This window comes from Haemorhous mexicanus, chromosome 16 (assembly GCF_027477595.1).
Source record: "Haemorhous mexicanus isolate bHaeMex1 chromosome 16, bHaeMex1.pri, whole genome shotgun sequence".
NCBI lineage: Eukaryota > Metazoa > Chordata > Aves > Passeriformes > Fringillidae > Haemorhous > Haemorhous mexicanus.
The window spans coordinates 12,825,471-12,895,846 of record NC_082356.1 but is presented as its reverse complement, the minus strand read 5'-3'; the positions used below and the strand labels follow the sequence as shown (position 1 = coordinate 12,895,846).

General features: G+C 47.8%; 2 protein-coding genes and 1 pseudogene across 2 annotated transcripts; 2 read left to right on the top strand and 1 right to left on the bottom strand.

Annotated features, from left to right (window-relative positions):
* Positions 1-19,136: 19,136 nt before the first annotated feature.
* LOC132334964 (serine/threonine-protein kinase pim-1-like) lies at positions 19,137-22,212 on the bottom strand. Its single transcript, XM_059861085.1, is given in 7 exon segments — positions 19,137-19,172; positions 19,174-19,298; positions 19,558-19,734; positions 19,961-20,330; positions 20,542-20,592; positions 20,678-21,225; positions 22,068-22,212. Coding segments are annotated over 7 exon segments (1,452 nt in total).
* An 11,908-nt stretch (positions 22,213-34,120) lies between these two features.
* Positions 34,121-50,438, top strand: LOC132334963 (telomere repeats-binding bouquet formation protein 1-like; annotated as a pseudogene).
* A 6,908-nt stretch (positions 50,439-57,346) lies between these two features.
* LOC132334962 (hydrocephalus-inducing protein homolog) lies at positions 57,347-66,521 on the top strand. Its single transcript, XM_059861084.1, has 6 exons — positions 57,347-57,511; positions 58,306-58,406; positions 59,654-59,789; positions 60,297-60,401; positions 63,310-63,536; positions 66,025-66,521. The coding sequence occupies exons 1-6, from the start codon at positions 57,347-57,349 to the stop codon at positions 66,389-66,391; spliced, it is 1,101 nt and encodes a 366-aa protein (XP_059717067.1). The 3' UTR covers positions 66,392-66,521.
* The last annotated feature ends 3,855 nt before the right edge of the window (positions 66,522-70,376 follow it).

The window sequence follows — 70,376 nt, the reverse complement described above, 5'->3', positions numbered from 1 at the left end:
AAATATTTGCCATTCAGATCATTTCAAGTTCTGAAGCATTTCAGTTGTTGACAGTTTTTGCTGTCTCCTGAGAGCAGGAAAATAGTCCTGAAACCAATACTGGAAGAAACTAGATGGAAAAATTAGTTTTCCTCATTCTTTTCTGTCTATTCTATGAGGCACAAGAGCAAAACCACTGCTATGAGTCTGAGTTGCCTTACCACTCATGGATGACAACCTTGTAGTGAGTAGTCTGTTATTTGCACACATTTCTAATGCTGGTTGTTACCTGTTTTGCAGAAAGATCTGTAAAGTATTTTCACGGAAAGGCATTCCTGAATTGCTTCACTTATCTCTGAAGCAGAGAACTAAGCTGGCACTCTGCTTCTGAGATCTTCCTGTGCTCGCCCCCAAACCCGTTTCCTTCAAATGCAATTTACTTTCAACCAAAGCACTTCATTACTTCATCAGGTAATCTCTTGTTCTTATGTTTGGGGGAGTGTTTTAAAACGGTAAGAACATATTCTAGTAAGAAGGTAGAACGTCAGTCTTAAGTAATAGACATCACTTGGCTTTGGTTCATGCACCATAACAACAGCAAGGAATGTCGTTTACAATCAATAGATGGGTTGGGGAAACCGGCAACAAGTTTAGGAATCTTTCTCCCATTAATTATGCCTTAAAATTTGGCTCTTAGCATTTCAAGTGTGTTTTTATTAAAACAATCAACTATTTATTACCTGTACCACAATGAAGCACAATCGGCAGTGCCTGTGCATCCTTCAACAATTCCAAGAAGAAGAATGGTCTGAGCCTCCAGTGTAGCTCATTACCATAAGTTGGAAAAAATTTCTTGGACAAATTTCTTTTGCATCCTTCTAAACCTTATGCAGCACTTCTTTGCCAATCTAACTTTTTCTTTTCTCCAGGAGATGGTAAGAACTCGAGTACCTTCATGAAAAACGTCGTGGGACGCTTGCTGTGCTGGCAGATTTCCTTTTTGAGAAAATGCCTGGAAAAGCTTCTCGCTAAGGTCTAGGCGGCAAGAGACGCAGAAGACGGGCATAGGCAGCTGTCCGAAGGTAGGTGCCGGTCCCGGGCGGCTTTCGGCAGAAGCCGAGGTTCGGAGCGCACCGCGACCGGCAGAAAGCTCTGTGAGCGAAAAAGCCGCTTCATCGCCTCCGGCAGCCGGAGAGCTCGGCCGACGCTGAGACGTCAAGAACGAAACCGCACAGCACTGGGATTAAGTAAGAAGCTCTGAAACTGAGGGAAAACGATAACTAACCACTTTCCAACAGTTTCAACTTACATTACCATAAGTAGGGGAAAAGTTCTTGGACAGCTTTCTTTTGCATCCTTCTAAACCTTATGCAGAACTTCCTGGCCAATCTAACATTTTCTTTTCTCCAGGAGATGGTAAGAACTCGAGTACCTTCATGACAACCGTCGTGGGACTCTTGCTGTGCTGGCAGAGTTCCTTTTTGAGAAAATGACTGGAAAAGCTTCTCGCTAAGGTCCAGGCAGGATGAGACGCAGAAGACGGGCATAGGCAGCTGTCCGAAAGTAGGTGCCGGTCCCGGGCGGCTTTCGGCAGAAGCCGCGGTTCGGAGCGCACCGCGACCGGCGGAAAGCTCTGGGCGCGAAAAAGCCGCTTCTTCGCCTCCGGCAGCCGGAAAGCTCGGTCGAAGCTGAGACGTCAAGTACGAAGCCGCACAGCACTGGGATTAAGTAAGCAGCTCTGAAACTGAGGGAAAACGATAACTAACCACTTTCCAACAGTTTCAATTTACATTACCATAAGTAAGGAAATTGTTCTCAAACAACTTTCTTTTCTATCGTTCTTAGCCATTTGCAGCACTTCCTGACCAATCTTACATTTTCTTTTCTCCAGGAGATGGTAAGAACTCGAGTACCTTCATGACAACCGTCGTGGGACGCTTGCTGTGCTGGCAGAGTTCCTTTTTGAGAAAATGCCTGGAAAAGCTTCTCGCTAAGGTCTAGGCGGCAAGAGACGCAGAAGACGGGCATAGGCAGCTGTCCGAAGGTAGGTGCCGGTAGCCGGATTCTTCTAACAGAAGCCGCTCTTCGGCGGGCTCTCTTACCTTCATAATGGGTTTTGCTGGAGGAAGCCGCTTTTTCGTTTCCGGGAATACCTAGAGAGCAACACTAGCTTAAGACGCGATTGGCACCATTATGTGTAGTTTTGCTCGTTCCAGCAGGAATAACTGCGTTCTTCCTTACGCTAGGTGGCGCTGCTTATCAAGGTTTGGCTGCTTTTAATCATTTGGGGTGCTGGATGTTCAAACGACTTATCGTAACTTCTTCTATTTTAAGTCAGGTGCTCACTGACGTAGATCCTATTAGATATACCACACTGCAAATAAGAGCTAAAATCGATTTATTGTTACTAGCACATGGGTACGAGTGTTAGGAATTTTATAAGGAATATGTTGTATGAATCTTTTTGACCATTCTGCAGCCATTCATACGAAACTCACACAAGTACAAGACAATATGAAGAAACTGACTGGGAACGAGTGAGGTTTGCATCAATGGTTTGAGGGATGGGAAAGAACTGGGTGGTTGAAAGATCTCGTAAATGGAGCTTTGTTTTTACCAGTAGTCATTATTTCATTGCTTTGTGTTATTCCATGCATCGTGAAACTGGTGTGCCTCTTGCTAAAAATTACATTGGAAAAGATCTGGCTGGTGCAAGAAGAAGGGGCAATTGTGACAATGTATCTGAACCGCTTAGACTACGGGCTGCACCAGCCATCCAGCATGGAACGGTTCTTCTCAGAATTTTCTCAGGGCCCTCTGGAATTCATCAAGACATAAGCCTTGCTAAAACAAGAGAGGAAAAGCTGAGAAACTAAATTCCAAGACCACAAGAACTCCAAAACGGGGGGGGAGGGGGGCAAAGTACCTGGACTGTAAGGAAACACATCTTCTGAGAGGTGCACCCAGAATGCGTGGACAAGACAAAGGCACCAATAAGAAAAGCGTGACTAGCGTGTGCAGAGAGTCAGAATGAGTAAGTGCATCATGTAAACCATAAACGGCTTCTGCTTAATCCTCTTGGTCCATTGTGCAGGAGTCCTGAATTTCCCATAAGTGATACTTACTAAAAGGGTTCTGATTTTAATGCTAGAGTTACTGTCTATACGATGATTCATGGGAATAGTTCTTTCAAATCCTTCCCTTGCTGACGTCAGTCAGTTTCATCTTTTCCTGAATGTACTGCTGGCTATACATAAGTTATGAATAGAAGGGAATGAGTTTTAGGGATATGTTGCAAGGAAATAGATTGGTAGCTCTGCTTCCATTTCCATTGTCTAAGAAGAATTCCCAATATTTTTGGCCCTTTCATAGACCTCTGACTCGATTAGCATCAGCAGGGAGGGACATTTAATTGGTTTTTCTCCTTTTTCGAGAGAAGCTAATGAAAAAGTTTCACCAGAATCAGAGCAGGCTGCGTAACAAGAAGAGGGTCATGAAAAGGCGCCAATCCTATCCTCTTAGTATTGCTAGTTGTGATTGGACTTCAATGAAATGTGTCAACTCTGTGTTCCTGGGTATCACATCAGTAACAGGTACTTCACCTGCTGTACTTCTCTCCTAAAGCTAAGAACAGAATCCCAAATAATCTTGATTCCAAGGTCCCAATTCACCCTGTGATGCTGACAGGTGAAAAAGGAGTGGAAGGCGCAGCAGTAAATGAACTTGAATGGCCTATCTAAATCAGCGGCCACTGATTTCCTGAAGGCCTTAACAGGTCAGTTGCCCCTATTTTTCTTGGGGTTCTTTTATTCTTTGGTCATGTTTTTCTTGGGATTCTTTGAATCCTTCCCCACCAGTTCAGCCTCTGCTCTCAAATCCTTTGCTGTCATTTAAAGTATCTCAAGAACCTGGAAACGTCTTGTCTTTATGTATCAACCCATTATTCCCTTCAAAAGGTTGTTTGCCTCAAGTCTCATTCTTGCTGATTTTCTGCTAGTTCATTGTCAGATGGCAGCAGGTGTTCTGTAAGAGCAAGTACACGATCCTATAGCTTGCCTTTCTTTTGATTTGGCCTGTCTAGAAAATGGAATGACTGAACATCTCCGACAGGATTTTCTCTCCCCATTGTGTTTCACCGCAAGGGCAGATGCCAATCCATCTACCTAAACTCTTGGTGGTGAAGAAACTAGTGGTATGCTGTTGCATATAGGTAGAACTTTCCAAAAGGAAGGCCTTGTAAAACCATGGCTGAGGCCCGTTACTTTGGCTAAGTAGAAAATGACTAGGGGAAAGTGAGACAGCTGAATTAGAGGTAGATCAAGAAGTTCTAGAAGCATTGCGTGTTCACAGCGTGGTGTATGACGGTTGGTTGAATTATGTTTGTTGTGGCTTAAAGCTATGCAAGTGATAAAGGCCTGACTGCTTCAAAAGCCTGGCTTTTGCAAGAAAGTGGCTCTCCTTTGCGCCTGCCTGGGGACTCTGCGTCACTACAGACCCTCACGCCCAGTTTGCCAAGGAGATGATGAGTAGGAATGTTGCAGAGCTGCTGTGTGCATATGAAAGGAATGACAGGGAGTGAAGCCGTGGACAATTTCTGGGCTATAGTACAATGCTGCTGCATTGGTGCCAGTTTAGTCGGTTTTCCATCAGTGGCATTTCTGTCTAGAAGTACACTGCCCAGAGTCTTTCTCGCATTTGATGCCATTTCCTTACTGCCATTAATACCTTCCTTCAGTTTCAAGGATGAGAGAATCTTTACAGGATTTTGAAGATCCCTGTTAGGAAACACTATGCCAGAGGAGTCATCACTCCCTTTTCTTTTGCCTCCTTTGTAATTTTCATAGACTCATTTCACATTTCTGCTAATGGCAATAAGAATACTGAGACTACTTAGCAGGGTTGACGCTCTCAGCTGCTTTCCTCTTTCCTACTGCTTCATACCGGATGTGACTTGATGGCCTCGTTTTGCAATCAGCATTTTGCTGTGGTTTGCTAAAACCTGGCATGCACTGCCAACTCACAACTTGTGTGTTGGCATTTCAGGGGCTTTGATGGGTTCCTTTCTGAGATTGCCATGCACTGGACTTTCACAGTCACAAAGACTTCATCCACCATCGGTCGAATTTCAGCATTTAATACTCTTTCCTGGAATGTAGGCAACCTAGCAGCAAGTACTAAATTCGCTGCAAGCCCTGTCTTCCCAAAGGACCATTCAAAAAGTTTGCTTTTCCCCTCTGACCAATCTGCCAGTATTTTGATGGAGCATTTGCTACCTTAATAGAACCTCTTAGAAGGGATCTCATGGCAGACAACATCTCAGGCTTTCTTGAAATACTGGCTCCTTTGGATCTCAATTCCATTCAGAGTGCATTTAAGATTTTTTTTTTCACTGAAGCCATTCAACAATGCCTCTTCTCTTATAAAATGTGATGCACGTGACAAAGATGGATCCCCGTGAAAGGTTCTATTGATATCAAAATTCGTGCCCAATGGACTGTGCTGGTGGAAATCAAATACTAGTCTAGTATTTTGAATCCAAATAATTCCTCCCAATCAGGCCCGACAGGATTGTTTGGCTTTGAATCTGAGCACGTGGACAGTAGTGGATGGTCCACTGGTTGAAAAGAGTGTCGATTCTTCTCCTTCTTTTCATTGATGGCTCAGAGACTGAAAAGGCAGCTCCAAAATGGTAAATACATCCCTACAGATTCAAAAATTGTTCTTCTTAATTTGCATCTCCACCATAACAGCAGATGCTTAGAACTAAATTACCAATGGGAATTTTATAGCTTCTCAGAAATGAAACAGGACCTGGCTAATGGGCCTTAGCAGTAGCTACAAGTTTTTCAGCACAAGGCATCTCAAAAGTATTTTAACCTTACAGTACTTTTCTGTCTTATGCTTTCATCTCAAGGTTGCAGGAAAAAAATAAACACCAAAAAAAAAAAAAAACCACAAAAAAAACAAAACAAGAAACCCCACCAAATTGATAATAAGCAAAATCAGTGACATATATAGAAACAGATCCCATGATTTTTAACTTCCAAACTTGTCTTCTCAGCACACTCTCTACAATGGAATTGTTTCCCGATCTGCCTTGAAACATTTTGCAACAAAAACACTCTAAGGTCCTGCTGGGTGTTTTGTTCAAAAATCACTTCTTCTGGTTTTCTGTCCATAAGCGGAGTAACGTGGCTGTGCTGGCAGCTGACCAAAGGAGGTAGGAAGAGTAATCATCATCCATAACACTGGGGCTAAAGAAATTTCCACAGAAAATTACCTGCCCTATTACTTGTTCACGTGTTGGGTTGAACGTTCAGAATCTGTTTCCATTTTCCCCATTCATAGAATGTTCTATTTCACAGAATTCCAGCCCCTCAAACATCAGTCCCGCCAGAACATCCCGCCATAGGGGGCTGTCATAGGGGATCTGCTAATGTCCACTGACTCTTACCAGTATAGTGCTTGTCACTGTTGCAGATCAAGAACTTCTGAATAGTTTGGATTCATGCTCATTGAGGGGTTGAAAACAAGAAAAGAATGACTAGATATTTCCATGATCAAATCCCCTGATGGAATAAAAATAGGAGCATAATAAATGTATTCATTGTTCTAAGAAGGGAGATGAAGGCTCCAAATGATTACTTGCATACTTCCTGTTCTAAATCCCTTGTTATCTGGCAAATTGCAAAAGATTCCAGGCTTTTGCCAAAATGCAAACCAGGTTAAAATGTGAAGCCTTACAGTTTACTGGATATAAAACTTCATCATCCATTTTTAAATCTTTGAGATCGTTATGTGCTTCCTATTACTACCCTGAGGTTTAGAGCTGTAATTCAGAGAGAAAAGAATGCTATCTTGAATTCATTCTAGTAAATCGGCACTCTCATCTTGTCGGCACTCTCTCCTCTTGGTTTTCACTTCTGAAACTCTGTACGGAAGAGTGCATTAATGCATAGAGCTCTGCATCAATTCTTTACAACAGTTTCCCCTGTAATTTTTCTTTCAAGGCAAACCTATAAAAAAATCCACACTTTCTTACCCCACCACTTCTAAAATTCTATTGAGAAGCAAAAAAAAAAAAAAAAAACCATCAAACCACTAAATCACTGCTCCAATGAAAAAAGCAGTCCATTAACTGCTTTCTTAGCAGGTTCTTTACCTTGTATTAATATGGCAACCTTTTCTTGCTCTTCTAGATTAGAACCAAATTCTTACAGCATATAAGGAAACATAGGTTTACTGTATCTGATTCTTAGATACAGAAGTCCAGCAAGGAGTTCAGACCTCAAAAGAAGTGTCTGTACAACGAGATTCAGCACAACGTTGAGACATATTAGCTTTTTTTCAAGAAAAGCGGCCAAACTGAAACTTTTTAGACTTCTCTACAATCATTCATGCCTGCTTCCAGAACCTGACCTTCGTTGCTGGAAACTAGCTGCAATGTTACTGTAAACAATGCTGTGAATGTAGGACATCGTTATTCTTCTCTTCCATTGAAAACCTCAAGTGGAGTCGCGTCACTTCTCTTCCAAATTCTGTATTTCCTTGCAAACTGGTCAAATAAGGATAAAGAAAGCGTTCTGTTCATTCGGTTTAAACCTAATGTTCAAAATGAAAAAAAAAAAATCCATTCAGATATGGTCTGCAATAATACAGTAGAAGAGAAGATGAACCAGACTGGCCTACAACAGAAAGAAGTGAAGCAGAATTTGGGAATTTGGAAGACCTTATGATGAATAATCCAAATAAATAAATAAAAAAAATATTGCCTACCCAAATTCAATCGGTGATTCACAGACAGAGAAAAAGTACTAATTACTACTCATATTTCTTTCATTCTCAGACAAGAAGTTCAATGATCCTCTTGAATGCACGGAAGATTCTTGGAAAAGACAGCAGCCTTCTTCTTCACCACATACTCCTCAGAACTCCAGGAGACAAATGATTTGAGCTGTGAGGATCTTTCTCTCTGTAAAACTCCTAGAGCATAGCCAAGATTCTATTCCTTTAGGGATCCTGGCCTCCCTGGGGGAGTGCTGGATAGTCTACATCCCGGTACATCAGCCAGACACTCCACCTTATTTCCCATGGCTACTGCAGCAAGGACATCATCTACACTGGCTTTCTAGCCAAAATGTATGCAAGGCACAACAAAGAACATAGCCAAAACCTTGAGCACAGCTTATGGGTTTTGAATGAAAAATCTCAGGATGGCAATACTGGATCTTCTGATCCAAACCATCAGGAAACATTTCTTTAGAGGTGTTGGGAAAGATGAAAGTTTGTCGAGAAAGTCTCACAGATATGTATGCTTGGCAGAAAGATTTTTCAATGTGGAGTCTGAAGAAGGAATAGAGTTGGAAGCAAGTTTTGATCTAGAAGAAAAGAATTGCTGAGCCAGTCTTACTGGATAACCGAGGATACCTTAGTTAGAAGAGGGTTTTATGACTTACAGCAAAGGATAAACCCACCCCAAACAAGAAGATGTTTTTACCAAGCAGGAAGCTAGCACAGGCAAACAAGTCAGCAAATGCTGCAAGCAGAAAAAGCTCTCCAAATTTTCCACTGTCAAGAAAACTGAAAAACAACTTTCCGCTTCAACTGTAATATACTGACTTTTAGTGAGTGGAGAATAGCAACATATGGTAATTAGAGTTGTTAGGATAGGCTATAGGTAATAGTTAAGGGATAGATTGGTTCTACTGTATGAAGATGCTCAGCAAAGTGCCAAAACCAAAGGGTCTCCAGGCCTGCTTGCAGCTAGAGCTGACAGCTGTAGGTACAGGCTCTGTTGCCCACTACCCTGGACTGCTGCAATGTCTTGGATGGAATAAACTGCATTTTGGAGAGCCGCCTGGACTCTCACATCCCTCCTTTAGGCTCTTCCATGGAGGTGAAAAAAGCCTCTGGGTATTGTACAAAAAAACAGGTATGTAATCTAGAGTTGCATGACCCAATATTTCCATTGAACTGGAACAATTTTTATCAATATTATGGATCCACTTCTTTTCAGTGCGTTTGGTCAAAAACATAAAGCATGGTTTAAAAGACATTCTTGGATGCGTACTAAGTACTACGAATTAGTTAAGGTGTTGGTTTGGCATGGCTTGGTTTTTGGTGGGGAGGGAAGAAGCCAGCCACAGAAGTGATTTTTGTGCAAAGCTCCCAGAAGCTTCCTCCATGCCTGGCAAAGTGAATCCCTGCTTGGCACTAAGAACAGACATGCTGCTGAGCCAATTACAGAAGCTGATAGCGCCTTGGTGATATATTTAAGAAGGAAATCAAAACTGCAGCCAGTTAACCTTGAAGTTGGGAAATTTTTAGGTTGGCACCTCTTCTGCTTTGAAAGCCAAACCAGTGAGACACTCTGTTGCAGTGTGTGTTTATTATTGTACTGCAGTTCTAGTAGTCCGTTTTCTAAGCCTTCCTATTTTGTGCTGTTATAGCATATGTTATTATGAATGGATTGTTCCTTTCCCCCCAGTATTGTTGGCTTTTGCCCTAGCTGTCCCTCTCCCCAAAGACCTGCCCTTTTGTTCCCTGTCCCTTCTCCCATTGAACATCAACCCCTCCCCAAGCCTGCCCCTTTCTCTAGAAACTTCCCTCTCAATTTTGTACCCTTCAAAACCCCAGTGGTTTCTTCAAGTTATTCTCCTCCCTGTAGTCCCCCTACTGGTTTCAACATTGTATTCCCCTCCTTGTTTTCCGCCCCCAGTTTCTCCCCGTTGGTTAAAGATTGTATCCTCCCCTGGGACCTTCCCCCCATTTAGAAGTTGATGGATGCCTTTGAATCAGTGTCTTTCTGTCCTTGACCCTCCAGGGAGTAAACTGAAACATATGCAGAAGACCTCTCCCTGTTCCTTGTCCCTGCCCTCAGCGCAGTTCTATCCCCAAGGCAGTCCACCTGTGCCGTAGAGCAGCTGTGCCCTACAGCTGCAGCCCGGATTCGACAGCTTTCTTGGGGCGGCCCACTCTCGCTGTCGGTGTCGGGAGCTAGTTGGGCTGAAGAAATCCAGCACCGCAGCAAGACTCCAAGTCAGAAATCCAGTTTATTAGGAAAAGGGGGAAAAACCCAAATCCATGCAAGAGTACAAAAGATAAACCACTGACAGAGTCAGAATACAAGCTGACGTCCTGCTAGTTAGGGTGGTGAAAGCAGTTTGGATGAAAAGGTCTTGTTGAAGTGGTGATTCTGTAGAAACCATCTGGTAGCTCTCGTCCTCTGGAAAACCAGTGGCTAAGGGCGGCCGTTCCTCTGGCAATGCAGTAGAAATGGTGCTTCTTGCCTTCCAAAACCCAGATTATATCCAGGTGGGGATGCTTAGCTCCTACCCCCTGGGCAGAGCATCTCCCAATGGGCTGATATCGTTCTGAGTCATGATGTGGGTCCTTGATTACCCGCGAAACAGAAATGGCTCCTGGAGGGAGTTATCTCTGAGTCATGTGGCAAGACATTGATGGGCCCATTAACAGGAGAGAAGGAAAAAACGATGCCACCCCTGGTTTCCGCAGTTCTTGAGGGTGGGACTAGGATGCATTTTGATATTGTAAGCTAGGACAATACAGGATGCAGGTTTTTGCATTTGCAGGAAGTTTGTATGGATTTGAAAAGTATCCTCATAGCAGAAGCACAAAAGTATTCTCATACCCCTTTGAATCATCTTCAAATGAAGCAATTCTCCCAATAACCTAAGGCATGAATGACTTGCAAGTGATTTGAAGGAACACGCCAAAGATAAGTAGTGTTCAACTGCAGAGAATTGTTTAGGGACATTATACCCTAATATTTTAAATCAGAAAGCATGGATGGACGGGTCTTTTTTCCTTAGTTGACTACAGAACCAGCGGTCCTTTGCAGGAGGGTGTTTGGATTTAGGATGACACTGGCAACTAAGAGCATGGCTACACAGAAGGTGCTACTTTTAGACCAGAACATTCAACTACTAAAGGCAGATAGGAGAATAGCTGATTAGTGACAGCTCCGACAGGAGGAGTCTGCGGCTTACCCCGTGGGAACAATAGCAGCACATTTCAATTTTAGAAAACTATTCATTTCAGAGGACCAAGCATCAGTGAAAAGAAAAGGTCGAGTAAAGAGATCCTAGTGCTCTTCTGATCAGAAGCATCTTCCTCCATATGAGAGTATTTAGGAAAGGACAGTGCGTTCATAAGGAAAGGTGTGCCAGTTACAAAACCTGCAGAACAAGGCAAGACAAACTTATATATTTTATTTGCTATTTTTATTTCACCTGCTAAAAAATGATTTTTTTTAAGACTGAATTTTATGCATTCTGCAAAGCTGTCTTTTTGAACGTCTTCCTACCCGTATTAAACACCGAGGTGACAAAGAGAGCAGCAGTGGAAGGAAAGCTGGTCCATCTCCCCCTCCTTGTAGCTTTAGGCCAGTGAGCCATTAGAAGTTGGTCACTTCATTTGAGATAAATAGCTTTACCAAGAGAGAATACTATCCAGCCTTGATCTTTCCTTTGGAGCTGATCCACTTTGTAGTCATCAATTCTTGACTCAGTTGGAGAGAAAGAATGGCATTACGGCCATGGATGTTAGAGTGCGCTGATGGGAAATGAAGTTTTCATCTTCCGGTCCTTGCTTCAGTAAATATTCCAAATTCATCAGAAAGAAAATTCGAAGACCAGGAATCCCCACTCAAATGACCTACTTCAAATAGTCTGCACGCATAAGAGACATCAAGCAGGTGCTCTCATCTGTTAGGGGAATACCCAGCCAGTACATTATTGTCTAGTTAAGAGGCAATCATTTTGGAAATTATTGAATTTTTGTATTGCAAGTGAATGGTCAACACATTTTATTACTGGATTAGGTAAAATCATGTCTTCTGCATCCTTTCAGAGAGGAAGCTTACCTGGATCTAAAGCTGCTCAGCTCCATGATGGGATGCTTTGTCTTCAAAGGGAACTCTAGTCTTCGTCCTTTTGGATTGCTTCCATAGCTTTTCACTCACTCTTCAAGTACCTGTTAAAATGTCCTCTTATCCCATGCAAATTTTTATGGGCATAGTCACTGAATTGGGAAGTATTCCATAAAGTCCACAGGCCTTGTTGAGATGGATGCACAGGTCTCAAGGGTGTTAGCCGATGTTATTCTGAGGCCACTCCTGATCATGTTGGATGGATCATGGTGACTGAGGAAAGTGCCCAAAGACTGGATGAAAGCAAATGTCACCCATCTTCAAAAAAGGCAACCAGGAGGACTCAGAAAAGTACAAGCCAGCCAGCCTCATTTGGATCCCCAGGAAGTTGATGGAGTAGCTATTCCTGGAAAGCATTGCCAGGCACACGAAGGAGGACAGAACAAATGTAGTCAGCATGGATTTACCAGGGGAAATTGGTGCTTGACGACTTTTTAAACTCCTCCGGTGAATGAACTTGCCTGGTAGATGAAGAGAATATCATCTGCCTGGGCTTCAGGGAAATTTTTGACATGGTTTATCTACATGGCAGCACACATACCTACGGGAAGGAATAGTGCAAAGAGCAGGGAACCAGTGTCTTTTCAATGATGCTCAGTGAAAAGACAAGAGGCAGTGGGCACACACTGCAATACAGGAGATTGCCTCTGAGCATCACAAAATTCTTTTTTACCGTGACGGTGACTGAACCATGGCACAGAGTGTCCAGAAAGATGGTTTAGTCTGGATCATTGAAGACATTAAAAGTAGGCCCAGATATAATCCTGGGCAACAGGCTCTAGGTATCCTGGTTGAAGCAGGGGGATGGGACTTGGGGAGCCCCACAGAGCCCTTCCACCCTCATTCATTCTGTGCTAGTGAATTCTCTTAGAGATGCATTTCAAGGACTGGCATGACAAAGCTCTGTGCAGAGTGAGATCCAAATGGACATGGGATTTAAGTTCCTTAAGTAGTGTTCAAGAAGAATGTAAAACTCCAGGAAACCTGTCTCTTCCATAACTGAATCCCTTTCATGGGAAAATTCCCAGCTCTAGAAAGATCCTCTGAGACGCATGCTTAAGACTGACACTGGCAGAGCAAATTTCTCCCTATGTGTGTCTAAGAACAGTTAGGATCTTTACCAAAAGTGTTGTCAACGTAGTCACAGAAGGCATATTGTTAAGAAGTGACAACTTACATCAGAATGGCAAATATTGGTCCACCAATGAATTACTGTATGGGAATTATCGACTTGTATTCCAAATAAAAAAAAGGAGTTGGTCTTTATTGAACTCTTTCATTGCAATATTCATAAGGGAAGAAAAAGACCTATGTCCTTAACTTTCTTAATTCTAACAAAGATTTAAAACATTCCTTGTAAAAAGCGTACCTTAATTATCGGTCTATGAAACAATTTGAGTTGGGAAAAAAGTCCTAAAATTGTGTAGACAGTTGCAGAGAAAGCAAGAAAATAGGAAAGAAACAAAAACAGAGAAAAAGAGTCATCTTGAGTCTGCTAGCTAGTTCTAGAAGTAGTCTGCTAGAAAAAGGAAACCCCAGTTGAATTTCAAATGTGTTCATGCACTTGATTCAGTAACTGGTCAATGTAAAAACCAGTCCTTTCGTACAACTTCCCCCAGCAACAAAAACTTCAACAGATTGACACCACCATCATGCCTGTCCCAGATGTATTTAGAAGAGAAATGATGATTTTCTTGAAAATCTATTTGCGTCAAAGTTGCAAGACATTGGAGGGATTCTCCACATTCTCCTTCCTCCATCCGGCTTGAAAGTCTATTTGATAAAATATGCAACAAAACATGTGATTTACAAGGTAGAGTAAAATGGATGACTTGGGAATTGATCTCTTTTGGATATGAAACTTCATATCCACTCTCGGGGAAGTTTCTAAAAGAAATGATGGAGCTGAGGCATGAATCTGCCACTCCGAGTGCTAAGCAAACATAGACACTCCTCTTCACATGGCCCCACCTTCCCCACACACCTAGGCATGCACAGAGATCAGCATAGCAGATCATGAACACCTTGGAAAAGACTGAAATGCTAAATAGCTCTCTTTGTGGACAAAATAGCCGGTACACTATTTCAAATATCTGGTACAAAAACTCTGTGGAATATCTACCTCATATTTAAAACACAGGTTTTCATTGGATTCTGTTTGCAGAATATTTTCCTTTCATTTGTTTCTTTAAAATTCCTTTCTTCTATATCTAGGAATATTTTCTTCTAAAAATAGAAAAAATTGATGATGTCTTTTCAGAAGAAAACATTGGTTTAGACAATTTTTAACCATCATGGTATGGAAGAATTTATTTGTCCCTCACTAAGGAGGAATAAGTATTTTGATCATAGAACATTTACAGTGAAATACTTGACATTTTTAAGATGCTTTCAATCAATTTTGATCCTCATTGCTTATTCATTGTAAACAGTAAGTTTTCAGTGCATGGAAAGTGTGTGTGGTACGTCTACATTAGTTCAAACACCAATTCCAACTAATGGCCAGGCTGAACTACAGTAAATAATGTCCTGAAGGATATTTTGCCGCCTTCTTTGGCACTCCTTGAAATCCTAATGATTGGGATGAAGTGTTGAAATACAGAGATTTTCTCTCAGAGAGCGTCCCATGTTGAAACCCATCCCATGTGTTTGATGTTGTAGTTCTTATCGCTTTTAAAATGTGATATCTTCTGCACAGTTTTCATGAAGCTTTCTGTTACAGTAGTGAAAATCACAGAGAAATGCAATTTTGTACAACTTTGAATTTACCCCAAGAGCTGAGAGAAAATTTGTTCGTATACCTCAATCTGAGTCTCTTCTATATTCAAGCTTTGTTTATCTACCATCAAGGGTGGCATTCGTTGCTGTTCAAAGCCCCATCCAAGCTGACCTTGAATACGTTCAGGGATGGGACATCCACAACTTCTCTGGGCAACCCGAAGCAGCGTTCCAGCACCCCAACAGCAAAAAATGTCTTCCTTTCATCTAATCGAGATCAGAAATACTAAATCTAGGTATATAAACTTTGAGGAAAGGTTTGAAATTCTATTGATTTGAAACACATTTGATAGGAATACTAACTTACAGATGACTGAAATATGTTGATGGCCATTTGAGATTGACCCAGACGGATCCATGGGAAATCTTACCTGGATTGTGTATCCACACCTACCCGGGAAGGTGACGGCCGTGCCGTCCCGGGCCCTCCCTCTAGAAATGGCGCTTACCACACTGTTTAAGGTTCCCCTTTTTCCTGCCCAAGTCCTTCTTTTCCTGTCCCCAACTTCCCCTTTCCCCCTGCTGTTGGAACCCAGGGCACAGGGAATGTCTCCCTGCCTGTCCTGAGAAGTCCTTATCCCCAGGAGAACACTGCTTTTAACTTTTGTCCATGGAGAAAGCTTCCAGGACTTTGGAAAGAAGTGGGATCTACGAGTGTGTGAAATAGAGAGTAGTGTAGTTTATCACAGGGTGAAAAACTGAGAGCTTTGTGTTTTTAGTCTGAGGGTGGATAGAAGGGAGGATTTTGGGCATTGCCTGATCTCCTTCTTGTTCTTCATCTCCTCCATTTTCTGCTGTGTTGGGAGCACAGGGTGATTGGTTGGAAAGAGCTGCAATGCAGATGCTGAGTGGCAGACAAAGAATTAATTACTGGTAGAAAGGTAGAAATAAAATGTGTTCTAAGAGTTAATTGGGCAAAATTATGTTAAAAGACCTTGAACCTGTGTGTCCTATGACTTTTGGTGCCTTCTCTTTGTACGCTAAGTCTGGTGTGCAGACGGCGTGCTGAACTTTTGGTAAGAGAAAAATAAACAACAGCCTGAAGACAGATAAAACCAAAGGTTCCGTTTTTTTCTCAATCCTGGCACAAAACTTTTTAGGGGTGTCCCCATCAGGGGATCCTCAGGGGGGTTTTCACACCTCCCTCCTTCCCCCCCTTTCCTGCCTCACTGCTCAGCCCCACTCCAAGCCCTGCACCCGGGACCCTCGCCACTTCACAAAAGGAACCAAAATTAACCTCAAATCCACCCAAAATTACCTCAGAACCCATCCTGAGGGGCTCTGGGGGAAATTTGAGGGGAGTTTTGAGGGGATTTGGGAAGATTTTGGCTGGGTTTGAATCTTTTACCCTCTTGGGCACCCCAAGATACTAAAACCACCGAAAATTTCCTCCAAATTAACCCAAAATTCACAAAAAGTCGACCCAACAACCAGGCAGTTGGGGGAAAATTTGTGGGGTTTTGAGATTTGGGGGGATTTTGTCTGGGTTTGAATCCTATGCCAAATTTTGTGTCCAGGAGGTAGCAAAACCACCCCAAATCCACCCAGAATCAACCCAGAATTACCTGAAATTAACCCAAAATTACCTCCAAATCAATCCTGAGGGGGTTTGGGGGAGATTTGGAGGGATTTTAGGGGGGCATTTTGAGTGGATTTGAATCCTATGCCCACTTCAGCATCCACAAGGTACCAAAATCCCCCAAATCCATCTAAAACTACCTGAAATGAATGAAAAATTCATCCTGAGGGGATTGGGGGGAGGTTTGGTGGGGGGTTTAGGGGATTTGGGGGTTTTGGGGGGGATTTAAGGGGGCTTTTTGGCAGTCATCATCATCCAAAAAACAACACCCCCTGCCAAGCTGATATCAAACCCTAAAGACTGTGCCCCTCGTGAAGAGGAGATCAAAGAACTGCTCCCCTTCTGGGGAGGAGATCAAAAGCCAGAGCAGACTGAGCTATTAACTCATTAAGTTAAAACATATTCATTTAATCAAGTATCATAATTTCTGTAACTTTATCCTTTGTGATTAAGTCTCAAATGCTTTTCTATTCCTTGTTAATTTAGCTGAATAATATTCATTTTGGTTTTGTAAACTATTAAGTCATATTCTTGATGTTATATATGGGGTCCCATATGTCTAATTTAATAAACCACAAACTTAAAATTAAGCAGCAGTTTTAACTGAGATAAAACAATACAATCAAATAGAATCCAGTAGTTACAAAAAGGAAATTTGGCAGTGGTTTGGATAAAGCATAACCAAAACTGCTCGATCAGGGTATGGGGAGGGCTTCCCACCCTGCCTCACGTGCAAAAGGCAAAAGGATCCAAACACAACTTATGTACTGTGGGCTAATACATATTCATCAATATTTTCCTGTAAATCTCCTCCTGTTTCTGACTCTTGAAATCGACATCACCACACTCACAGCACATGCTCCCACTGTAGCTAAGGGGGCTTCTGGCTCTCTGGGGCTCTCCCTGGAGGAAGGCCGACAGTCTTCCTCACTGTCCTCTGAATAACCTGACAGGTTGTGCATGTGCCCCAAGTCCTGTGTTATGTAAGTAAGCATTATGCTCCAATTAAGCCTTATTATTTTATAGAAAAGAACACTCTTTTAGACTCCCAGTCTGGAATCGTCCCAACGTTATTCATGTCATGGCCGATCCTGTCCTGGGAGTTGTCTTAATTTTGTCTTGATGCCAATTCTGACTTGGGAGTCTTCCTAACTTTTGTTCATCAAGGCCAATTCCAATCTCCTGTATCCTGTTTCCCACATGTATCATCTACAAAGAAACCCATCTGCTTCATACCATGAATCACATGTATCTTTCCAATTATATTCCAAAAATATTGATATAATTACAATTTTGTTAGCACAAATTATATCCATTTATCACAAGAGGCCAAAAGTTTGGAAAAGGATTGAAAGAAACGCTCTGATCATGACGATGACAAAAAAAAACCAAACCAATTTATTTTTGACAGCAAATGAACACGGGCTGCCCTCCAGTCCTCCCAGGCTGGCAGGCTGAGGGGTGCCGTTCCCATGGCATGAGGTGCTGGCAGCCTGCGGAGAGAAACCAGAGAGCCACGGTCAGTCGCAGCAGGCTCCTGTCCCCCTGTCCTGACACGGCCTGTACCTGGGCCAGGCTGCTGGCTGTGCTCAGAGCCCAAACCTCCCAACCCATTCTCTGTTTTTAGAGAAGGGCAGCGTGGCAGGCCACGTTTCACCTCCTCTGCTTAATCACGGCACAGCAACTCCTCAGGAGCTGCAAGAGCAGAATGCCCGTGTGCCCGCTGCTGCCTGCTCAGAGCCCTTCTGCCAGCCGAGCTGTGGAGCCGGGTGCCCACCTCTGGAGAGCTGCTGCCAGGAGAGGAGCCGATCCTGCACCAGGTCCTTGTCCTTCTGGAAGGGGCTGTCCCCTGCAGATGGTGGCCCCTGCGGTAGCATTGGCACTGGACACGCTCCACGGACGCTGCAGGCACTTCCCCGTCCAGTCCGGGAAACAGGTGTAATCCTCCTGGGAAAAAGAGAGAACAATTGCATGAAAGTCAATTCAAAACAAGGCCTGGAAACAAGAAAAAGCACAAAGCCTGTCACCGTTTCACAGGCCTGAGGAGGGTCTGATCACTCCATGCGAGAATTAAACCCATCCATGCATGGGGAAAATCCCCACCTTTCCTGCCCGTAAACACGCCCCTTCCTAAAGGGCCTGCAAAGCAGATCAGCTGAGGCACGGCTCCGGAATCCATCCCCCCCGCCCCTGCCACCCCCCCTCCACATGGATGGACTCTTTTGTCAGGCTGGCTGCCCCCGCCTCAGCCCCTGCCAGGCTGGCTGGCAGAAGCTGTCAGCAAAGCCAGCAGCTGGTTCCCTTTCCACAATTTCCTTCCCCTGTCCCACGAAAAGCAGCCCGGGGGCCAGCAGAAAAATTAATATTCCCCAGCGCTGCCCAGTGGGGAACCTCCGACATGTGGCCAGGCCGAGCCCTGCCCTGCCTGGAAGCCCCAGCATCCCCCCACCCCTGCGCTGGCTGGGGACTCATCTTGATTTCATCGGGGCACAGAGCGTGTCCTCCAGGCAGGGGCCACAGCCAAAGCATATCGGCTCTGTCCCACCAGCGGCCAGCTCCAGGATGGTGTTCCCAGCTCCATGTCGTGCTCCAGAAGAACACACCGGCTGTGCCTCAACTTGCAGCGACATCACGATGCCACTGAGCTGCAGGGGGATGTTTCCCCTGTCCCAGTCCGTGGCACCTTCACTGCACTGCCACCACTTCTCCAATAGGACGGGGAGCTTGGAGCCGCTCCCTCCACAGCTCGCTGGGGACCAATGGAAGCATCTCCTTGGCTGCGCTCTCTCCTCCGCGCCACAGGGAAACACTCTGGGGTTTTCTTCCAGCGCCATGAGACACGTGCTGCTGCTACTTCCTGGGCTTCTGTATCATACTGTGCACAGGCATGCAGCTCTGCTGTCTCCTGGGTCAGGCAGGGCTCCTGCAGCCAAGAATGCTCAAAAAGGTCCTCCAGGGACGGCCTGTCAGTGGGGTCCATGCATAAACAGCACCTGATGAGGTGCTGGCACTCTGTGGAGAGAAACCAGAAACTGCCGCTCTCCCACATTCCACAGTGCTCAGGCCACACCAGGAGTGCTCAGAGCTGCAGCCAAAAGCTTCCCATCGATCCTCTCTTGCAGAGGACGCCAGCACAGAGGCACAGGTGCCACCTCCTCCAGCTAAGCCCAGCAGATCCACCTCCTCACCAGCTACAAGAGCAGGACGCTTCTGTGCCAGCTGCCCCTCCCAACCCTGTTCTTCCCCTCGTGCCTTGAAGGCGCACCCCCACCTTGAGACACCCAGATGGGGAAGCAGAGTTGGCCCCGGACGATGTCCTCCTTGGTGTGGAAAGGAAGGTGCCCGCAGACCAGCTCATAGAGCAGGATGCCCAAGGACCAGATGGTGGCTGGCTGGCCATGGTAGCAGCCAAAGAGGATCCACTCCAGTGGGCTGTACTCTGGCGCTCCTATGGGACACAGGCGCAGCTCATCAGGCATATCCTGCTCCCTCCCTCCTTCCCTCCCTCCCAGCCAGCTCCCGTTCCACAACAGCCAGCCCCTGCCCTGCCAAAAAGCAACTCGGCTGCAGCTGGCTGAAGAAGGATTCCCCCTCCTTCCTTCCCTCCCTCTTCCCCCTCTGCCAGCCAAGGGGGGAACCTCCGTTGCCCGGCTGGGCCCCAACTTTGAACTCACCTGACATCTGGGTGTAGAACGTGTCCTGGAGGATCGTGCCGCACCCGAAGTCGATGAGCTTCGTCTCGCCCGTGGCCAAGTCTATGAGGACATTCTCGGTCTTGATGTCGCGGTGCAGGACGCCACAGCTGCTGCAGTGCCGCACGGCCTCCAGCACCTGGCGGAACAGCCCCCGTGCCACGGGCTCCGTCAGGAAGCGCCGCTCGTGCAGGAAGTACCAGAGGTCCTGACAGCGCTCCGGACGCTCCATGACCAGCGCGAAGCCCTCGGGCACCTCGAACCAGTCCAGGAGCTGCACGACGCCGCGGAAGCCAGGCCGCGACACCATCCACAGCAGCGCCAGCTCCAGGGGCACAAGGGCGCCGTTCTGCTGCGGGGGCACCGCGATGCCGTCAGCGGGGCCGATGCTGCGCCACGCCTCGGGCAACCCCTGCCCGGCCTGGCCACTGCTCGCGATCGCCCGGCCCGGGGTGCTGCACGGCCCCCGCTCACTCCACGCTCGCTCCCCTCGCAGCGTTCCGGCTGCCTTCACCCCGCCCGGCACGCCCCGCCGGCTCCTCCCGCTGGCCCCGCTCACTCACCAGCCGCGCCCACTCCGAGATGCGGCCCACGGACACTCGCTTGATGGCCACCTGCGAGCCAAGGTGAGCGGCGGGCTGAGCTCCTCGCCCGTCGCCCGCCGCCCGCCGCCCCCCTCCGACCGGCCCCGTCTCTTACCGGGGCGCCGTCGGCGAGCCGGGTCCCGGAGTAAACGCTGCCGAAGCCGCCGCTGCCCAGCAGCGAGCCCTCCCTGTAGAGCTGCTCTAGGGGAGGCTTCTCCGCCCGTGCGGGCAGCACCGCGCTCCCGCTCTTCTGCTCGGGGCACCCGCCCGCCCGGCGCGCTGCTGCTTGCCCAGCCGCCCTGGGCTGCGGCGGCTCGGGGCCGGCGGCCGTGCTTGCGAGCGGCGGAGCTTGGAGCGGGGAAGCTGCCGGCAACTCCGTCGGCCACGGGGCGGGAGCCGGGCGGCAGCGGGGCGGCTGCGGGCGGAACCGCGGCAGGGGCTTCGTTCGGTGCCGGGGCCTCGGCCTGGGCTGGGCCAGAGCCCGCGCCAGGCGGAGCCAAAAGACCGTGCTGCTCCGCCAGCACCAGAGCGAACAGCTCTTCCAGCGGCGCCACAGCCAGTACGGAGAGAGCCCGGCGGAGGCGGAACCACGGCGGGCCGGGCAGGGGCGGGCACGGGGCGGCCCCGCCGAGGGGCGCCTTGCGGGACGTGGCATGAGCCGGCCTGGGAGAGGCGGAACACGGACGGCACGGGACGGGACGGGATGGGGAGCAAGTGGAAAGTCGAGCGGAAAACCGATCGAGAGAAGCGCTGCTGCTGCTGCTGCTGCTGCTGCTGCTGCTGCTGCTGCTGCTGCTGCTGCTGCTGCTGCTGCTGCTGCGGAGCCGCCGGAGCTTGCGGCCGTTCCTCCGTTGCCCCCGTGAACCCAACGGAGGAGCCGCCGCGCGCCCCAAGGAACGAAAGAGAGAAACAAACAAATCACACCCCAAAGTCATTCCTATTAGAGAAGTAGCCAAAAAACCCAATGTAGCAATATAGAAAAGTGTTAGCTTGTGGCTTCTTTCTTCTTTGCGTGAGACGAAGCATTTAATGGGGAAGAATTGCCTCTTCTGACAATTATGCACAAGTGGAGAGGAGCAGAGCATTTAATTTTCAAGTAGAAAAGGGAAATCATGTCAGTAATGTCATCTCTTTTCATCCTCTGTTGAGACAGTTGCACGCTGCCAAAAGACATGGTGTGGAACTTGGGGCCAAGTTTCTTTTCCTGCCAGAAGATGAGGAGGGGAAGTATCCCAGAATCATGGAGTTGTGGCATGGCTTGGCTTGGAAGGGATCTGAAAAATCCCATGGCTGCAACCCCCCTGCTGTGGCTGCGGACCCCTTGCACCAGACCGGCTTGTCTAGAGCTCCATGCAGCCTGCCTTGAACACTGTCAGGGATGGGACATGCACACCTTCTCTGGGCAACCTGTTCCAGGAGAGTCTTTTTTCTGAATCCCTTACCTAAACCTATTCTCTCTCCTTTTGGATCCATTCTCCCTTGTCCTGTCCTTCCTGCCCTCGTACAAAGTCCCTGTCCAGCTTTCATGTAGGTTGCCCTCAGGTACTGGAAGGCCACAGGTGGATCAAGCCTCGGTCTCTTTCCCAGGCTGAAGAAGCCGAGCTGTGTCAGCCTTTCCTTGCAGGAGAGGAGCTGCAGCCCTCGTACCATCTCGCTGTCCCTCCTGTGCCCTGCTGCAGCGTGTCCACGTCCTTGCCATCTGTGCCGGGGAGCTCGGCAGAGCCGGACGCAGCACTGCAGGTGCAGGGTCAGCGGCGGGGAGGAGACACGGCCCTGACAGCAGCTCTGGGAGCAGCGATTGGCGATGGGCTGCCTGCTCTGCAGAGAGCCGGGGCCCTTGTGCCTGCCCTTGTGCCCAGGGCACCTTTCCCCGCCACTCGCCCGCCCGCTCAGGGGAAATGCACCCTGTGCTGCCCCTCAGTGCCGCCCCTCGCCGCTGCCCCGGGGACTGCCCGGTGCCAGCTGGAGGGCCCCAGGCCTTGGCCTCACCCTGCTCAGCCCAAGGCCCTGGAAAAGCAGATTCAAACACCCACCCAGAAAGTGCCCGAGGATTCCAAGGTCAATCTTTTGTCACCAGCACAGCTTTTCTCTCAGTCTGGACAGGATTAGAAAATCACCAGGAGAAAAGAGCATGAATAAGTTCTGCCTTGGCACTACCTCAAGGTGTGGGGGTACCAGTTGTCGGTTTCACTGGCTCTGGATTGAACGGGACTTGAGACAGTAGTTCATGTTCGGAATCAAGTATTCATTATTTCTTACCACTAAAGCAGTCTCATAATATGAGTTCAGCAGCTTTTCATTAGAAGGCACAAAATGGCTAACAATCTCGTGTTCCAAGGTCTTTTAAGACTAAACTATTCAATTAAGAACTCACACCTAGATTATTTTCCCTTTTAACCCAATAACAGATCCCAAAGAGTCTGCAATGCAGAATTTCTGCCATATTACAAAAAGCCACCCAAACCCATGAAGAAGAAGGAAGAAGAAGCATGAAGAAGAAACCCAGGATGACAACCTGTGCTGTCCATCTTGCTTCCATCCACAACATACTAAAAATCCCAAAAACTAAATTTCTCAGAATTGCCGGGGTCTCTCTTTCTAGCTGGTCAGAGTGACCCCGACTAAAGTTCGAAAGTTTCTTTTCCCAGCCCGGTGCTTGAAGAAGAAGTCAGGGCTCTTCATTTTTTCGGTCTCAAGATTGTTTATTGCATCTTATCTATAAAGTTCTTTCTCCCTGTCCAGCCGAGATCCGTTTGGCAGGACAGCCAGAGGCACTCCCCCTTCCTCCAGGGCGGTGTTATCTTTATATACTACAAACTACGTGTACAATATTTACAGTTATTTTCCAATACCTATCATCTATATTAGATAGTGAGTTTTTACTTTAGACCAATCTAAAAGTGCCAACATCACCAGACAAGATGGAGGTAGAGAAGAAGAAGAAAGGCTAGACACGCCCAAATCCCTCCATCTTGTCACCAGAAACCCCTATACCAAAAATCCTAAAACCTACATTTAGACTCTGTAATTATTTTATTCTTACACTATTTACACTATTGTGGCTTTTATCTCTTTCTATAAAGGTGACAAGTTATTCCGTGGTTCATAATCGAACCCACTGGTGTTCTGGGCTGTGTGCCAGGGTCTCCGAGCCCCCTGGCAAGGGTCTCAGGAAACTCCGGACTCCCAAAGGAATGTCCTGAGTTCCGACATCTCCCCCTTCTGTTTGCACCAAGAAGACCTCTTTGGCAGCTTGGTTGACAACCCGCCATATACACAAAAGAATGCATGGCGCAATGAACAAGAGAACTAAAAGCCCTACTAAAATATAACAAGCAATCATCTAACAACAGTTCTACAACACCACTGATTCCCACACCCATGAAGAGACCCAAAGTCCACAGTCTTCTGTGGGCAAAACACAAGGGTTGGAATCTCTGTGCAGTCCACATCTCTACATCTTCTTTTCTGCTTATGGAATGGTCAGCGTTTTCTTGCCCACGCTTCTTGTCAGCATTGTCTTGCACTGGATGGAGTTTCACATTCTTCACTGAGATTCACCTGGACTTTTGTACCTGCTAAAACACAAACAAATCCACACCCCCGAAGAGACTGGAGGATTTTCTCAAAATCTCGGAGGTGAAGAATGGATCCTGATATGAAAATAAAACATTGATCAACTCTGTTTCAGTCTCTATGCAATTGCATAGGGAAATGTAAAATGACAGCAATTAGAAATCAATTAGATAATACACATAACCAATAACACATCTGAAATCATACAATTGTCAAACACTACAACACTGAACTGTCAACCCAGAGTCTGCGACAGCTGATGAACCTTACAACAACAGAGAACTGGAGAATCCATGTCCGGATTCATGTTTCTCCAAACTCCTTCTGAAAACAGGCTCAGCTATCATAGACGGTCAAATTGCCAAGCCAAAAGGACTTGAATACTTTTTGATGCAGAAAACATCTGGGCTGATTGTCAATCACTCCATTCAAGTAGAGCTAGGACTTGGCCAGAGCCCGAACTCTAATTGATGGATATCACTTAGCACATTCTTAAAATGAGACTCTTAAAAACAGCAATTATGAATAGGAAACCTTAGGATTAAAGATCTATCAAACCATTAAATAATTGGATCCTTCTGAAACTTCTGTTGGGATAGAAATTCTTCAAACACAGTAGACTTCTTGAATTCTTGGCTGAAGTACCTCTGTAATAACTGAAGAAACAATAAATGAAGAAAACCACAAAAGCGGCAATTTGGATTTAAAAGAAATCCAAAAACCTGTGAGTAGTTAGGAAATAAAGACAAGATTCTGAAGAGACGTGGCTTCTCACAAAAGAGATAGTGGAACACTGGCTGGCTATAAACACTACAATACCCTGATAATAATTCTTATCACAAATTCTGAGAATTCTCATTATATAATCAACTTATCAACAGGAAGTATTTGAAGGAGTTAAGACAACCTTTTTAAAGTATTCATATAACATTAACAGCAATCCTTATTTATCAGTATTACCTATAAAATCTAAAAATAACAAAGGTTACAAACTCACTGACAACAATCCCTAAAACTCTGAACCATTGGAGAATCAGCTGATGACCCCACAGATAGGATCTGATTGATGTTTCTCAAATGCTCTGTCTTCAGAGACACTTTGAGTAATTGAATCCTTACTAATACTTCTATCTTTATATGGTGCCGTCTCTCTCCCTGAGAGGCATTTTTCAAAATAGATTTCCATCTACATCATATTTGGAATAACATTGATTTGCATTGATTTTCCCTTCTTTTTTCTGTATCTTGGGCAAAAGCCTGGTGCTTTCTCACTTTTCTCTGATTTTTGGACAACTTTTTTTTTTTTTTTTTCCACGCCCATCTTTTGCATCTGAGACTTGATCATCTGATAAATGCTGTTTCTGTCACTTCTGTGGGACTAGCCTGTTGAAGAGCTCGGTGTGCCTCACTCAACATGTGCTGCACCCACGAAAAATCTCCAACTTGAGATTTCGATGGAGGCTGAAACTGTGTGCTGGCTGCTGCGGTTGGCTGGGTGCCCGTCCCGCGTCCGCGAACTGGGGAAAAAACCCTTCGCGCCCCGACTTCCGGGTCCTGCATCATCACCACGCGTCTCCTGCGTCTGCCTACGGGCACCGCTTGGAGCCCTGCAGCTGCTCCAAGTTTACCGCCCGCGTCTGACGTGGACGCTATGATTTGAGAGCCCTTCCCGGACGTCCCGCGGGTCTCGCCCTGCGCGCGCGTCTTTGGCACTGCGCCAGCTGAGGCTGCCGCTGTCGGTGTCATGCTCACAGCCCCCGCGCCGAAACTCGCGTCCCCCACTGCCTCTGCGCTCCCCCCGCCGCTCGCCGCCGCCGCCGCGCAGCCACGCTCGCCGCGAGAGAGCAATCCCTCCTCCCCCTCCGGTCCCCGTTCGCCCCCCCTTTCCGACTTGGACGCTTTTCCCGTCCCTTTCCCCTGCTGTTTTCGAGAACTGGGAGGGTTTGCCCCTACAGGGCGTTCTTGCCCCTCCGATTCGCTAGATGAAAATTCTAATTCATCTGGGGTAAGGACCGTATTTGCGTCCGAATCGGAACCCGAACTCCCCGCTGTTTCTGGGGTTTCAGGGCGTTTTGGAGGCCTCCTGGGCTTTCGGGGTAGAGGAATTGGAGGCGGTAAAGCTGCTTCCCACTCCCTCTCATCGGGAGCTATTTCCCGCTCCCTCTCATCGGGAGCTATTTCCCGCTCCCTCTCATCGGGAGCTATTTCCCGCTCCCTCTCATCGGGAGCTATTTCCCGCTCCCTCTCATCGGGAGCTACTTCCCCAGGGCTGGTTGGGACCAGAGACAATCTCTGCTTTGAGCTTTGCTCTCCTCCCCCCGCCCCTGTGGGATTAACAATTAATGACCTTTTAGCTCTACTCCGGGATCTTGCCGTAATTGCCTCTAACATGATCCTTGCTGGGGATAAAAGCTTCAAGGCCGTTTTACCTTTTTTCAGAGATTTTCACAAGGTGTGTGGCTGCCAGACCTTCTAAGGCTGACAAAATCCTTAACTGTTCCTGAGAGCATGTCCCCTCCATGTTCTCAAATCTCAACCTTCTTACCAAAAGCTGAATCATTTGCAAGGTCCGTCCGGAGGTCGCCCTGGTCACTGGCCCCACCGCCAGATCTGGATGCGAGTCTGTTTAGCAGAAGTTGAATCTTGGATCTTCTGTGTGGATTTTTTTTTTTTTTTTTTTTTTTCTTTTTGGGAGTGCCTGCTTCTTTTCCTTGTCCTTTTTTGTTCTCTTCACGGGCTGTGTTTCAGCGGCTGATGTCTGGTGGCGTGGCTGCCTGCCAACTGCCCACCTGGGTGCTTTCTTGCTGCTTAACGTGTCGTGGTCTCTCTTTTGCAGCCCATCTCTTGCAGCCGTCTCTCTTTCCGCCCATCCGGGTTGTTCTCTTGCCGCCCAGCTCTTGCAGCCCACCTGGGAATGCCAAATGCCGGGTCTTTCTTGCAGCCAAGCCAGGGAACGCCAGTTGCCGCATCTTTCTTCGAGCCCACCCAGGGACGCCAGTTGCCGGGGTCTCTCTTTCTAGCTGGTCAGAGTGACCCCGACTAAAGTTCGAAAGTTTCTTTTCCCAGCCCGGTGCTTGAAGAAGAAGTCAGGGCTCTTCATTTTTTCGGTCTCAAGATTGTTTATTGCATCTTATCTATAAAGTTCTTTCTCCCTGTCCAGCCGAGATCCGTTTGGCAGGACAGCCAGAGGCACTCCCCCCTCCTCCAGGGCGGTGTTATCTTTATATACTACAAACTACGTGTACAATATTTACAGTTATTTTCCAATACCTATCATCTATATTAGATAGTGAGTTTTTACTTTAGACCAATCTAAAAGTGCCAACATCACCAGACAAGATGGAGGTAGAGAAGAAGAAGAAAGGCTAGACACGCCCAAATCCCTCCATCTTGTCACCAGAAACCCCTATACCAAAAATCCTAAAACCTACATTTAGACTCTGTAATTATTTTATTCTTACACTATTTACACTATTGTGGCTTTTATCTCTTTCTATAAAGGTGACAAGTTATTCCGTGGTTCATAATCGAACCCACTGGTGTTCTGGGCTGTGTGCCAGGGTCTCCGAGCCCCCTGGCAAGGGTCTCAGGAAACTCCGGACTCCCAAAGGAATGTCCTGAGTTCCGACAAGAATCAGAGTGGACCAAGGCCCAAAACCTGGAGGTGATAAGAATGGACTAAAACCAGAACCAAGGAATCTGCATGCTCTAAAAAGACAGATCAAAGGAAGAGCCATGCTAAACAATTCTTGGAACAGGTAAACTAGTTTGGGGAAAAGTTTGCTATGCATGAGGGTCCATGAATATGCAACAGGCCGATGTAAGGGAAAAAGTATATCAGGGGGATCCCCGAAGGGAACAGGGTGCTCCTGGCTGAGTGCCAAGATGCACCCGGCCATAATAACCTTTGCTCCATGGTCCTGGTCTCCCATTGTCCTTTACTAAACTCTTTACATTTTCACAGGAGAGTGAACATGGTTTTCACATTTAGGAACGGTTTAAGTTTTTTCACTTTTCGCGGGAGGGAGTTTTGAAGAGCTGCAAGTGGCTAATCTGCCTGCAACAAGGACCATTCCACGGGCTCTTGTCACCTTTCCCAACACGTCTGCTGCAGCTCATGGAGGGTGAAGCCCTGGAGGCTCCTTAGGGGCGGTTATGGACGATTGCAGGCAGCGCCTCAATGCCCTGGATCAGAGGTGCCCCCTCCTGGGAACCCCCACGTTTTCCAAATAGGCATCATCTCCTTCAGGGTGCTTCCTTAAGAATCTGAGCTGTACATTGATGACAGAGGTTACAATCTAAACCATTCCTATCAGCCAGTAATATAATTCAGGTGTTAAGATGTTGGACTGTTGGAGGACAGAAGACAGATGATGGACTTTGGACCTGGTTAACATAAGAGATTTGATACCAGGATGCCTTGGAAAAACAAACAGAACTTTGAAAATTAGACCTTGATTGCAAGAAGGGTTTGCTAGAAAAAAATCAGATGGGTTTGCTGGAAAAAGAAAATCCCATTAAACTCTGCAAGCAAGGGATGTTGTTTTATGCATAAGTTTGTGTAGGTGATTGTAACCTAATCACTGTAGTACACTTTACTAGTCTCCCTAAAATAGTATATAAGTGCTTGTATCCCACAATAAAATCGGATTCTGATCACCGAGTCAGTCTCCCCGTCTCTCTCCATCGCTGACACTTCCCTGATAAAGAACTGTTATTCCTGCTCCCATATTTTTACCTGAAAGCCCCCCTTAATTTCAAATTTATAACAATTCAGAAGGAAGGGGTTTACATTTTTCCATTTCAAGAAAGGCTCCTGCCTTCCTTAGCAAACACCTCTCTTTCCAAACCAAGACACAGGAGCCACCTGTATTATACATGCAAATACTTCACACAAAAAAACCAAGAGCCTCAAAAAGGCAAAACAGCTTGGTAATTTGTAGAAAGTAACTCTGATCAAAAATAAAATGTGTGAATAGATCAGTCTGAAGATGACATTCACAATTTTCCTGGTGACATTGTGCACTGTACTGTAGCAGTGGACAGTCACTGGACATAGCCAGTAGGATAACTAGATATGCTTTTCAAACTTATTCTAAGTATTCATTGAATTATTCATTGAATTCTCATCCTTCTGTACACTTCAGCTCTGCTGCAAACTTCAGAGACTTTTTTGCACAAGCTTCTAACAAGTTACTCTGGATCCATAATTCCCGAGACAAAATAGAATCCAAATTCCAAGTGGGATTACTCTTTTCAAAGCCTGCAGTCACACAGAATGAAGCAGCACTTAAATCATCCTGTGCATCCCATACACATAACAGTCCAGTCACTGACCATCTGCAATAATTTTTTGACTTTTGCTACAAATTACCTTCAAGAATAAGCTACAAATAATATCTTGAACTGGTTTAAATTTAGGGATGGCACTGCAATTGCCCAAAAAAATTCTAAGGGTACCTAGTGCTGTTGCAGTAATACAGAAGAACTGTGTGTATTACTAGTTGTTATTCATATTAGGTAAAAATGGCTCAGCTCAGCTTTGCTAAGCAAGAAACAAGTCATGCAGAGTTGAAATGATGGAGTTGGGACAGTGTAGCCAGTCTGCTTTTTGTGAGAGATGCTGTTAAGGAGTAGCAGTAGTAATGTGCTCATCTCCTGTAACTTTGCTCCTTGTAATCTACTTTCCACCTCAGCAACTTTTTCTGCTCTTTTTCTTTCTTTATTTCTTCAGCTGAGTACTAAAAGGAAACACAGAACTGCAATGTTGCTACCAAAATAATAGATTTTTTTCAAACTAAAAAATACTCACAGCTTTTAGAAAACACAACAGAAGTGTTGGAAAGTATAAACAATACAAGGTATTGAACAGTGTTTTTACATTATACTACATCAGCCAAACAAATGGATAGTAGGGCTTGAGGAACAAGGATATAATTGAAGTTTTGTTAAAAGGGCTTCTTTTGGTCTCTGTGTGGTAACTGTCATCACCCTGATGTAAATACTCCACAATCTATTTACATTTTCCTAGGCTTATTTTTTTGCAATCAGCTATGATTTTTAAATTTCTCTTGTACCCATCACTGAAATAGCTGAGCACAATCTCCAAACAAGACAAATGGTAAAGTAGCAAAGGGCTGCAATAACTGAGCAGCCAACAGGATAAGCCACACTGGCACCTATTGGCTTTGCCAAATCCTCTGTGAGTGCTTTAGTTTCTTTTCCTCTTTGGTTTAAAATGCAACACATTTTCATTACTTCTGATGGCTCACCTCTGAAAGAAAAAGGCAGTAGCTGTTTTTGGCAGGGTAAGTTGCATTTGCAAATTGGCTCACCTCCTTGGCAGCAGAACTGCATTTTTTCTTATCAAAGCTGTTCCTCAGCTTGAGTGTGGAGAAGGCACAAAAGGATGAGAGAGGCTGGTGGAGCTCTGATGGTCTGAGGATCCAATGGTGCAAAGAGCTGGAAGGTGAAATACCTTTTCTTGAGTTCAGGGTCATTAGGGAAAGGGAGTGTGTGCCTGAAAGCTCAGTTCTGTCAGCCATATTCACCTAATAAAAGGGTTTTTTTCCTGCACAAGGTTTTTTTCCTGCACCCCAATGCCAAGGGATGGCAGCTCTTTCTGTTGTGGGGGCATTGCAGCCTCCAACTGCAGAGTATGCAAACTGAGCTGCATTGAAATGTGTTCTCCAGGGCTCAGTTTTGGGGCTGGTCCTGGTTAACTTCTTTATTGATGATCTGGAGGTGGAGATTAAAAGCACCCTCAGTAAATTTGCAGATGCCCAGTTGGGTGGGAGTGTGGATCTGCTGGAGGATGGGAAGGCTCTGCAGTGAGACTTGGACAGACTGGATCAATGGGCCAAGGACAAGGGCGTGAGGTTCCACAAGGCCAAATGCCACATCCTGCAGGTCACCAGCCGCCTCAGTGTGAGCCAGAGTGTGCCCAAGGTGGCAAGAGGCCAATGGCACCTGGCCTGGATCAGCAGCAGTGTGGGCAGCGGGACCAGGGCAGTGCCTGCCCCTCTGTGCTGGGCACTGCTGAGGCCACAGCTCGAGGGCTGTGTCAGCTCTGGGCCCCTCAGGAAAAAGGACATTGAGGGGCTGAGTGTGTCCAGAGAAGGGCAGCAAGGCTCACAAAGGCTCTAGAAAACATGTCCCATGAGGAGTAGCTGAGGGAGCTGGGTTTGTTCAGTCTGGAAAAGAGGATCAGGAGGGACCTCACCGCTCTCTCCAACTCCCTGACAGGAGCGTGCACTGAGGGGGGGCTGCTCTCTTCTGCTGGGCCTGCACTGAGAGCCAGAGGAAGTGGCCTCACGTTGAGAGGAAACTCAGGTTAGACTTTAGAAAAAAAATTTCACTGCTCAGGTGTTCATGCCTGGGAATAGGTTGGCCAGAGAGGTGGTGCACTTGCCATCCCTGGAGATGTTAAAGATGCCTCTGGATCTGACACCGGCAAATGGTTTAATGGTTTAGGGTTTGCAGTGTCAGTGCTGGGCTGACGTTGAACTGATGGTGTTCAAGATCTCTTTCACCTCTAACGGTTCCACAATTCCAAGCGCTTCCCGCCTGGCTGAGGGGAAGGCTCAGGGCTGTCCCGAGTCCGAGGGCGGCCGCGCCCTGAGGCGCTGGGGCGGTGCTGCGGCTGGGCACCTCCTGAGGGGCCAGGCCAGGCTCTGCCCTCAGCTCCGCGAGATCCCCGCCCTCAGCCCGGCGGGGCCTCCGCTGTCCTTCAGCCCGCAGATCCCACACCTCAGCTCCGCGAGATCCCACTCCTCAACCCGCAGATCCCACCCCTCAGCCCACATATTCCATCCCTCAGCCCGCAGATCCCACCCCTCAGCCCGCAGATCCCATCCCTCAGCCGGACAGCGCTTGGCAGCGGGCACCCGCCTCGCCTCGGGGTCTGCCCGGAGTCCCCTGCGCCACTGGATCACAGGTACCCGAGCCGTGCCCCATTTCCCCCCTCGGGACTACCCAGCCTTCCCATAGAAGAATGCAGCTGCTGTTTCTCTTTAAACTGTTGCTTTCCAACTCCACCCCCCTCCCCCCGCCCTTATTTTAAATTTGTATATGTTCTTTCCCTTTTGTATTTGGGCTGATCTGGGGTGCTTGCTAAGGCTTCAGAGTGGAGCTCTGATAAGGAGCTGTGAATCACACACGGCCCATCTGAGGGAGGAGGGTGCGAGGGAGCTGAAATAGGCCAGGACAGCCCCAAGTCCTGTTCCACAGCGCAGCATCCTCACGGCCTCAGCTGCTGCTGTGGGGTTTGGTTTCCACAGGACGCCAACAACCCGCACTTCTCCCCTCTGGCCTTTGCTCCCTGGGTTTCGAAGGATAAGTCCTGCTCGGGCTGGCTGGTCTACTGACCGTGCCAGCCATGTGCTCTGGTGCTGCTGAGCACACACATTGACAGATCTGCACTCCTCCAGGAGTGGTTTCTGAGGTTTGAAGCAATGTTACTGGGTTATTTTCCGTAACTGATGGAGAAGAATTTTAGATGCAACATTTGCTAGCTGTTTGTTGAAGCAAATCTAGTTGTCTTTCCACCTTGCTCTGTGATGCAACAACCGAGGTGAGCTATTTGCATCTAATTAATGTATGCTGGCTTATCAATACTATTTTGCGTGCCTCCTGTAGGTTGCAAAAGTCAAAAAGATGCAGGTAAAGGTCAAGATGTGTCCTTGTATACATCCAGTTTTAAACCCCTTGTGCTTCTTATATTGCATAATTGTATAAACATGTATTAAATGAAACTCTTCTGAAAAGCAATTAGCTCCAGAGCGAACTCATTTTTACAGCCTTCCTTTTGTTTGGGTGAGTTGTGTTTTTTCTTAGGCTGGCAGGGTGGTGGCAGTAGGACAAAAAGAGGTGAGGAAGGCTGGCAAGCTTTTCCTTGTTGTGGCAGGGTTGGATTTGCAGGAAAATGAAATGCATGTCTGTTATCACTTCTGAAAGACTGCAGGGAGACGAACTCTCTCAATTCTTGCTGTGTAAGGGAAGCAGCAAAGGAATGGGGGCAATCAGTAACTCCCAAGAGAAAGCAAGGCTGGCTGTCTTCATTAGGATGACAATGATTTTGCTGTGAGCCACTTTTTTTTTTTACTTTGATTCAACTTGGAGAAGGAAAATGAATCCATTCTTAAGCTGCATTTGCCACTGATTTAAAGTTTCTACCTGGAGCTAAGTAATTTTTGGAGAAATTGTAAGAGGTTACTGTGATGCTTGCATCAGCCTTCCCTGTTTGGGACTTGGGGCATGTTTGAGGGAGCATCTTTGTGCCTCCAAAGCTGAATGTCACTCTGCTGCTCTGCTCTCAGAGGCTGCCCCGTGGGGTTTGTGAAGAAGCAATGCTGTGGGGTTTTGTGGGTTGCATGGTTCATGTAATGTGGCAATGTCTTTGGGGAATTTCAATGGATTCTCACTGTAATGAACATGTCCCTGTGCTCACTGCCCTTGGTTTGATCAGTGCTGCCAGAACAATGCTGATGGTTTGGTGGCTCCTTGAGCAGCAGGAGGCCGAGTGTTTTAGAGTGTCCACCCCCTAAGTAACATGACTTGGTCTTAGTGCCAGTTGTTGGCTGATGGCAAAGTTGGCCACTCTTGTAAGGAAAGTTGGATCAGCTTTGTTGTGATCAGTGACACAGAGCAGGGGATGTTCTTTACTGACAGTGCCTCTCAGGGGTAACATGGAACGACCTGATTTCTGCAGAATGTCCACTCTCAAAAGGTGATCACCTGTTAGTTACAAATGCAGGGCAGTTATCAAAGACTGTATTTCCAAAGGAAAACTTTGCCGTACAAGAATACATTCAACTCTCTGTGTGTGTGTGAGATGGCAAAGTAAAAGCAGAAAACTGGGAAAAGTGCATTTTGGAAAAATGGTGTCATTTCTACTGCATATATTATAAACACTGCTAATCTGAACAGAACTGAAAAAACTTTTTCCTTGCTGTTGTAGAACAAGAGCAGAGATTTAAAAAAAATGAACACTCAAAAGGTGCAGATAAATCAGTGTGGTAAGATATCTAATATAATTTGTCATTATAATTTGCATCAATTTTGCAAAGTTTTAGTAGACTGTGATAGGCCTGTTGTGGGGTGGTGAGCAGTTGGGAGAACATGCTTTTCCTAGTTTCCACATTTTGGATACTGTACTGGATATGCAAAGGGTAAATCCAACGCCAAACCTACACACATAGTAAAACACACCACCACAAAGTCACTTTTATTGGTTTTAATTTGCTAATATTTATCCACATTTTTATTGTATTTTAACTTCTTTAAGAACCCTCAAACCTTGTAAGGGTTTACTGTTAACAATACCTTCTGTCACTGTTAGAAATAATTATCAACTAAGTCTTTTAATGATACCCCAAAGACTAAGAAGCAGATTTTCCAAGTCTGTTTTCCCACCCAGGGTTGTGTGTAGGTGCCCAGAGAATATTTTGTGTTCTGTCTCCACCCACCTGACTGAGGGCTCTGCTGCTGTGCTGCATGGTTTATGTCTCCTGTACCTCAGTACCACGGAGCAGCCTTGTGCTCTTGGACTCTTTCCTTACTACTCCACAGATTTTCAACTGCACTCTGAATTTTATTTGCACTCTGAATACTTTAATGGCTGTGTATTATTTACACTTAATGCACCTTGCAACTGTGACTGTAATATTTAGTAGTTTACATCAGACTTACTAAGAATTACTAGTAATGAAAGGCCAGAAATATTAAAAGGAGGCTGTTACTCTGCAAAGGAACTCATGCTCAAATAACAAAGGATGGACAGAAATATTTCTAGGTTTGTTGTTTGTGGCTGAATAGAAGTGATGTAGCTCCATTTTGGCTCACTTGCCCCCCTGTTTTAAAATACACCTACATTTTGACAGGTTTATTCTAATACTGACTAGATTAATAGAAAAGATAACAATTTAAATGAAGTTTTTTGTGTTTGCTCCTAGATATTTAAACCTTACTGACCTTACTGCTGGAATGCCTTAAATCTCAGATGGACTGCCCTCTGTCTCAGCAGGAGGCTGTGGTCACTGTCTATTCCATTTGCCAACAAAACAGTAAGAAAGACTTTTCCTTAGAAACAATGCAGGCATTTATGTTCCCCATATATGCCAAGAAACTGGTGGGCACTGTAAAAATGTCTAAAGGACATAAGGCTTGAGATGTTGGAAAATCTTAGAAGCCTTTCATTTTGCAGAGAAACAGAAGCAAAAGTTTCTGTTCTTTTTTCCTCTTGTGGGTGAAGCAAGCGAATACTTTGGAGGAATTGGTGGTTTGATGTTTAGAAATGACCTTGCCAAGTCGAGTGCTCATTGCATCGTAAAGGAAGCAGCTTTATTTACATTGGGGATTATTCTAGAGAGTAAAGGCAATAAAAATAACACTGTATTTCTGAGTGTGCTATGGCCTCCTGTCATTACTTGTGCTCCTGCTTTGTCTCCATTTCCTTTTGGTCTCACAAAATGAGACTACAAGATTGTCAGTTGGAGCAAGGGCAGGGAAGGTGCCCCAGTTGCTCTGTCCATCCCCAGATTTGATCTGTGCCTTGCTGACTTGTGCACACAGGGTGTCTTTAAGTTACCAGACAGCTGCACTCCCCCTCTCCCTCAGCAGCAAGTGTTCAGTGACTCCTGGATTGTTCCAAAGCTTGCCAGGGTCCTGCTTGGTGTAGAACTCACTGCAGGGGGAAGCCCTCAGGCACTTCATAGTCCTGCCCTGTCTCTGCTCCCCACATACTGGCCACAACTGAAACTTAATAATTTAGGATGATGAGTAGCTTACTTTAGGACTTAATGGTTTTCACTTTTTGTTTCAGTGTCTTGTCAGCAGACTTTGTGTACTTCTACATTGCTTGAAGAACTCATTTTATTTTGAATTAAAAAGGATTCTGATGTGAACTTGAAAAGAATGTTTGTTTCTGTCATCTTAGTACTGGTGTCAAATAATGGTAAGTTGGTTTTTTTTTCTGTGTTACGACAACACTCCTTTTCTGTTTGCCAATCTGCAGTCCAAACTTTGGAAAATGCAATAAGCAATGTTGTGGTGAAGTGAATTTATAAAGGTGAATGTTTGCATGTAACTGAACCTGAATTGTCGAAGCAGGTCATTGCTCACTGGGATTTCCTTAAACAGCAGAACGTGGTCTAGTTCTAAAAAGAGAGTTTGCAAATGCAAACCCATAATTTCTGAGAGTGTCTAGAAAGAGAGAGACATAGGAAGGTTATTTACCAATATGTTGATATGATTTTATATTTCCTTCTGGGGAGGATATGTGCTTAGGAAAGGGAATGTATGTATGTAAATTCAACTTGCTGTTAAGATTTTGTCTGCAGTTGCATTTGTCTCTGGAGTCTTGTGTGTGTTCTCTTTTAGAAAATGGGCAAAGCCATGTCAGAGACACAGGCTGCATCAGCCTGCTGCTGCAGTTGTTCAGGTGAACAGGGTTGCAATTCAAACAGACAAATAATAGGCTGGTTAGCAGCTATGTTTCCTTGGCTATCTGGGACTTGCTTGCATTGTTCTCAACAGAGCAACTCTCTCCACATCTGAGAAGAATCTGTCAGCTGAAAACACTGATCCGTGCTATCAGCTCTGGTCCTCAGTGTGCAGCACTCTCTGTGCCTGTGTCAACAACCCCCAGCACGGGACGTGTTTCTCTGAAATTGTGGAAGAAGTTCAGAGATATTCTCCAAATTGGTAACACTTTGGTTTCATTTTTACTGTTCAGCTGAAGTTGATTTCATTGCGTTTTGATTTGGGGTAATTTGTTTTTACTTTTCCAGAAGATAATCAGAACATTTGCTGTGGGGTTTTTCCCTATGCCAAAGGGTGGCTCGAGAGTTGCACAGAGCCTGAGATAGTTCGTCCCATCTGTTCATTTCTTGGTCTCACAGTTGCAAACAACTGGAAGTGCAGCTCAAGCTTTACACAGCTTTGCATTTGATAAAAGGAAATTTAATACGAGAGCTAAATGGGTTTTCCGTTCTTGTCAATCTCTACAAAGTCATTTGCTGTTCTTCCCACTTTTACTCTGACCACTGTACTCCACCATCTTTACTTACACTGCGCTGTGCTCAAGGCCACAAATAGCCACAGTCTGCTTACATTTGATAGGGTCAGTGAAACTGCTGGGAGCTGTTCTGATTAAAAGTGTGTCTAAATTAAAGTCCTTGTGACATGACTGAAAACAATGACTTAGGTAGAACTCAGGCATGATGTTTGCCATTTGTGTGCACATATCAGGGTCATGTTTTCCTGGAACTATTTTATATGCAGTTACTGCATTTCTTGAGATTAATGTATCTCCGGCTTCTGTTATATAAGAAATGTAATGACTGACACATGCACAGAAAAACTCTGATGGACTTACTTGGTGAAATGCTAAAAGAATTCGCAAACTCTGTTGCTTAAATCACATTTTTTCTTTTTTCCACTGAGCAGATGTGCAGAAATCTTTTGTTTCTATTGGAGGACTGGATACATTAGCCAAAGTTCTCCTTGAGCTTATGCATGATTCCTGTTTGTGTCACTCCAGCATGAAACTTGCAGTGGTAGTAACAAAGACTCTGGATGTCTGTATTGCGACTAACTGTGAGTGGAAAGACATTTTTGATCTGTGGCAACTTTAAAATGCTATTTTTAAAGTCTTGTGCTGGTGGAAAAGTTGCAGAAATGAATGCTTAAAGGCAGTTAAGTTCTACACATCCCAGTGGATGTTGCAATGCTTTTTAAAACTCAGAGGTGTAAGTGGGGAGCGATTCAGTTCATCTGAGGCGGATTACTGTCCCATCATTGCTCAAATAAATGCAGTGAAATTTAAACCCAACTGAAAATTAAAACTGAGATGCTCCAGCCCGTGCTGGGTAAGTAAAGCTGAGCTCTGGGCCTGGATTTGACCAGTCAGTTTGGATCCTGGAGTTATGCCTATGGCTGAAAAAAAAATTGTGGAGCTTTAGGAAGCTTTAGTCATTTAGAGGTGGAGCTGAACGGACGTGGTGTTTCTGCACAGCACACTCTGCTCTGGTTTGCTGGCCGGGTACTGCTCTCCTGATGAGGTTTTGTGTTTTCCACAGAAGGTTTGCAGAAACCTGTGATCCTGACGAGCCTGTGCTGTGGCCATGGTTGCTGTATCTCACACTTCTGCCATAAGAGCTTCAAATGGAAGTTCCCAAAAGTTGAAAAACATCAGCCTGCACTAGTTGTGAGGGTAGTTTCAGGTCTGTTGGGTGTGACAGGACTGGGCCTCAGCGTGGATGCTCTAGCAGTGGTGTTGCCAGTGCCAGGAAGGGCTTGCCCCCTGCTCTTTTTATGGCAGATACTCTGCGTGTCAAAGCTTATTCAACTCTCTCTGGCTCCATGCTGGAGCTGATCAAGGACATGGAGAAACTCAGCAGGGATCTCCAGAAGTTGCACAGTGCAAAGCCCTCCTCATTCATCAGATCTTCTGCCTCCTCTCCATGGAGCACAGACTGGGAGGATGGGCAGGGCTGGATTTGGGAGCAGCACAGGAGGGGTGGGGTAATCTGAGCTGTTCAAGGTGGAGCAGGGCAGGGCTGAGCAGGCCCAAGGCTTTGAGGGCTCTGTACAGTTCCCTCCAAACCCAGCATTTGATCCTTGGATAATTCCTGTAGACTCACAATCGACTTTCTTTTCCTTCCAATCATTTTAACCAACAGCTGCCATGAGTGTTGTCTTGGCAAAGTATCCCACTGTGTCAGAGCTGCTGAAGCTGCTGTCCTATGAGACACTGAGCACAGGAGAAAAAAATCAGTATTATTCTAACAATTGGACACTGTACTGAAGTTTGTGGTAAGATTTGCTTTTTCTTTTTTCCTGTCTGTCAGCTTCTCCTAAATTCTCATCCACTGACTCCTCCTGTGGTGTCACTTCATCAAGACTGGAACACGAGAGAGAGTTCAGTTAAATAATACGTCAGTATTTGGACAAAAAGTTTTCTAGGAAGTTCCATCTTTAAATTTTAAAGCTTGTTAGCAGGAAGTGTCTTTAGTAGCTTTGAAAAGTAGACTAAATATGAAAGAATGCTGAGCTGGGCTTAGGTGTCACAGGGAATAATTAATCCAGACCTGAAAGCTACTACCATCCAGACCTAGCAAATGGGTTGTCTTGAGCCCCCTTTTCATGGTCCTTGGCACATACAGCTTTTCTCCACTGCTTACAAGGCCGGGAATATTTGTAAAAGCCATGTAAGAGCATTGGTTTCAAGACCCAGAAGCAGTTGGTAGCTCTGAAATGGTTTTGTTATGTTCCTCAGGGCTTGCCCAAGCATATCTGGTACAAATACATCACCTCAGTTGGTATTTTGTGGTAGTGCAAGCAAAGAGAAAGGGAAATTCATTTGTACTTCTGGTTTTTCTCATGTATGTTTAGAGAAACAAGAAAAAGGCCTTTTGCTCAAAAAGGTTGATTTTTATCCTCCGAGTGCCAATAACATGTTCAATAATTAGCTCAAGAGGTCATAAATTTATTTTAACAGACATTTTTTCATGAAGAATTAGTGAAACAAGACTTAATGGAAATAGTCTTTTAAATAGAAAAATTATTTTTAAATTATTTCAACAGAAAAAAGGTTTCTCTTCAAATGTCAACACTGTCAAAATAAAAACGTTAAAAGTTCTTATTTCCTTTTTTAAATTAAGTTTAAAGAAGAATGAACTATGTTTACAAGTTACCAGTTACATGATTCCGTATGTGAATGAGATCACAATAAAAATTCAGCCAATGACATAAGAAATGAGGAGGAACAGATTGGCTAGACCAGGCTTAAGGTACTGATTTTATTTGCTAAATAGAAACCTTGAGATTTTGATATTTCTGCATCCCAGGCCTCACAGAAATGTTGCATATCTACTCCAAGAGCAGGTCATGGAAGAGAAGAAATACAGGAGTCATTATTCAAATGATTTAGGCCACAATTAAATGAGCTTGGAACTCCATCGAATAAGTGGTCTCAGTTCTTGAGTTTTCTTACAGCAACCTGAGTTCTGGTCAAATCATCCTGTGGGATGTAAAGCTCTCCTGGTGTCACTGCAGCAGGCTCGGGTCTGGAATGAAAATCTCTCTTTCTGCAGAAACTTGCAGAGAGTTGCCAGTATTGGCCCCTACAGTGACTGTAAGGTGAAAGTGTGTGGGGCTGAAACCAAACCTTTCCTTTACCATGTCCTGTTCTAGAAGAGAACCAGTGTGAGCTGCCTCAGAACAATGGTCTGCCACTCATGATTCAGGTATTGACAGAATCTCAGGACGAGGAACTCGTCAAAGCTGCTACTTTTGTGCTGCAGAGCTGCAAACAAATGAGTAAGCTTGCTGTGACTGCTTTAAAAAGGAGAGGGATTGTTTCCATCTCTGTGTTCTGCTCATTCCCCAAGTGATTTTAACTTCTGTGGCAGATTTTTTTTAATTCTGTATACTCCAAAATATGTTTGTTTTCTGCACAGAAATTGCCTATTTGTCATCAAGAACTGACTTAGGCAAAAACAAAAAAGAAGTAAAAAAATTCCAAGAGTGTTGCAAAAATGCATTTGTGAAACCTCTCCATGTAGGGCCAGTTCTTAAGCTTTCCCATCTCTAAATTGTTTGGAAAATATCAACATTGTCATTTATCACCCCGAGGATACTTTCTTCCTGGGGGTGTACCACTAGAGGGAGGGAATAAACCAGGAGATAATCAAGCCTGAAATCACTGTGTCTACATTCATTTCCAATCTTAAGAAATCTTGATCTTTTTTTTTCTAAAGTAGGATGTATTTTTGGGCCCCCTGTTTCAGTTTTTTATTAATTATCTGTACAATTCCTCCCATGAAACAGAGAGACCTTGTCCTCTAATCTCTAGAGTGTGGAGGGTGTGCAGTTGCTAATGAGGAGAAAACAAACCTGTATCTCCATTTCTGTGCTGCAAGCACAACGGAGAGGTTTGTGTCAGATTGAGGTGTGGAGATTTGTAGTGTCCATTACTATAGAGTTGTTTTTTTAAAAAAGCAGAGACTCGTACTGGTGAAGAACCCAGAGTAAATTCAATGAAAAAGCTTTTTTTTCTTTCACAGCATCATTGTGGAAACAGTTTGTAGGAACTATAATTGCAAGTTCTCCTCTTGTAACAGCAGCTTATATTTCAAGTGTGTTAACATTTATGTATAAATCTAAGTTTTATAAAAATTGTAATTTTGCAGTAAATGATTGGGGCTGTCCCTCAGCATACTAAAATATAATAAATACTTCTTAAATGTTGTGTTTACATGATAAAATTTTAATTATTATGTTGTTTTATATTTTATAAAGCTGAACAGTTGTCTCTGAAATGATATGATAACTCATTAAATGTGAACAGTGCAGAAGAATTGGATATGTAAGTCAGGAAAAGATGTCTGCAAGACAACTGGAAGAAAGCAAAAGTAATTTTACACAGAATAAACTCAATTGAAAAACAGCATGATGAGGTTGACCTACTTACCAAAATAGGATAAAACTAATCACATCTTTCCGGAGTTTAAGGAGCAAGCAAAAGTAAAGCCTTAAAGCCTGTTCTATGTGAGCAAAAAACCCAGGAAAAAACGTTGAATTTGTGTGAAACTACAACCTGCAACTTTTATCAGTATTATAGATCAGCCTGAGTTACAGGTGTGCAGAGAATGGAGGCATCTGTATTGTAGGAAGTATTCTAGTTTGTTGTAAACTCGGGTTTTCTATGAGCTAGAAAAAGCAGTTGAAGTAATTTTTAAATGCTGGACATTCAAATCTGTAAATTTAATATTTGGATGCATGAAATGCTCAGGGTTGTATGGCTGTGGGAACTGACTTACTGATCTACCCCAAAGGGTGAATATTATATATAGATATAATCTCCCCTTCAGAATGTGTTAGTAGTAGAGGTAGGTAATGACTGAAGGAGGTGTGCAATGACATGGATTTTTTTCCCCTTCTTTTCATATTAATACATACTGCATAAAATAATTAAGTATCTTACTCTGCTGCCAGGTTGGTATGCTCTCATTTAATCCACTGACAGTCTGCTTTTCCTTTCCAACTTGAAAGATCATTTCCTTTTTTATGTCTTTCAGGATATGATTGAGACTGGTAGAACAATAAAACCTCTGCTTTCAAAAGTAAAAGACAAGAAACCAAGGATGGTAAGAGGTAGATCCTTGTAAGGTACAAGGATAAAGCCACTAACTAACATCTTCAAATCATTTGGGTCAATAGGCAGTGTATGCTGACAGGTGCTTGTTTGGCTGAAGTTTGGAGTGGGAGGAAGCAAATGCAGGACGTAATCCTTATCCAGCTGCTGAAAAATTAACTGTTTCTTCAGCTGGGAAATGGACCTGGGCTCTACCATCTTCACTGCACAGATAATTATAAAAAGGTTTTATGGCTCTTGCCATGCAGTCATCAAGTCTGCTGGATTCCCTGTTTCTTACTTTATGTTTGAAGGAAATTCACCTGTTTCCATAGCTTTTCTAACACCACCTCAGTTGCCTCCATACTAGAATGACAACACTCAGAATATTTCTTCATACTGTCAACCGTAGAGGTTTTCAGAATCTGAGAGTCTGTCAGCCCTGGGAAGATGACTTCAAGTAGCATTCTAGATCTGCTTTTAGTAGATCTGGAAAGAAATTGTGTGGAATATCCCTGTGTCTGTCAAGTAACCACAATGCTCTATAAAAACAGTTGCTTTAAGCATCAGTTATTCAGACAGTCTTTCTAGTGACTGTCCAGGAGGTTCTCGGGTTCTTCTGAAGTGCACAGGAAAAGCAAGAATAGGTATGATTTTGCAGAAGAAATTGTCCTTTTCTCCCTCCCCCCGACTAAAATCGTTACCAGCCACTTGGACATGCTTCCCCCTCTGTGCTATTCTAGTGTCCATTGCTGCATGGAAGGGCAAAGATCTGAGACACGGGATTGAAGGGAACTGAATAAAAAGTCGAGCCACTTGGAAGAAAGATCAGAGCCTTTGCTTCTCCCTCCACTTCAAGGCTGAACACTCCTTATTTCTGTGCAATCATCTCACTGTTTTAATTGAAGTGCATGATTTTAGACACTTATGGGAAGTGTGAGAGCCTGGGTTCCCCCCCTGGCCGCGCCTTCCTTGTGCAGGAGCAGCCCGGAGCTGGGGCCGAGGCCCCGGCGATATCGAGCGCTGCCGCTGTGGCCCGTCACGTTCCGGGCCCCAGAGCGGATTCCTCCCCCTCCGGCCGGGGACCGAGGAGGCACCAGGGCTGGAAGGAGCGGGGACCGAGGCCCGCCCGGTGTCACCGCCCCCGGCCCGGCCCCGACAATCGGGTACTGCGGTTGCCGGGGAACCGCGGGCGCCGCTACCGGGCTGTGACGGCGCCGCCGCCTCAGTTGCTGCAGAGCGCGCTCCGGGCTGGTTGTTCGCCGCCTGGGCTCGTGCAACGGCTGCACTCAGCGCTTCGCTCGGTGACTTTTTCACAGAGATTGTCTCTGCCAGCGAGCCCTGGACTCGCAGGGCATTGGTCTCTGCCAGCGAGGAGTCCTGAATTTTGTTTGAAGGTAAAGCTTGACTCAAGTTGTGCTTTTTGGTTTTGTCCCATCTGTGCTCTGAAAGAGAATTCCAAAGGGAAATAGAGGATGGGATAATGTGCAGCTGAATAGATGAACGATATATGGTCTACTGATGGCGCTTTTTTCCCACTGAAGAAATGCAGAATTTCCTAAATGTACTCATCTAGACATTTTTTTCCCTATAGCGATGACTTAAACTGCTTAAAGGTGAATGAGTTCTGCTCAGGTTTCAGTGGGTTGTTATGGTCTGGTTCTTAAAATTATTAGGGAGATGCTCCTGAATTAAGGTGCAAACAGGACCATATGCAAAAGTCAATTGTCTGGATTTGATGTAACAGCAAATGTGAGGAAGAGAGAGAGAGAAATAGAGAAGGGAGTTGGGGCGGGGGAGAGAAAGAGAGTGACAGATTAAATAGAAAGTAGAAAGTATCACCATTGCATGGATCTCACTGGCATACCATGAAATCCTCTTCTGGTCCTCTCTGTGGTGAGGTGTCACAAAACATGAGACTCCAATGGATTCATGCAGATTTGGGCAAGGTGGGACTGCCCAGGTTCCTCCCTGGGGTGGGGCAAGTTGGACTCTGTCTCTTGCTTCTTTCAAATAAGATAAAATCTTTAGCACCAGTATATCCTTTTGAGCCTGCTGTGAATTGGGTTGTGCATTTTCAGATCTGTTGTGTTCCTTTGCATGCCATGCAGTCACCTGGTGCAAGGCCTCAGGAATGGCTCTGGGGGCACTCTGGAGGTCTTTGATGGGTTCTGACACCCCGTCAGCTGCCCCTGATGGGAATGTCCCCTGGATGTGGCCTTCTGGGGCTGGGGGATTTTAGTGCTGAGCCTGTTTGTCTGAGGGAGGATGGGTGTCCACTGCTCCTTTCCAGAGGTTGTGCCACAAGCCCAAAATTTCCTCCTTCCCCCTATGTTGATGGGAGGTTTGTGTGCAAAGCTGGCCTCAGCAGATGAGTCTGTAGCTATGACTTCCCCAGCCTGAAGGCAGAGAGAGCTGATTTTCAGGACAGCTGCTGGGTTTGGCCTGGTTGTGGATACATTTTTCTCAGTTAGCCTTGTTTAGTTCTCCCCAGACCTGAGCTAATGGGACAATAGTGTCACCTTAATCTTGTCTCAAGTTCCCTTAGGTGGCTTAACTCCCAGTCCTAAGTTCGAATAAGGAGGCATTTTCAGGGAGGGCTGGGCTTCAGTGGAGGCAGCTTCCTTATTCAGTTTTGTCAGAATGGGCAAAAAGTCCTTCCTAACAAGATTTAAGCCATTAGCCATAACATTCCAGTCTCTCCCAAGTCCTGTGAAGAGCAGCTGAGAGAGCAGGGGTGCTTTAGCCTAAAGAAAAGAAGGCCCACTCTAGCTATTTTTAAGTAATATTTAAGCTACAGCTTGGTATTTTCCAACTATTATTAATATTCAGCTTTTGAGCTCCAGGTTGCAGTATTGTACAAGGCAGCCATCTTTGAATTGCACAAGGCAGCCATATAGCTCAAATAAAGTCCAACTAGAGGCCTAACTATACTAGCTACTTATGCCAAACAAGCACTCAGCTACTTTCAAATCATATCAAATTGTTTAGCACCAGTATATGCCTTGAAACTGCCATGGATGGGGTTGTGGATTTTCAGAGTTCCATTGTTGCTCCTTCCAGTTTTGTTGAGGCACTGTCTCCCTCTGTGACATCATCCCTTGGAGATGGCGTCTGGATTGCCCAAGAAGACACCACCACCTCGTCTTTTGCTCAGGGAAAGGCTGAAGCCAAACACTGTGAGTGGCCACTGGGGCTGTGTTAAGGCTGGCACCTGCCCTGGTGTCCCTGCTCTCCCTGGCCCTGTTGTCCAGCAGCGCTGTGAAGCTGCAGAGCCCCTCCCCAGCCCTCTGTGCCGTGCTCCTGTTGCTGGGGGCTGTCCTGGTGCAGCAGGGAACACTGTGGGATGCTTCAGTTGTGTCTTGCCTGGCTGTGCCAGTGGAGCCAAGTGAAACCAATGTACAGCTGAAGCCCTGAGCACGTGTTCTGTCCCTTTCCCTTGGCCACAGGAATTCCTTCTGTCAGGCTGGGCACTCACCTGTGCTGCTCTGACCATCCTGCCCTTGGGCACCTGGGCATGTGCGGGAAGAAAAGCTCAAACTCTGCCCAAAGCCTTGAGAGCCATGGCTGGTCCCAGCTGGAAGAGCTTCCAAAGCAGCTGTTCTCTCCCAGCTCCTGTGGGCACAGATCCAGCCCTGCAGGCAGCACTGGAGCCAGGGCCACAAAGGTCCCTTGCTGTCTGGAGCTCCCTTGGCTCAAGATGCCCCACTGCTGAGGCTCTGTCAAGGAGATCCCTCTGTTTTCTTCTGTGGAGGGCTCTGTCAGCCCAGACGGAGAAAGCAATTTAACAGGGAGAACCAAAACCTGGACACATTCCTGTGCACCTCCCTCTTGGTACAGCTTTGTTTTCTTGCATCTGTTGGACTCAGCCAGCAGCGATATCTCCTTGCTGTGAGTTCTGAGTGTTGTGCAGGGATGGAGTTCAGGCAGTTCTGAGAGCTCCTCCCCATTTTCTGGAAAGGTCACTACTTCAGTCCAAGGAAGGGGAAACAAATGCCCAAAGAGCAGAAATCCCCAACCATGTCCCATCCAATCACAGAGAAGCCAATGGGACAGAGCCATGTGGCTGGAGTGTGTGTATTGCACTCTGTATTATTAATTTACTGATGCTAAGGATTTCAGCAGGAAACTTCCAGGGCTCCCAGGACTGTCCTAGTGGCTGTGATCACAAGTTATTCACCAGTGCCACTTGTTCCAGAAAAGCCTTTCTGAACAAGCCATCTCTGAGGCTCTAGCTGGTGTATTTTTGCCTTTCAGCTGCTTCCCTCTAAGTTCCAGAGGGAGAAGATTCCCAGCAGGAAGAAGGAGGCCAGTACTGGGGGGAGTATTCTGCCCAGAATTGGCCCATTTCCAGACAGGAGTGAGACTGGTCCAAAGGTAGCCTTTTCCTGCTCTTTTCCTTTCTGTTGAACAGGAAGTTTGAAGGGGGGGTGTGTGCTTGTGACAGGCTTGCCTCCAGCAAAACACCTCAGTGTCCAGGTGCTGTTGTTATTGCAAACTGCTGGGAGGGGTGGACTGGGAGTCCTGGTGTGCACTAAGCAACACAAATAACCTCTGCTGAAGCTGCTGGGCTGTGCTGGAGTGTAGCTGCCATTGCTAATGGGGGAAGGCTGGGGACACAAAGGCACAACATTGCCATTTGCCATTCTCCTGCTGAAATAGCCTCCTCTAGCTTTGGTGTGGTCACCATCAAATGCTTGAGGTCACAGGATTCCCTCCAGAGTGGCAGTGTTGGCCTTTGAAGGCCAAGGATCTGCAGGAATTACTTGAGATTTAGCAAAACAAATTGCCTTCCTGCTTTGGGCTGGAACAATGTGTTGGACCCTGACGGGGTGTTAGATTTTGCAGGCTGCCAGATGTGCAGGGGACTGGCCCTGGGCAGAAGGGAATGGATGTACTTTATCAGGATCAGTGCCTACTAAGAGGTGTGTTTAAAGCTGCTTTTCTGGCAGGATTAGCTCAGGAGAAAGCACAGTCCAAAGGGACAGGTGACTGAGGTGGGCTGTTGAGTAGGAAATTGGCAGCAGGAGACGTGGAACAAAGTGGTTAAGGATTGCCCTGGAGAGGGGCATTGGGAACACCTCAGGGAAGGGCACAACAAAGGGACAGTGTGCTGCAGCCATTCCCTTCAGCAGAATGTGTCTGCTGTGAAGTCCCATAGGAGACCTGCTTGTGACCTCCTCTGGTCCTGTGCTCTTCTTACTGATGTTTAAGTTCTAGAGCATAAAAGATATTTGCAGTTGTGTGGGCCTGTGTTCCCTGTCTCAGAGTAAAGGACATCCCAGAATTGTTTCCCATGGAGTCTCCTGTAAATCCATGGGTTTTACTTACTCCATGAATGCTCAGTCAGTGCCCCAGAGCTCTGTGACCACATGGGCACAGGGCTGTGCTTAAGGGAAGTGCTGCCTGGCATTGTGGAGAAAGAAACCTGGAGAAATAGATGCCAAAAGAGCAGCTTGGCTTGAGCCTGCTCTGTGTGGCCCAGCAGCTCTGGATCACTCAGAGCAGAGGTGGGTGAGCCACTGTTTGCCCAGTGTGGGTTGGGCAGACGTGCTCGCCTAGAGTCTGTACTTCCCTGGGGATCAGTGGAAGATTCTCCTTCATGAACCTTCCTCCCAGCAGCTGAAGCTCTCCCTGCTCTCTCTCACCTCTCCAGCTGCCGTCAGCTGCCCCGAAACAGAGCTGGTTTGGGGTTTCCCCACCAGAGTTGGTATTTCAGAACTTCATCGCTCGGAAGGTCTTTGAGATGGAGCTGTCTCTTATTAATAAGGACAAGGTAAGTGCTGGCACCCGGAGCTTTAACACTGTGCTGGAAAAGGAGAGTGCTGTCATTCCCTGAATGTACAGCAAAGCAAGTTCTCTGCTGCAGCACATGCAGAAGAAAATGTCTCAGCACCTTGTTCTGCAAGATGCTGGAAATCTTCCTGTGTTGGGAATTGTCCCCTGATTTTGGCCATGCATTGATGGTGTCTATCCCAAAGGAGTTTCCTTCTCTTGCAAGCTCTGGATTGATAGGAATGTTGAGGGCTGTACAGTTCTTTCCTGCTCTCCTGCTTTGCCTTGAGTCTATCCCACACCCTGTGTCTCCTTAATTAATCTTGGCTCCTGGTAGGAATCTCTGCTTCTCTCAGCCAGTTTGGCTCCCTTTGTGCAGCTCACAGTCACAGCTCAGGGGCTGAGTCTTCTGCACTTTGTGCTGGAATCACTTCTCCTCAATGGCATTGGCACTGCAGGAAACATGTTCTGAAAGAGACCTGCAATCAGGCTGATGGAGCAGAAGCAGTGAGAGGCCTTTAGGTGCCACTTCAGGCTCCTGCTCAGCTTCATCCAGCTCAGCTCAGCTTTTCCAAAAGCAACACGGTGCTCTGCTTTCTCTTTGGAGAACCACAGCACATCCAAATCCATGTGCTCCTGGAGGTTTCCAGCTTCACTTGAAGAAATTGGGATTGTTTTGCAGTTTGCCAAGAGAGCTGAGAGGGGGAAAGGTTGAAAAATGTCAGCAGTTGTGTTCCAGTGTGAAGAGGAAAACTTGAGACCATTGGAATTTCAGTCAGGGAAACATTTTCTCAAGTGAGGCTTGTGCCAAGAGTGGGCTGGTGGGAGGAGACGGGAGAGAGTCCAAATCATCTGGTTTAGACTTTTGGAGAGCATTTTGGTGCTCAGGGGTTGATGCTCTCAGTGTGCCAGAAAATGCATGTTTGCTGTGTCTGTGAATGCCAGAGGGCAGAACCTGGCCTGCTGGTTGCAGGCAGGAATGCCCAGCAGCCCAGCCTGCCTGCACAGGCAGCAAGAAGGCCTGGAGAGCCAAGACTGGCTTTTCATCCTGGAACCACACTGTCAGTCAGTGCTGGTCATGTTTCTCCAAGCAGAAAAGGCCTTTGAAGCCCACAGTCAATAGGCACAGCCTGTCTGTGTTTCTGTCACTTTGGGCAAGGTGATTGCTCTCATGGTTTTATGATTCTTCCTTGCTGCTTTACTGCCCATTGCAATTTTCTTTGCCATCTCCTTGTTTTAGGGGTTGTCTTGCTGTGTTCCTTCCTTCTTTTGCTTTTCAGGTTTGCTTTTCTTCCCAGTAAGGCCACAGGGCTTGATCTCCTCTCTTGCTGCTCTGCTTGCCTGACTGTATCTTCACAAGGTCCCTACCCAAAGCTAGATTTGCTAGAGGGGAATTTCTTCCTTCCCCCAGGACAATGTGCTGGTTTGCTTTCAGGGAGGACATTCCCCCTCTGGAACATGACAACTGCATGGCTGTGTGCAGGCAGAAGCCAGCAGGTTTTTTGGCCTTGTTGAATAGGCAGATGACTTGGTTCAGGTGCTCTGTCTCCATCCTGCTGGTGCTGACCTGCTCAGCCCTTCCTTGCCAGCAGGCACTGCCCTACTGGCCCTGGCCAGAATGCTGGAGGAAGACAGAAGGGATTCCAGTTCAGCCTTGTGAATGATGTGCCTGTGCCTGCAGAGCTGAAAGTGCTTTGGAAAAGGGGCCAAGGAGGGATGCCAGCAGGGCACGGACAGGTCTCCTCTGGTCCTGTTGGCACAAGTGGCACAATGATCATTTGGTGTCTTTGCTGCAGATTCCTTGGCTGGTGAAGGTGTGCATGGAGAGCTGCCCTTACTTCCAGCTGGCGTGCCCCAGGGATGTGTACCATGTGGTGCCAGCAGGCGCCTCTGCCCCTGTGCGCATCCGCTTCAGCCCCGCCGAGAACAAGGTGAGACTGGGGGAGCCAAAGCACAGGATGATCTGCACAGCCATTGTTTTCCCTGCACTCTGGCTCCAGCCCATTGCATGCTGTGAGCTTGGCTGCAGGCCGTGGGCAGGCAGCCTGCAGCCAGTCACACCTTGGCCCGTGCTGGCAGGCACTGCAGCCAGGCCTGACAGGCTCTGCTTCCCCTCCCTGCACATCCCTGAGCATTGCCAAGGGAAGATGCAGAGGGAACAGGATGGAAATGACAGAGGGCTGTTGATAGATGTTGGGCCATCTCTAGGTCTAGGGGAAGGGGTTTCATTATGATGTAAAGCACCAGAGGAACAAAGAGGTCAGAGAGTTTTCCTCCTTGCTGACTGCCAACAGCTGCCCTGCCTGCCCCTGGGCTGGAGCAAAGATGGTGCTTTTTCACCCCCTCTGCTCTCCAGCCTTATAGCTATGCTGTCTCAGAGCACAAGTGAGCATGGTACAGCTGCAGGGCCAGGGCAGAGGATGTGCTGTGCCTGTGAGCCTGGCCTGGCACAGGCACACTGGGCTCTGGGTGCCCTTGGTCAGCAGGAGGTAGCTGAGCTGCAGGGGACTGGGACACCTGCCTGAAGGAGCTTGTGCAGAGCAGGTACAAGCTTCAGGCAGAGCTGTGAGCCCAGAGCCCGTGGCAGTGACACTGCTGGGGCTCTGTCTTCATGCCTGTCCCTGTGCTTGCTCTGTCAGCTGGCAGCCATCCCGTGCCAAAGGTGCTTTTGTGGGGAGGTTTGAACAGCAGTGATGGGGCCCTGGCAAGTCTGATCTCAGTGCTGGGATCTGGAGGGTTCATGTTCTGATCTGGAGGCTTGTTCATAGGGAAGGGTTTAGGACATGGCATTTGAAGGGAGGAAGCCTTGCAGGGAAACAAAGAGAGGCCCTTTCCAACAGCATCCTGCTGCCTCTTGGCACTGTTCTTCTCCTGTCTTTGTTGGAGAGGCGTTCTGAGAACACTGATGTTTCTACAGCAGGCCAGAGGTGCAGGATCTCTTTGGCTGCAGCTGTTTTCTCATCTTCCTTCTGCTGCTTAAGAGTCAGTTGAACACTTTGTCCTAGTCTCAGACAGTGGGAATATAGAAACCTAGAGGAATGTCCTATGTTCCCAAGCTCTATGTTCCTTAGAAGGGACTTAGGAATTCTTTAACAATCATTAAAATTTAGAGTAAAATTATGGTGGCCTAGGGTATGGGTATGACCCAAGTGACACAGGAGCTGAATGCCACAGAGATAGGTTTTGCAAAAGTGCCCCAGTGCCTTTAAAATGTGACATATTAGTAGAACTTAGAGTTCATTTTAGGGTGCAATAGGTAATTTGATGCCCTTGGAGGGTTATAGTAATGGTTTTTCTTCTGCCATAGGGATGGCACTAAATGCCCTGTGCTGAGGCAGTTTCTTTTCCTGCAGGATTATTGCCACCAGCTGGTCTGCATGACATCAAGGGAAAGGATAGTTGTGCCCATCCGGGCCATTGGTGCCCGAGCTGTCCTGGACTTCCCTGCCCAGCTGGATTTCTCCAAGTGTGCAGACCAGGGCAGCACCCAGAAGACTCTGCTGGGGCACAGTGTCGGTACCCGGGCAGCTCGTTACCAGCTGAGCACCCAGAGGTGAGGCAGCTCATCTGTCCTTGTGCAAAACACCTTTGGGTGACAGCAGAGTTGGGAAAGAGCAGCAAAAGGAACCAGAGCATTGCAGCTGCTGCCCTGCAGCCTGGCTGGAAGGGAGCAGGATGGATGGCATCTGCTCTTGCTTTCTGTGGCCTTGGAGCTTTCTCTGTCCCAGATTTGCTGGAGGCTGCTGGAACATGTTGGTAGCTGGCTTGCACCCTCCTGAGCACAAGCAGCTCCTGAAATGCTTCCTCAGCACTGTCAGCCAAATAGACCCATTCCCTGAGAGGCCACAGGCACGTGGCTTTCCAGTGGTCCTGGAGGGGTCCTCTGGCAATCATCTGAGCAAACACACTGCTCAAAGCAAGAGCAGTGTCTGGTGATTGCAAGGAGCCATTGGGAGATCTGGACCTGTCTTTACATGCCATAGAAGGATACAAACATATCAATGGACCTAGCTAAAAAGCAGTAGAAAACAACCTATTAAAACCCCCTCCATCCCTTATCTTTTCTGCCTGTCAGTTGCAGTAGTGATTCATTGAGAGGATGGATCTAACAGGATGAGAAGTGTCTTAAGGAGCAGCTCACAATGAACAGAGAAAAGGCCAAAACTGAGCTTGCCAGCCCCATCTCTTGGCAGTGGTTTTCATTTGGTTATTACAGTGTCAGGGATATCTCCTGCACAGCTCTTCTATCTGTGGGCTCAGGGAACAGCTTAGTGCTGTTGGCTGAAATTCAGAGGAGTTGAGTTTAGCTGTAGACCTTGTGTCCTTGGGTCTTGGGGAGCCAGGTGTGTGTGAGAGATGACTGCTACAGCAGGAAGAGAGGAGTCTGGTGGGTACAGCCCAGGGTGGAATGTAGCAGGTGAAGGGGCTGAATTGCAGTCAGTTTTTCAGGCCTGAAACTGAGTCCTGGACTTGGCTGGATGCTCTTCTCCTGATAATTTGAAAAGAAGAAGACACCTTCTTTCTCAGGCAAGCCTTAAAGCCACCTCCAGGAATGTTCTTCCCATCCTTCCATCTGAGGGCAGGAGCATGTAACAATGGGGCAAAAGTGGGAAGAGAATGGAATGGAAGGTAGTGCTGAAGCCTGGCCAGGGATTCCCCTAACTGGCAGCTTCTCTGTTCTGATGAAATTTCTGGCAAAAGACTAAGGGAAGAATCCTGTGCCTTGCCCCCAGCAGATACTGATCCCCCGAGCCCCAGCAGAGAGCTGCAGCAGGGCTGGCATCAGCCCCGGGGCAGATGCAGGAGCACGTGCACTGATCTGGCTCTGGTGTTGCTGGGGCCTTGTCTTTCCTCCCCTCCCTCCAAAGTCTCATTTCCAGCACATAAACATTGCTGGCCCAAGGCTTCTCCACCAGCCAGCAGTGATGTTCTCCCCAGAGGCAATGGGTACAGCTCAGCCCATCATTGCAGCCAGAGGTCCTTCATGAGCAGAACCTGAAGCAAGTTCATCAGCTGTCACTGCTGACATGAACAAAGCTCAGCTTGCCAGATGTTCTCTTTGTTTTTGTGTGTGATGCATTCATCACCAAAGTCCCTAGAAGACATTTGAAGTAACAGATTGACCAGCAGCAAAGCACCAAGGCCAGGAACTTTTGTTTGCTCAGTGGGGCTGTAGAAGAGCACAAAGCCCAGCAGCTGCTGGGCAGAAGCACTTTTCCTCTGGGCTGTCCCTGAGCACCAAAGCACAGAGTCTTGTGTTTGTCAGGCAAGAGCTCTTTACCTGGTGACCAATCCTGATTGCTCCTGTTGAATCCAAAGCGTGCACAAACACAGCTGCATAATTATTTCCAGCACATTGCACAGAGTTTCTCTGCTGGGCCAAGCAAGCAGTAACCAGCCTGCATGACGACCCAGAGTCCCAGACTGCATCGCTGGTAAATACACAGGCAGTGGGATGGATCAGCCTTGGGCAGCAGCTGCTCTGGGATGTCCCAGCTGAACCCCCAGCAAGGCCCCCAGGGCTTTGGAGATGGGCCAGCCTGGCTGATTCTGCAGCAGCAGCAGTGCTTGTAAAAACTTGTGTTAATAATCCATGCTGGGTGGGCAGCAGCAGCCTCAGCTCACGTCTGCCAGCCCTGCTGGGGGGGGACAAGCTGTGCTCCCAGCTCCTGTGCACAGAGTGCTCTGGTGCCTCCTTGGCACAGCCAGGAAAGGGCTGAGGTGGGAGTCAGGGAACTGCAGCAGGAACTGTCCCAAGGACTTGGGCATCCCCCCGTGGGCTGGGGCCATGGCAAGAGATAATCCTGGCCCAGCACAAGGGAGAAGGGCTGATCACAGGGGAGGCAGAGCTCAGTCGTCAGCACCACAGCAGCGTGAGGCCTTGTCCCTGCCAGCCTGAGCCATGTGCTGCTGGGATAATGTAGTGGGAGCAGGAGAGCTGATGCTGGCTGCTCTGCAGCTTTGGAGCTGGGCTGCTGCTGTTGGCAGGCACTGGCTCAAGGCAGTAAAGAAATGGAAGCAATCTGCACTGGATTACACCAAGAAGATAAGGGAGAGGGATAAAAAAGAGCAAGGAAGTTCTTACTTAGCAAGAGAAAAGTGGTGAGTAGGTGTGCCCATAGTGGAGAAACAATGCTGCTGGCTTTGTTTTTGGAGGAAAAGTGCTGCTTTTGTATTTTGGAAATCAAGAGGGAACCTTTCACCATCAAAGAACTGATTCTCCTCTGTCCCTCCCCCAAAGTGGTCAGGGGTGTTTGTGCATAAGCAGCTTTCTCCTTGAGCAAAGGCAGGTGTCTCTTGTTGAGATGTGCAGAGCAGAGCCAGGGGCAGTCCTGTGAACACAACACAAGGCCCAGGTCACTGCTCCTTGAATTTGAACCAAAAGGCAGAGTGGGCATTGATTGGCAGCAACCACGAAATCAACTGGTGAGTTTTGTGCTGCTTCAAGTGCTGATTTCAGTGGATGTTGGTGACTTTTGGAATCTGTCTGCTGAGTTCAAGGACAGCTGAGGTGCTGTGCTGGATTAAGAGCACCCTGGTTTGGTTGCTGAAGCTGTTGCTCTTGGCTGTGCCAGCTGGTGCACTGCTGACAAGCTGCTTCTTTCCTCTGGGATTCATCTGTCCCCTGGCTAGAACTGTTGCTGCTCCTTTCAGAGGATGTTTGGGAATGGCCTGGATTCATGTCTCAGAATTCTGTCTGTAATGATTGTGTGGGTAAAACTCTGCTGAGAAAGCTCCTCCATGGGAACAGCAGTTCCAGCTAAGAAGGAGCAAAGCAGGGAACCTGTGGCTGCAAGGGCTGCTTACAGAATTTTGTGGGGACACCTATATGTCCATCCCCTTGCAGATGGGGAAACTGAGGCATGGAGCCATGTCTGGGTGTGTGTTCAGGGTCCTTCATGGGACCAGCAACAACCTGGGGGCTTCTCCTGCCTGCCCTGTGCCCAGAGCCCATCAGTGGCTGTTGGCTGCTGGCCACTTGGCTTTAGCTGCCTCCTGTGCACGGGGCCCTGTGCTGAGCACATGGGGCTGTGTTGGTTGGAAACCCAGGGTGCCCTGAGCCCAGGTTTTGTGCCCCCGAGCCAGGACAGCCGGACCTTTGCAATTCCTTTAACGGAGCCATTTCCTCCTCTGTCCTCACCCTCCAGGGGCAGCGTCAGTGCACCGAGTTTACACTTCAACCTCCCTGAGCTCGACTTCGGGGACATCTCCTTTGGTGAGTGTTCCCTGGGCTGGGACACAGCCTCAGGGATCTGTGCCTTCCAACAGAACAGCATCCCTCACTCACGCTCTGCCCCAGCAGCCTCTCCAGGCTGTGAACTGCAGGGCTGCTGCTGCTGCTGCCTCAGGTGGCATTTTGCCATTGGGAGATCCAATAGGAGCAAGGAATAGAAAGTCAGTATTTTCTGGTGTTTCTGTGCTGCTTTAAAAGGGAGATGTCTGCCAAGGAAAGTGGGAATCTTCCTGCAATGGAAAGATGAGCCCATCCCTCCAAATTATTCTACCTTTGAAATGACAGGGCTCCAAGAGAAAATTATGGGAAAAGGAATAACAGTTCTTTCCCAGACTCGATCAGGAGAGCACAGACAAGGAGGCAAGAACAGACGTTTCCCACTGCAAAAGGGCAGGGGGATGTCGGCAGTGCGGAGCAGCAGCAGGCAGGAGCGGGGCAGGCAGGCAGGGTCGATGGCAGCGCTGAGCTGCAGCCAGGGCAGTCCCGGGGCCAAGCACACAACCTCCCGCAGCAGCAGCAGCTGAGCTTTGATCCCCGAGCGGGAGGAAGGGAAGCTCCGCTCCCTGCCCAAGCTCAACTCCGACTGCACAGCCGCCCCCGGTATCACGCCCGAAATCCCAAAAAACCCTGAAGGGAAAAGCCCAGCCCCAGGGCCAAAAGCCCCCAAAACCCCTCTGCCCCTTTCCAGACCCAGGACATAATTCACTGCCAAGCCTAAACCCAGAACAATGAAGTTCCTGAACTTTGGATAGAAACTCATTGCCTTTCCTGAGCTGCTTCTTCCCCAGCCTGCATCGGCACGGAGGCACTTGTCAAGTTGCCTTGTGAAGAAATGGAACAAGCAAGGCAACAGATGGAAATGTGGTTCTGAACCAGGAGATTGATCCTGCTGAATCCAATTTCATTGCTAAGGTCTCTCCAGCTGAAGGCAGCTGTTGTATCTTTGCTTCTTTGTGACTGTTGACTGTTGTCTGCATGTGCTGAGCTCAGTCTCATTTGAGGTTTTGACATCTGGGTTTGTCCTTTTTGTGCCTCTCCTGCCTCCCTGCTGGAGTCACTGCTGGAGCTGGCAGTGGTCACTTGGATGGGCCCAGAGAAGCTCTGTGCTGCACCTGCAGTCCCCATCTGTGTTCCAGGGACTGTTGGTGAGCAGGCCTGGGGAGAAGTCTCCTCCCCACAGAGCTGGCCAGCCCAGCCAGGTGTGCCCTGCAGAGCAGGTTGTGGCTGCTCTGTGGGCTCTACAGGACATCCCCACCATGAGTGGCTGTATCTCTGGCTTTCCAGGATGGAAAGCAAATCTCAGAGCTAAAGTGGGCTAAACCCTTGCAGGCAGCAATCCCGGTGAGCAGCATGGCTGTGATGTCCCTGTTTGTGGGGTGAGGTGGAACCTGATTCCTAATTGCTAATCTCAAAGCAAGGCTTGGGTGTGCCCCCAGCTGAGTGGGCTCTGAGCTGTCCCGTGCTCAGTCTGTTTGGCCCAAACCAAGAGATGCCTCAAGGATGCTGCAGAGAAAAGCTGCATTAGGGTGCTTTGCCTCACGTTCTAGTTCCTGATTCCATCCTCACTTTCTTTTGCTGTAGCTTCTTCTCAATGACGACTCACTGTTTATATCTCTTGAAAACAGTGGGAGTGCTGGCAGGCTTCCCAGGGAATTTGACAGCTTGAATTCTCAGAGTAAATGCTGGGTCTGGGTGCACATCCATCACTGACAGATAAGTGGTGCTGGTTTGGGGCAGGTGAGGGAGCTCCTCCCCATCCCAGAGAGAGAAGCTTGCAGTGTTGAGCAGGGCTAGGAGTGGGCATTTTCAAGGCTGCAGTCTGGAATCTGTGTCAAAGGGAACTAAGTGACGATTAATTCCTCATGCAGCTTCTTGGTGGGCTGTAGTTCAGATAATAAAGAGCTGAACTCCAATCCCACTTTGATCCTGCCAGGATATTCACCCCAGGATCATGCCATCATGGGTGCCTGACTGGATATTTGTGTCCTTTGCCAGGCTTTCCCTACACCCAGCGCTGTCGCCTCACCAACAGCTCCGCGGTGCCGCTGATGTTCCAGCTCCGCATGTCGGACGATGGCAGGCAGCCGGCTGTTGACAGCGTGGATCAGATCCGCAGGCACAGCGACCCAGCCTGGAGGAAGGGAATCCACTTCTATGTTGAGCCCAGGGAGTTCACTATGAATCCCAGCCGAGGGACCATCCTCCCCCAGGGACACCAGGACATCGAGGTACAGCCAGAGTCCAGCCACAGATGCTGCAGCACCAGGGCTGAAGCTGCACTGGAGTGTGGGAGGGCTTTAGCTCTGGTGCCAGCTTTGAGCATGGTGGGAGGGAGAGATCTGCACTGCTGGGAGGCCTCTGCTAGCTGGCTTACTCGGGATGTTCCTCCAGGAGCACTGTTTAGTTTCCAAAATCATCTGCTGAGGTGACATACCTTATGGTCAAGGCCTGAAGCCATTCTTGTGTTTTTGAGAGCGATTGATTTGATTGCAAGTGGGCAGAGCAAGGATGATGGCAGAAGGTGGCTGTTAGAGAGATGTCATTGTATAAAGCAGTTAGCTTTTCCTCTTGGTCTCATTTCCCCTCTCCTGGGGAGCAGAATGATTTGTGTTCAATGCAGGAAGCTCCAGGGGGGACAAAAAACTCTGCAGCCATGAAGTGCCCAGCACCTGCTGGGCCACACTTTGCCCTCAGCTTGCTGCTGTAAAGCTGAACTCATTCTGTTCAAGTCAGATTCCCTCTGCATGGATGTCATTGTAGTCAGATGAGAAATTGGACCCTTAATTTGAATGCAGTGTTGCAAAGAGCTTTAGTCTAATGTTTGAATGTAGCTGACCTATGCCCTGATAGCAAGGTGTGTTTAACAAATCTGGTATTGCCAGAAGATTTTGTTACTTGAGACTTGCTCTGCACATGGAGCGGCAGAAGAATGAAGGCCAAATCCTCCTCAAGAACTGGAGGATATCACACATGGGTAATGAGCTTTTGTAAGGAAGAATTTCCTGTTCTTCTCTTCCACCAGGTGACCCTGTGTTCCAACACGGTGATGGAGTTCTGCCGGAGGATGCTGGTGGACGTGGAGGGCATTGGCAAGGGAGCGGCAACACTGGTCATCACAGCCAGGTACCAGCCCTTGCCTGGCCTCCCCCAGGCACTGCCTTGCACAGGCTTTGCTGGCTGCAGCTGCCAAGGAGAAGTGCTGCTTAATGGCCTCATGTTGTGCCAGCTGGACATGAGAACAGCAGGGCTTGGACAGCAGCCTGTGGTGAAAAGCAGCCCTGCTCACAGCCCAGCATGGTCCTGGGCCCTCTTCAAAAGGGACCAGGAATGGTATCATTTCTTGGCCTGGGTTTTGGTGCTTGAGGTGGAACAAATTTCCCGAGGGCCTCCTCTCCTTCTTGCTGCAAGAGGTGGAGTTGTGCTGGTTGTGACCAGCGTGCATTGGTTTGGGCCACAGCAAGCAGCCTGCTGAAAGTCAGGCTCTTCTTCTGTTCATGAGGGCACATGGCAGGGGGCAAGTGGCTCCCAGCAAGAGCGGCGAGGGCAAGGTCTTAGGAGGGGAAAGCAGCCCTGGATGTGGCAGGTCAGCTCCAGTTTTTCTCCTTCCCTCTGCTTCCCATTTGGAGCTTTAATGTTCTCAGAGTTGAGACCAAAGGTCGTTGTTGCTGCAGCAGAATTGCATCCTGCTCTGCTGCTGTGGGTGCCAGTTGAATGCCCAGAGGGATGCAGCTCCCTGGTGCTGTTCCCTGTCCCAGGCAGAACCATCCAGTCAGTGCCTGGGCTGCCATTCTGTAAAGCAGGTGGAGCTGGGGCCAGTCAGTGCCTGGAGCTGGGGAGGGAAGGAGGAAAGGAGCTGCAGGGCCTGGGAGGGGGTGATCAGCCACTCTGGAGGGCAGCTGGTGTCTCGTGCCCTCCAGGGCTGGGGCAAAGAGCTGAGTTCTCGGGCAGGGCAACAGCACCATGGCAGAGAAGGGAGTCATTTTTCCTGAGACACTGGAGCTGTGTGTTCCTTGAGCCTTAGTGAACCCTGATCCTTGTTGGGAAGGCTCCCCCAGAGCTCATGGATCACTGGAACTGTGACAGGAGTCCTTGCAAGCCTTCTTGGGCAAAGGAGGGGCTGAGGCAGCTGTGGCACAAAGTGCTCTGCCTGGGGCACTTGGCAGCCTCTGGGTGCTGCCTCTCAGGGTTTGCCCCTCCTTGACGAGACCTGTTTGAGTGGGAAGAGGCAGAAGGCAATTTATCCCTGTAGGGCTGTTAAATGTCCATTTGACAGTGACCAATGTGTTCTGCTCCATTGCACAATCTTTGGGGGTAAACGTTCTCCATTCTCTCAGTATCTCTGATTCCCCTGGGGTCATCTCTTTGCCCAGATGTCTTGTTCCTGAGCTCCAAGTGTCCCCTTATGTGCTCCAGTATGATGAGTGCCACCTGAAGGTGCCCTATGAGAAGAAGCTTGTCATCAGGAATCCCAGCCACCTTCCTGGCTGCTACGGGCTTATTGCCCAGGTTTGGCAACACATCCACTTCCTCCTGTCAAATATTATTGAGGAGATTCTTAGGGGGAAAAATGGTTTGGATAAGACTTTGCGGCTTTCTGGTCAGTCTTAAAGATCTGCTGCGAACAGGATCCTACCCGAATGTAAACTTGAGGAGGCAGTGTAAGCTGCTGAGGAAACAGTTGTTGTTCTAGTCTTCAGGGTGTTTTCTTGTGGGAGATCTTAGAGGGTTGTGAAAAGCTGCTGCATCCAGAGACACCAGTGCCTGTGCTGGCAGCCTCCTTGCAGGATCCCCTGGGAGTGCTAAGCCTCCAATTCTTGCATCTTGTTTGTGCCTTTTACCTTTGTCCTGGGGAGTTTTAAACGTGTGTGTAAGTTGCTGTTGCGGTGGATGTTAAGGAGTCTAAAGTTTCTTCAGAGGTGCCTCTGAAGCTGCATTTCATTCTGTCCCTTCCAGAAACGCAAGGAGGACTCTGCTGTGTTCTACTCCAGCCCCCAGCCCTGTGGGATTGTCCAGCCCCAGAGCACAGCAGAGATCCCAGTTGTGGTGGAGGTGCAGGCGCTGGGTGAGCATCGCACCAGTGTTCTCATCGGCGTGTTCGGGGATGAGAGGAACCCCCTGGTGAGGGCGAGGGGAGCTGTGTGCCTGTGGGCAACTGCTCCTGGCAGGGGGCACAGGGACAGGGATTCTTCCGGGGAAAACAGGCACAGGCTGCTGTGGAGAAGGACAGGAGGGATGGGTGGCACAAACAGCTCGTGCCTTAGAGGTGGGAATCTCAGTGTCTGACACAGAATGGAGTTTGGCTAAGCTGGGATCCAGGGTCATTTTAGTTCATTATTCTTTAAAATGCTGTTAAATTTGGAAACATCTGGTTTAAAATGTCATCTCTCTGAGCACAAAATAGGAGGTCAGAAGACTTCCAGGAGCCTTGAGCTTTCTATAAAAGAAAGGAAAGCTGGCATTTGAAGAGTGGCTGCAAGGATTGAAACTTACATTTAGACATATGGAAATGGTGATACCAAATTCCCTGGATAGCAGGAAACATCTGAGTTTGGGCCATTGTGGCACTGCCTGTAAATCAGTGAACAGGAAGGACAGGCAATGCAGGCTGTGCCAGGGAGCCTGAAGTTTGACAAAACAGTTGCTTTCAACTCTCAGGCTGCTTCCGTTCAAGAGGAGGGTTTCTGCCCACCAGAGGAACCAGTTGTTTAACTGTCAGCCTGGTCTTAACTAAAGATTTCTTGCAAATCTTTTACCTTTGTGCCAATAATTTGTAGTTTGAAAGGTTCTCTTACCTTAATGCTTTTCAATTTTGAGGTGAACATGTATTTTTCTTTTTCCCCAAAAGCCGAGTATTTCAGCTGGAGAGTGCTAGGTGTCCCTAAAGAAATAACTTGAGCAGGGTTGAGCTGTTGAAGGTTTTCTGGGTTTCCCTGTTGTGGTTTGTTTTGGGTTTTTTTAAAAATCTTTCTTGCTTGCTTCCTGGCACAGAGAGCACAATTACGGAGCTCAGGACGGCTGTCAGAAACCTCCCTAAGCCCAAGGGTGACAGAGCTTGGCAGGATCCCAGCACCACAGCCTCTGTATGGATGGATGGATGGGTGGATGGGGAATGTGACCTGAGTCGCCTAGGAGTGTTGGAAAATGTCAACCAAGCCGCCAGCAGTGTCAGGGGATCATTCCTGATAAATCCCTGGTGGAGCTGCAGAGCTTCTGGCCTTGGGCACTGGGGGGGCTGTGCTGGCTGGGCACTGGCTGGGTCTGCCCCTGGGTGCCTCAGATCTCACCTTTTTGCTTGCCTTCTCTGTCTTTTCCTCTCCCACTGTGCTTTTGGCATCCCCACTAAGGTGTAATGCCTGTCCTCTGGAGTTGCTCAGTGCAAGCAGTTGCAGCTGCTGCAGCAGCTCAGTGTCATCCCTGGACTGCCTTTAGAGCAGAGCTGCTCCAGCCTGGATTGGGAAGGGCTGGATCAAACCATTTCTCAGTTCAAGGTGCCAGCACCCAGCCAGGGGCTGCATCCTGACCAGGAGCTGCTGGTGCAGGTGTCCCTCCCTCCCACTGCATGTCCCTGTTCATAGTTCTCTTATTTTCCAGAGATGAGCTTCACCCACCGAAATTTAAGCCCCAACCACCGAAGGAGCAGAGAACCAGCTTGGATTGCCCAGCAACTCGATGGAGGCACTTCAGGATTGGAAAGGTGTATGCAGCCGGAGCCCTGAAAGAAGTGCAGGATCTTGCCCACTCTTCAGGAGCAGAGGTAGATTTTCTTGTCCACCCAGTGCTTGTGTTGCCTCCCCAGCCTGCCAGCACCAAGTCATGCTCGTGCTGACCTCCCTTTTTGCTGCCCTGCTGTCCTGTGCCCTGGCAGTGGGCTAGACATGGGGTGAGTGGGAAGGAGAAATAGGAGAGTTTTCCTTGGAGAAGCTGACTCAGATCCTACAGGCCTGTGCTGAGTGTGGGTTTTGTGGCCTTGTTTCCTTCCCAATGTAAGATGAGGCTTTTGTCTGCATCATCATGGTCAGAGCTCCAGCTTCCTTCCCAGAGCAAGCTGGGATGAGTCCTGATCTCCATGGAGCCTCTTCCCAAGCCAGCCAGACTCCCTGTGTGCAGGGCTCTGTTTTCACCCCAGAGCTGCTGTTGCACTGCTGGCCCTTAAGCTCTCTTACAAAGGGAGACTTTGCTCAGTGGCTGTCTCTTCCTCCCAGCACAGAAAATGGCTTGTTTTTCAGGTGCCAGCACAAACTCCTGAATACCTTCCCCTCCCACGGGGCTTGGAGGGATTCAGGTGCTCCCTGGACATAGTGCACACTCCCCTCGGAGCAGAGAAGGCAAGAGGGAATCTGTCTCACTTGCCCATTGTCAGTGTGGCCAGCAGGGCTGGAGCTCCCAGTGCCACTGGGGGCCCTCAGCTTTTGCCACAGAGGGGCCTCCCCTCCCTCCAGGCCCAGCACAAAGTGCTGCTAAAGCAGCTGCTTGTTGGAGAGGCCGTGCAGGACACGTTGTGGGGCTGCCCAAGGACGCTGTGCAGCGCCTGTGGAGGGCACTGCTCCCCCTGGAACTCCTCAGGTGGTCCATAGGGAATTTTTGCAGGAACTTTTGCTGTAGCACTTTGAGAAAGCAGCATTTAAATCAGAGAGAGGGGAGGAGTCTCAGGAGTCAGATGAGCTGGGCTGGACTCCTTCGCTCAGCTCCAAGAGCTCTCACTCTGAGTCTCCTCCTTCTCTAAAAGCAGGAAGTTTTTAAACTTTTTCAAGGCAAGTTGTGCATCAGAGAGAATTTCTACTGCCAGGAGACATCCCAGTTCCCTTTAATGTAATGTACTAATTAATGCATTGACCTGTGAGCATGGGAGAAGATTTTCCCCATGGTCCCTGCCCTGGTCAGTGGCATGGATGCAGGAGGAGGTGAGGGTGATTCATGCAGTGTTTGGGGAATAGGCCCCTCCAGGTACAGCTGCACTTTGCTCCAAGATGCTCTTCTGCATCCATTTCCATGCTCAATACCTCAATCTCTCCTATCTTCCATCTAGGCCTTCAGTATCCTGCCACTCTCAGGTGTGCTGCATCCAGGACAGAGCCAGCAGGTCTCCTCCACCTTCTCTGGCCACCTCAGCAGCACCTCCAATGTCACCGAGTTGTGCCACGTGGAGGGAGGCCCCACCTGCGAGGTGCTGGCGACCGGGGAGGCCTCAGGTGTCAGCTCCTCCCTGAGCCCCCGGGAGATCAGCTGTGGCTCTCAGGCACCTCTCAGGGAGAGGTGAGTGAGCCTTGCATGGGTTACTGCTCTGCCATGGGTTCTTGTCCCTGCAGGGCTTCCCTGCTCCAAGGACTCTGAGCTCAGAGGTGCTGCATAGCAAAGGCCAGAAGCAACACAGGGATGGCCACTCTGAGCTCCCTGGCTCCCAAGAGAGGAAGGACCTTCTTCTGTTGAGACAGAATATCTTCTTCTCTATTGGAGTGCTGAGCCCTCCTGGCTTAGCTGCTGCCTGCAGGGAGCTGGGCTCTGGGTTTGTCTTGGCACTGCCTCTGGAGGTGTCTTGAAGTCCATGGTGTTGAGTGGCATCTTCTTCATCACCTCCCTTCATCACCAAAGCAGTGGGATTGTGGTATGAGCAGGTGTGGGGCACAGACCAAACCTTGCTTTGGGTCCTGCTCCTGCCCCAGATGAAGTCCTTGCAATGCTGATCTGCCAGGTTCTCCTTGTGGTGGGACAGCACCCAGAAAAGCTCATGTCCTTGAGGCTCCCCTTCAGCTGCAGCAGTAGGCAAGCACAGGAGAAGCTCAGCTCCAGCAAGGCAGCCCAGCTCAGGACACACAGGCAAAGTGTGGAGCTGGGAGGGGAGGCTGCTCAAAGCAAGCCTGTGCATCAGGACTTCTTCAGGCCAGGCTGAAGTTGGTTTCATGGGGAGGAGATGGATGAGGCTGCTTCCAATGGTTTCCATGGCAGTCAGCCCTGGTTTGCTTGGTCACAGCTGGGTTCCAGCAGGAAATCTGGCTGACAAGAGCCTGTCTGGCAAGAGAGGAGTTCCTGCAGCCTTTGCTTTCTGACTGACATTGGATTGTTCTCATTAAGGAGCAGGCTAGGAGTCCTTAAAACTGAAGATGACGGGCAGAGACTCTCTAACTAATTAAAGTCAGACAGTGGTGTGTTTATTAACACCGGCGGGTGGCACCAGAGCCGTCCCTAAAAGGCGTGACTGTGCTGCCCAAGGTTCTCTGCCCTCTCTTTATTTCCCAAGATCTTACATACAATACATCTGCACAGCCCCAGCACCTCCCATCCCTGCTCTGTATTCAAATGAGGTCATTGGTCCTTCACACCTGTGCAATTCTTCTCTTGAATTGGGTTGTTGGTCTGAAATTGGGTCCGTGGTGTTAAGGGATGAAGTCAGGAATGTCTTCATCAGGTCTCTGTGACCCTCTGGCAGGATCCAAGATCCCCTGCTTAGTGATTGATTGACAGCAAGCCCAGGTGCTAAACCATTGTTCTACTGGTTTCAATTTGTTCTTCTAACAGTTCACTTACTCCACTTCCTTCTAGAAAGAAGCTCCTAATGGTAAACAATAGAACAATCAGCTCCAGCTTAAGCATCTCATAATCATTAACCTATGGTCTGCCTATCTACCTTACATCCTGATCCATGGGAATTGCTTCTAACTTGTGGGAGCTCAGCACATCACTCCTGATGTCCAGAGCTACCGAGAGAACCCTTGGGGGGCTCGGGAGTCCTGGAATGTTGCCAAAAGCACTTGGTGGCTTGATTTTGATCCATCTAGAGATGTGCCACCGATGTATGAGGAAATGGAACATGCGAGAACCACTCAGGTGTAAATAGTGAAGGGAAGATATTATTATAGGGTGAATTACAAATCTTGGGGTTTTGGTACAGGGGTGTTGTAGAGACAAGATGGAGGAATCAGGGTGTGCCACCAGGCTTTTCCTTCTTCTTCCTGTCTTCCATCTTCTGGGGTGGTGTTGGCACTTGTGGATTGGTCTGGGATGAGGGTGTACTTAGTGACGAAGATGATAGGTATTGGGGACAAAAATGTAAATATGATATACGTAGTTTTTGTTATAAAAGATGCGGCCGCCTTAGGGGTGGGCAGAGTGCCTTTGGCTGCCGTGCTGGTCAGATCCTTCAGGCAGGGAAAAGGACTTTATAGATAAGAGATAATAAACAAACTGAAGACCGAAAAAACCTAGCGTCCAGTCTCATCCTTTGAAGCCCAGCGTGCAAGAACCATCCTAAGCGTGTCTGGGGGCAGAGACAGACAGCCGACCCCAGACTAACCCTCAGCTGAAATCTTAACCCTTTAAAATCATGCTTCAGCTGTGCCCAGGGAGAAGGGGCTGAATGAGCTGAGTAAGAATGGTAGGAGAGAGAAGCAGATGTCAGCAATCTGTACTCTGCTCTAACCTGGGAAGCCAAGAGACAAAGGGCATTTTCAGCACCTGTGCAGAGAGCTGGTGGATCAGCCTTTGGCACTGGGCTGGAGGGCTCTGGCTGAGCCTTAAGAGGGAGCTTGCACAGTCAAGACCTCATGATGGCAAAGCTCAGGTTTGGCTGGTCCTGGAGGTCCCCTTCCACCAACGCCCTCACTTGGGATGTTCCCAACCTCTGTGGGTTGAGGAGAATTCACCGAAATGGCCTCAGGGTCAAGGAATGAAGTGCAGGGCCAGCCAGGACTGGTGAGCCCGAGTTTCTGCTGGGGACTCTCAGCCATGTTTTCTGTTTTGTCTGCAGAAGGGAGCTGAAACAGCCAGCTCAAAAGCCTGAGGAGGAGGTAAAAGCCTTAGAGAAGGAAGAGATGCGGAAGGAGGACGAGAGGTGGAAGAAGGGAAAGAAGGGAGTCTCTGAGAGGAAGCAACATCCAAAAGCAGAGAAGGGGAAAAGCAAACCCCTAGAGAAGAAGGAAGCCAAAATCCCAAAAGAGAAAAACAGATCTCCTGAGAAGAAAGAAAAGAAAGCTGCAGAGAAGAAAGAAACTAAGGCCCCAGAGAAAAAGGTCACCAAAGAATCAGAGAGGAAGGAAACCAAATTACCAGAAAAGAAGGAAGCCAAAGCCCCAAAGAAGGGGGAAGCAAAACCCCAAAAGAAGGGCGGGAAGTGAAATCACAGAGAACCCATCTGGGATGGAGAGGAATTCTTAATTCATTATTTACACAACCCATCTTACACAGTTTGACAGACCTCAGTGCAAGTTTAGTTAGTTCATAGATTTCATAGCAGTTATTCTAATATTGATTAATAAAATAGATTTTAGTTGTGCATCAAATCTCTGTATTGTTTTGTTTTTCTGTTCTCTTCACTGATTCTCATGGCACAAATCACTTGTTTTTGCAGGTGCATTTGTTTCTCACCCTCAGAATAGATTGTTCACAAAGTCTCATTCTCAAAATAGCTTCACATGGGAACTTGTAACTGCTTAGCTGCAATTAGAGGAGATGACAGGCCAGCTGTTAATAGAGCAGAGCAAGGCCTGATTTCATAAGGCCTTCCTTTTATCATTATTCTACCTGTCTATGGCATCTCCCTGTCCTGGGTCAGGGCAAATTTTGGAGAGAACCCCCAAAGGGCCCCCCTAGGAAATCGGATTCTACCACCCCTCCCCCAACCGGTCCAGGAGAAAATACTTCCTTGGAGAAAAGTGGAAAAAAACTATTTATTAAACAAGAAAACTTAATATTAAACAATAAAACCCCTTGCTGCTCCAAAGGACATGACACACCCAGAAAGTCCCCTCCCCAGATTCCAGTTCAGCTCACTCAGTCCCTTATCAGTCCCTCCGGCGCTGGAAATGCTGTGGCCCAGGCCCGGCCCGGCCCACCGAGGCGAGCTGCTGGTGCTCTTATGGTTGTTCAGTCCAGAGCAGGTGTGAACAGGTCCAGAGAAAGGGGAAAAAAAGGGGAAAAAAAAGCACAGTCCAGGGAACTTCTTTGCCTCAGCTAGCTAAACTAACTAAAAAGCAAGGAAAAAAAGAGCCCTGTCCCGCCGTCTGTTCATCCGCAGAAAACACACAGTCCAGAAGCAGGAATGTGTAGGAGTGAGTTCAGTGTCTGAAAACAAACTGCGCGCCTCCTCTCCCCCCCTCAATCCTTGGAGCAAGTCTTAAAGGTGCAAAACTTACTATTCAGCATAAACGGAATGAGACGATTGGGGATAAAAGCATCATATAGTCAACCTAGGACATTCCACCCCTTATCCCCATATCGTCAGCTTACTACTAAAACTAATATATATATTCTAACTCTATAAACACATACTTCAGACATTCAATATACAGCTATACACAGACAATGGTAGTAACATTTAGCAAACAGTGATATTTACACGTAGGTCTCACCTAACAATGAGATCTCTCTGAGGTACACATCGTGTTCTTCCATCTCTTTGCATTATCCACCATGTGGAACCTGGTCCCTGAACAAAGACAACCCCACGAATGGGTTTGTCTGTACTTGAGGCAGAATTGATCCAAACTGTCTTCCCTAATAAACCTCTGACATGTACACACGGGACTTTGTCTCCATCTACTCTATGCAAAGGCTCAGATTGGGCAGGGCCTACTCGGTTAGTAGAGCCTCGGGTGTTAACTAGCCAGGTGGCTTTTGACAGATGCTGCTCCCAGTTTTTGAAAGATCCCCCACCCAATGCTTTCAAAGTTGTTTTCAACAGTCCGTTGTACTTCTCCACTTTCCCTGCAGCTGGTGCATGGTAGGGAATATGGTACACCCACTCAATGCCATGTTCCCTAGCCCAGGTGTTGATAAGGCTGTTCTTGAAATGAGTCCCATTGTCTGACTCGATCCGCTCAGGGGTTCCATGTCTCCACAGGACTTGCTTTTCAAGACCCAGGATGGTGTTCCGGGCAGTAGCATGAGACACAGGATAGGTTTCCAGCCATCCCGTGGTGGCTTCTACCATGGTCAGCACGTAGTGCTTGCCTTGGCGTGTCTGGGGCAGTGTGATGTAGTCGATCTGCCAGGCCTCCCCATACCTGTACTTGGACCACCGCCCACCATACCACAGGGGCTTCACTCGCGTGGCTTGCTTGATGGAAGCACACGTCTCACAGTCATGAATAACTTGAGAAATACTGTCCATGGTTAGATCCACCCCTCGGTCTCGTGCCCACTTATAGGTGGCATCTCTACCCTGATGACCTGAGGCGTCGTGGGCCCACCGAGCAAGGAATAACTCTCCCTTGTGTTCCCAATCTAGGTCTATCTTTGACACTTCTATCTTTGCAGCCCGGTCTACTTGCTCATTGTTTTGGTGCTCCTCATTAGCTCTGCTCTTGGGGACATGGGCATCTACATGGCAGACCTTCACAGGTAGCTTCCCTACCCTGGTAGCGATGTCTTTCCACTCATCGGCAGCCCAAATCGGTTTTCCTCTACGCTGCCAGTTAGCTTCTTTCCACCTCTCCAGCCATCCCCACAGAGCATTGGCTACCATCCATGAATCAGTGTAAAGGTAGAGCCTTGGCCACTTCTCTCTCTCAGCAATGTCCAGGGCCAGTTGAACGGCCTTGAGCTCTGCAAGTTGGCTTGATCCACCTTCTCCTTCGGTAGCTTGAGCAACCTGTCGTGTGGGGCTCCATACGGCTGCTTTCCACTTTCGTTTCATTCCCACAATGCGACAAGAACCGTCAGTGAAAAATGCGTAGCGCGTTTCTTCCACTGGCAGTTCATTGTATGGTGGAGCTTCTTCAGCACGTGTCACTTCTTCCTCTTCATCAGCAAGACCAAAGTTTTCACCTTCTGGCCAGTTTGTAATTATTTCCAGAATCCCAGGGCGATTCAGTTTTCCAATATGGGCGCGCTGTGTGATCAGAGCAATCCATTTGCTCCATGTGGCACTGGTGGCATGGTGCATAGGGGGAACCTTTGCTTTGAACATCCACCCCAGTACTGGTAGTCGGGGTGCCAGGAGGAGTTGTGCTTCAGTGCCTATTACCTCTGAGGCAGCTTGGACTCCTTCATAGGCTGCTAAAATTTCCTTCTCTGTTGGGGTATAGTTAGCTTCAGACCCTCTGTAGTTTCGACTCCAAAATCCAAGTGGTCGGCCTCGAGTCTCCCCAGGCACTTTCTGCCAAAGTCTCCAGGACAAGCCATGGTTCCCGGCTGCAGAGTAGAGCACATTCCTCACCTCTGGTCCTGTCCTGACTGGGCCAAGGGCAACTGCATGAGCGATCTCCTGCTTGATCTGGGTGAAGGCTTGTTGCTGCTCAGGGCCCCAGTGGAACTTGTTCTTCTTACGGGTGACCAGGTAGAGGGGGCTCACAATCTGACTGTACTCAGGAATGTGCATTCTCCAAAAGCCTATGGCACCTAGGAAAGCTTGTGTTTCCTTCTTGCTGGATGGTGGAGACATTGCTGTGATCTTGTTGATGACATCAGTGGGAATCTGACGCCGTCCATCTTGCCACTTCACTCCCAGAAACTGGATCTCTTGAGCAGGTCCCTTGACTTTGCTCTTTTTGATGGCGAAGCCGGCTTTCAGGAGAATCTGGATAATTTCCCTTCCTTTCTCAAACACTTCTGCTGCCGTCTTCCCCCATACAATGATGTCATCAATGTATTGCAGATGTTCTGGAGCCTCACCCTTTTCTAGTACACTCTGGATCAGTCCATGGCAGATGGTGGGGCTGTGCTTCCACCCCTGGGGCAATCGGTTCCAGGTATACTGCACTCCCCTCCAGGTGAAAGCAAACTGAGGCCTGCAATCTGCTGCCAGAGGAATGGAGAAAAATGCATTGGCAATGTCAATGGTGGCATACCACTTCGCCGCCTTGGACTCTAGCTCATACTGGAGTTCCAGCATGTCTGGCACAGCAGCGCTCAGTGGTGGAGTCACTTCATTCAATGCACGGTAGTCCACAGTCAATCTCCATTCTCCCTCAGATTTACGCACAGGCCAGATGGGGCTGTTGAAGGGTGAGTGGGTCTTGCTGACCACCCCTTGGCTCTCCAGCTCATGGATCATTTTGTGGATGGGGATCACGGCATCTCGATTCGTCCGATACTGCCGGCGGTGCACTATCAAGGTGGCAATTGGCACCTGTTGCTCTTCCACCTTCAGAAGTCCTACTG

Coding starts and splice junctions, on each gene's coding strand:
- LOC132334962 (XM_059861084.1), top strand. CDS start 57,347: ATGTCGGACGATGGCAGGCAGCCGGCTGTTGACAGCGTGGATCAGATC. Junction 58,407..59,653: donor ACACTGGTCATCACAGCCAG/GTACCAGCCCTT, acceptor CTCTTTGCCCAG/ATGTCTTGTTCCTGAGCTCC. Junction 60,402..63,309: donor GGGATGAGAGGAACCCCCTG/GTGAGGGCGAGG, acceptor TCTTCCATCTAG/GCCTTCAGTATCCTGCCACT.